The sequence below is a fragment of the Dama dama genome, chromosome 19 (genome assembly GCF_033118175.1).
Source record: "Dama dama isolate Ldn47 chromosome 19, ASM3311817v1, whole genome shotgun sequence".
Classification (NCBI taxonomy): Eukaryota; Metazoa; Chordata; class Mammalia; order Artiodactyla; family Cervidae; genus Dama; species Dama dama.
In genome coordinates this window covers 73,644,136-73,713,048 of record NC_083699.1, presented here as the reverse complement: position 1 = coordinate 73,713,048, position 68,913 = coordinate 73,644,136, and the positions used below count along the sequence as shown (strand labels likewise).

The following is a 68,913-nucleotide window of genomic DNA, read 5'->3' as shown; positions in this document are numbered from 1 at the left end:
GCCTCCAATCGGGGTTTCACCAGCTGTGCACTGGAAGCACCTGTTTCCTGGTCATTGAGCCAGCTCATCCAGAGAGCCAAGTGTCCAGCCACCCTGCCTGCATGACCCGAGCTTCCTCCACGCTTCTCCTTCCCTCCCAGCAAACTCACCCGTGAGCGCCAGCTCCGGCCTTGCAACCTGGGCACCTGTGGGAATTAATCATAAATGCTCAGGGTGGGGTAGTGAAGCAAAGCATCTCTGAAGACTCCAGGGGCCCCATGCTCAGTAGCCCACGACTCAACCCTCCTCCGGCTTCCTGAGGGGCTCCTCAGGCCACCCTGAGTCCCAGGACGAGACTTTGTAGGAGGTCAGGTGGGAAGCACCCGGAGAGGTTTGAGGGCTTTCATGGCCTGGGTTCCAGGGCGCCAGGCGATGTCTCTAGGAGCTGGAAGCTGGCAGTCAGGGGGACACCCCAGGGCCACAGGTGGAAACCCCTCTCGTCAGGCGGGCCTCCCACCATGGGCTGGGCCCTGAGTCCAGCCACGCTCCCCTTCCTCGCTCTCCAGGGGGTCTCGGCGAGTCCTGACTCTTAATAGGACCTTCGGGGATATCCGCTGACCTCCACCCCAGGCTGCCCTGGGGAGACTGTGCTGGGCCTAGGCCAGCCCTCAGCCCCTCTCTCTGACCCCTGGGTTCTTCCAAGGTCCACACTCTTGGCTTTCCTGCTCCCACTGTGAGCTCTGCTTGTTTTACGTAGTCAGACCCCAGACTTTCTGTATCTGTCTGAGTTTGGCCAGAAGGCCTTGAAAGGACTGGAAGGCAGCTCCTTCCACCTGACCTCCACATTAGTAGAGTCCACCATCCTCCCCCAAACCCAGGAGACTGGCCTTCTCTTCGGGGGCAGGCAGTGTCAGGATCTCGGAGGCTGAGATCACACCCAGGAGCGTGCTGCGGCTACCATGCTCACGCTCGTTAGCACGGTTAAACTGCATGTCCTGTGAAAGTGACACCTCTCGGAGCTTGTAAACATCTTGGGAAAGGCGGCCCCACACCCCAACAACACAAAGGTGCGCTGTCCACAGCACAGGCTTCCCCATACCTGTGTAGCTTCTGGGTGGACACCTGCTCCTACACAGCCAGCCTGTGGCTAGAGCCAGGGCCACGATCACGGCCAGCACGACAAGGACGCTAAGAACCGGCCGGGGTTCTCCCCCGTGGCTGCCATCGATCGGGTCTTCTGTGATGCTGTCCTTGGTTCCCGTGAATGTTTCTGCAGGAGAGGAAAATCACTCTGGGCTTATAGATGGGGAGGAAAGGGGGTTTTTTTCATCCTGAAGGACTGGGCTCGAAGAGAAGCACTGATCCAACAAGACTTCCTAGAGGTACTTCGTGGTTTTTAAGCTATAAAGCTGATGGAGACAAAGGTTTCCTCTTTCAAGTGAGTCTTCATCTCTTCTTGGGATGCCCCTTCTCCTCAGCCCACTGTAACCCCAGTGATTCCTAGAGGTTCACACCTGGGGATGGTGTGGAGGGAAGCACAATCTTCCTGGCTTTTTAAACTTTAATTCTTTCTAGCTTAATTGCTGGCTTAAAAAAAAAAAGATGGTGAAATTCACATAACATAAAATTAACCATTTTATAACCATTCAGTGGTGTTTACTAATTTACAAGTTCATGAAGCCATGACTGCTATCTGATTCCAGAACTTTTCATGCCACAAAGGGAAACCCTCTGCCCACCAGCAGTCACTCCCCACCCCCACCCCTGGGCACGCATGCGTGTTCAGTCACTAAGTTGTGTCTGACTTTTTGCAACCCCGTGGACTATAGCCTGCAGGCTCCTCTGTCCATGAAATTCTCTAGGCAAGAATACCAGAGTGGGTTGCCATTTCCTTTTTCAAGGGATCTTCCTGACCCAGGGGTTGAACCTGAGTCTTCTGGGTCTGCAGCATTAGCATTGCACCACCTGGGAAGCCTTTCCCTCCACCAGCCCCTGGCAAACTCTAATCTACTTCCTGTCTGTTTGGGTTTACCTATTCTGGACATTTTGTATCAGTGGAGTCATTCGCTATAAGGACTGTTGTGTGTGACTTCTCCCACTGAGCATCATTTGCATGGCTTATCCATGCTGTAGCATGCTCAGAACTTCACTCCTTTTCATGGCTGAGTAACACTAATACCTTGTGGATGGACACTCTGTGCTCACCCCTTCGTCCACCTATGGACTCTTGGGCGTCCCCAACTTTTGGTTACTGTGAATAAGCTCCTGTGAACATTCACGTACAAGTATTTGTCTGAGTCTCGCTTCCAGAGCTCTTGGAACTGCTGGGTCACATTCTAATCCTGTGTTTAGCTTCTTAAGGAACCAACAGACTGTTTTCCATGGCGGCTGCACCACTCTGAATCTGCTGGAAGTGCAGGAGGGGACCAGCCCCCCTGTCCCAGTGTCCCACCATGGTGCCTCCTGGGGAGCGGTTCTCAGGGGCAGACAAGCAACACCCTCCCCAGGCAGCTTGTGACAAGTGCCCCATGTTTCCCCAAACCTGGAGAAGCTACAAACCCAGACGGTGGCAAGGCCCCCCATGTGCCTTAGAACTACCCGGAAGCTTTTCGACACATCCTGACGCCCAGTTAGCCCAGAGGTGCTGATTCAGAGGGTGTGGGCAAGCGATGAGGGGGGACAGGGGTTCCCAGGTGTTCCCCAGAGCAGCCAGGCTGAGACCACGACCCCAGGAGACCCTCCTGCTCTCCTCCCATCCCCACTCCCCTGCCTCCGACTATCCTGCTGGGACGCAGAGTCAGAGGAGGCCTTTGGTGCAGCCAGAGGACCACGACTGCTGAGTCACAGGGCTGCATCCGTATTCCAGGAGAATGCCCGGGCCAGACCCTCCCGGCAGCCAGCGTGCTTCTCGGTACCAGGCAGGCTTGGACCCCATCCCCCAGCTCCCGCCCTCCTTCTCCAGCATCTCAACCCTGCTGACAGGGACTCACAGACCCAGAGAGCCTATGGCTTCTACAAAGGAGTCACCCGCCCTCACCCTTCCATGGGGGGGTTGTGTGCGGTGGCTGGGCCCAGCCGGACCTGCTGGTGGAGGAGTTGTTCTTGCTTCTTAGGGAGCACATGTCCAAAGAATGTGGAAGGGGGCCATGCTGGATGGGGCTTCCATCCCAGTGCTGCTGCTGCCTCGTTCTGAGATTTTCAGAGCCTCAGTCCCCTATCTGTGAAATGGGTCACCAAAACTGACCCCGAGCACCAGCCAGCTCCTGCCCTCAGCATGGTGACACTCTCACCTCCCCTCTCTGCCCCACCTCTGACGCCGCTGCCCAGTCTCCTCACAGGGGCTCTGTCTCCTGCCTAGTCACTCCCGGCCCGGCCTTGGGGTGGGGTCAGCATGCAGCCCCATTGGGGGCCCCTGGGACCTCACCTGTCTGGCTGCTCGTCAGGTTCTGGTGCAGCAGCACATTCTCAATGCAGCAGCCCACGTTGACATGGGGGGTTCGCCCGATTCTCAAGACGCTGACCACATCATACAGGCCCCGCGCGTTCAGGGACACCGTGCTGTTGTGCAGGGCGTCATCCAGGACGCTGTTGTCTGTCTTGTTGATCCAGTACACATTGGGCCGCGGGTAGCCATTGGTGGACGTGCACGTGAAGGTGAGCTCCTCGTCCTGGGATGGGCCACTGACCACGGGCATGCTGTAGTTTGCTGCAGGGAGAGAAATGGGCTGAGGGGTGCCAGGTCCTGAAGGTCAGAAAAGGGGGGACACATGCCAAGGGCCAGGGCAGGGGGGAGGCAGCCATTGAGCCTGTGATGCTGGAGCAGGGGCAGGACCAAAACTGTGGTCTCGTCAGCAGCAAGGCTTCGTTCTGCCCAAGAGCCACCCCCCAGGTCAATAAGGGGGCTACTGAGTCTGGTGAGCAGTGACCGGTGCCCACTTCCTGTCCCAATGGGGCTGGCCTCATTTGAGTCCCAATCCCCCATGTCCACTGAATGATGCCTCGAGCAGCCTGCTGAAGACGCTTTCATCTTCTGACTCTCCTGACCTCATTTAGTACCTTACAGCACTGGTTCATCAAAAAACCTAGTTTGGGGGGCTTCCTTGGCAGCTCAGTGGTAAAGAATCTGCCTGCCATTCCAGGAGATGCAGTTTCGATCCCTGATCAGGGAGGATCCCACCTGCTGCACAGTAACTCAGTCTGTGAACCACAGCTACTAAGCCTGTGCTCGCGAGCTTGGAGCCTCAACTACTGAGCCCACCACTGAGCTGCAACTACTGGGCCCACACGCCCTAGAACCCGTGCTCCACAACAAAAGAAGCCACCAAAATGAGAAGCTGCACACCACATCTAGAGAGTACGCTGTTTGCCACAACTACAGAAAGCTTGCACGCAGCGATGAAGACCTAGTGCAGCCAAAAATAAAATAAGTGAATAATGTAAAAGAGTCTAGATTGGGTTGAGCTGGAGAGTTCAAGGCAAAGACAGCAAGATGGGGAGCTCCCATATGGAAGTAGGCAGCCTCGGATACTGGAAAACAGTCTCAGGAGTTGAATGATCTTTGCTCCCCTCAGCTGTACACACAGTTAAACACCAGACCACAGAGGGTTTTCTTTAAGGGAACACACAGGTGAAAGAGCCACAGGAAACGGGTCTCACTGGCACTTCTTCCTGGACATAAGGCTGGGATGAAATCAGCTCGGCAGCCTCCTCTGTCTTACCTGCCACGTGCAGTGTGACCGTAACTTCCAAAATCTTTTTTAATTGCAAGGATATCTGAAACACCAGGCAGATGAACTTCTGCTCATCCTGGGGGGTGATGTTGCGCAGATGCAGAGAGAAGTCTCCCCGCTTCATGCTGTCCAAGGACAGCTGGGCCCGGTCCTTGTAGTGGTTGTCGCTGTGGTCGGCAGAGCGGTTTCCGGACAGGTAGTAGGTCACCACGGAGTCGGCATTCCCTTTGCCCGCCATGCTGATTTGCCAGTAAACGTAAAGGTCGTTTAAATCGAAGCTGTTTTCTTCAGGGTAAGTGCAGCGGAGCCGGACGTCGCTGCCCACCATCGCTCGCACTTCTTCTTGACTCTCTGCAACCACCCACAGAGAACAGAAGTCATCTTCCGCACCTGGTCCCCAACTTTGAGGGCACCCTATGGGGGGCGGGGGGGTGGAGCTGCTGAGTTGCAAGACTCAAATTCCAATTGTGACTCATGTCAGTAGGAAAGGAATGTGTTAATAAGAAGCACATAAGGAAGCCGAAGTTTCTTAAACATTTGGACCCTGGCGGTGAACTGGAGGGCCGGGCCTGGTTTCCTGTGATCACGTGGGAGGCCAGCCTTAGGAGGATCAGGCCCTGGGGCACCTGGACTGCTCCTCACGGTTTCTGCTACTTCTTGGGATTTTTATAACGAATTCAAAATAAAAAGGTTAAAAAAAAAAATTTAGACATTTTGGAAAGAAAGCATCAGCTTCTCAAATCACTGTGATGCTGCTCATGCTCCATCAGTGAAGGCCCAGCAAGGCTCCAGGGTGTTCCAACCACAGGAACGCCAGCAGGGAAAGTGGCCATGTGCCCTGACCCGTTCCTCTGTGGGCTGGAAGACCGGACAAGGCCTCGGTCTCCACTGGGGTGCCGCACCCCATTTCATACTCTCCTGGATGCTGGTGGCTTTGGGGAGCACGGGGACTGCAAGAAATAGGAAGCCCAGCTCCTGGCTCCTCTGGGAAGTGGAGGTTCTGAAACACTTGGGGGGAACTGCACAGTGCCTGCCCCAAACATGAAACAAAATGAAACTTTGGGGGCTGGTGGAGCACTCCCCTTAGTGGCGGTCAGTCCCACACAATACTCCAGGCTTGGGGGCCCAGCTTTCTCATAAGGACCCCTGGAAAAGCAGGCAGGCCTGTGGCGAGGACCCCATTGACACCTGCCTCTACCCCCAGTCCTACTGCTCCGCGCTAAAGAGCTGGGAAGCTTCCCCAAGAGCGCCTCCTGCACTTACCGGCTTGCAGACCCCAGAGCAGCAGCAGGAGCAGTCCAGGACTGGGAAGAAACAACCAGAAAGCCAGGTGAGTCCCGCTTCTTCCAGACTAGGCGAGAGCCGGTTACACATCATCCAAATGGGAATACATCCACAACCAGCCGGCCCATCAGCCCAGGGTCCCGGGGGCAGCCAGGAACTCAGGGACAGGAGCCAGGGCCTCAGCCTCCCTGCCCAGCACGGCAACCCCCTGCCAGAGACCAGCTCTGTGTTAACAGAACGCCCCTCAGAGCAATTTTGAGAGTGTGATAAAGGCTATCAAGAGGGGTCACTAGACCCTGGGGAGTGTGACTTCACATGGATGGGGTCCAAGAAACTGTATAAAATCAGAAAAAAAAAAAAACTTTCCCTGCATTTGAGATTTGAGAGACAGAGAAGATGTAAGATGCTTGCCTCCAGGCAAGGTCAGAGCAGCCCCAGGACAACCTTCTGAAGGAACACAGTCAATCTGGAACCAGATTTGGTGGCTCCACCCCAGCCCGTGGGCAGCTCAGCCCTGGGGGCCAGCAGATGCGTCTCAGCGCTCCCAGGCTCCTGGCACCTTCAGTCTGGGAGCCTCTGCACCCTGCACACCCCAGCTGTGCCCCCTGCCTCACCTGTCACCTCCCTGCCCCTGCCCCTGCCCCAGCCCACAGCTCCCTGGGTCAGACAGGAGAAAGCACACACAGGGCTACCTGCTCAGGGGCAGGGCATGGTGGCTGGTGGCTGTGACATCCCAGTACTTTTACTTTCCTTTCTTGAGGGAATAATCTTTACCTGCATTTCTAACTAGGGAGACTAAGTGGTGGGACAGATGGGACGGTGCGGGCGGGGGGCGGGGCCCGCGGGCGGGTCTTCTGGGTTGTGTGGTGGGACACCTGGGGATGGGGTACCGCACCAGCTCATCAAGAGGGGCACAGGCTGCCTATTCTAAGACTTCCCTGAAGGCAGTGTTTTGGCCAAAAGCGGGGGGGCGGGGGTGGGGGGGGTGGGCGGAGGGAGCAGGGGGCGGGTGGTAGGGGGCAACCCAGGCTTGGGGGGCGGTGGGCACCAGCCCGCATTGGAGGTAAATGAGCGACTTTGGCACAGCGCGGTCACGCCCTTCTTTCCTCTGGGTAACCGCTGGGACAGGGGAGGGCAAGGGGGGAAGTGAGCGTGGGTCGCTGCGTCTTCTCAGCTCTCCGCTCTCCCTCCCTCGGCAGGGACCCGGCCCGAGCACACACAGCGCAAGGCCACCGTCTTTCGCGGCCCTCCCGCCCGCGCGTAACCGCACCTGCCGCGGCCCAGCCCGAGGCCGCCCCGCCTCCACTGCCCCGCCAGGCGGCCGGTCCCCGGCGAGAACTTAGCTCCCCGGCGCCGCGCCTCCGCTCCGTCCCGCGAACCTACAGGACGCGGCCGCGGACACACTCACCTCCTCGGCCGCATGGTGGGGGCGGAGATCCTGGCCCGCCCCGGAGATCTCGGGGCGCTAGAGACCGCGGCCAGAGGGAGGTCTCGGGCGGCGGGAGAACTCCGAGCACGGGCGACCTCGGGCCGCGGGAGCCCTCGGAGCCGCCGGCCAGCACTTGCCGAGCTCCCGCCGCGCCTCGGAGGCTCTGGGCGCTGAGCGGGTCGCGGGATGAGCACCAGGCAGAGATCAGCCTGGCCCCGCCCCTGGCCCCGCCCCTTGCCCCTCCCACTGCCTCGGCCAGGAGCTGTGGGAACCGAAGCGTGGACACTGACTCACCAAAGTTAAGCCCTTCCCAGGCAAGGGTGCAAGTCGGGCCCCGAGGGTAGCAGGCCGGGGGCTCCAGGCCCGGCAAGTTGAGGACAGGGAAGGCCCCATGGAGGAGGGCAGCCAAGGCCGCTGCGGGAGCGCTTGCCTGGCTGAAGGGAGGCTAAATGCTGTCCCCAAAAGTCGCGCAGAACGTCCGCGCCCCCAAGCGCCTGGCTTCCGCCTACGCCGGCCGCCCCACCCCTGCGCTCTGAGAGCCTGGCGGGGCGGGGCGGGCTGGGTGTCAGTCTCCTGTCCTCCTTCCCCTTCTCGGGACCCAGTCAGTTCCTCCAGGGCGAGGTGAATTGTTCAGGAACGAATGAATGAGTGGCCGGAAGGCGGGAAGGCAGAGGGGCAGGCTCCATCTTCCAGTCCAGTCCTAGGTCACCCCCTGCCCCCGGCCCCCAGTCTGTCTCCTCTGTCCTTCCTCCATCCTGAGCCACCTGCCGCAGCACTCAGTTCAGTTCAGTTCAGTCCTTGTCCGACCCTTTGCGGTCCTGTGGATTGTAGCACACCAGGCTTACCTGTCTGTCACCAACGCCTGGAGCTTGCTCAAACTCATGTCCATCCAGTCGGTGATGGCATCCAACCATCTCATCATTTGTCATCCTCTTCTCCTCCTGCATTCAATCTTTCCCAGCATCAGGGTCTTTTCTAATGAGCCAGTTCTTCCCATCAGGTGGTCAAAGTATTGGAGCTTCAGCTTCACCGTCAGTCCTTCCAATGAATATTCAGGACTGATTTCCTTTAGAATTGACTGGTTTTATCCACTTGCTGTCCAAGAGATTCTCAAGAGTCGTCTTCAACTCTACAGTTCAAAAGCATCAATTCTTCAGCACTCAGCTTTCTTTATAGTACAACTCTCACATCCATACATGACCACTGGAAAAACCATAGCTTTGACTAGACAGACCTTTGTTGGTACAGTAATGTCTCTACTTTTTAATATGCTGTCTAGGTTGGTCATAGCTTTTCTTCCAAGAAGCAAGCATCTTTTAATTTCATGACTGCAGTCACCATCTGCAGTGATTTTGGAGCCCAAGGAAATAAAGTCTCTTACTGTTCCGACTGTTTCCCCATATTTGCCATGAAGTGATGGGACCAGATGCCATGATCTTAGTTTTTTGAGTGTTGAGTTTTCAGTCAGGTTTTTCACTCTCCTCTTTCACTTTCATCAAGAGGCTCTTTAGTTCCTCTTCACTTTCTGCCATAAGGGTGGTGTCATCTGCATATCTGAGGTTATTGATATTTCCCCCAGCAATCTTGATTCCAACTTGTGCTCTATCCAGCCTGGCATTTCGCATGATGTCCTCTGCGTAGAAGGCAAATAAGCAGGTGACAATAAACAGCCTTGTCATACTCCTTTCTCAATTTGGAACCAGTTTGTTGTTCCACATCCAGTTCTAACTCTTGCTTCTTGACCTGCATACAAATTTCTCAGGAGGCAGGTAAGGTTGTCTGGTATTCCAATCTCTTGAAGAATTTTCCACAGTTTTTTTGTGCTCTACATAGTCAAAGGCTTTATTTAGCATAGTCAATGAAGCAGAAGTAGATGTTTTTCTGGAATTCTCTTGCTTTTTCTATGATCCAATGGATGTTGGCAATTTGATCTCTGGTTCCTCTGCCTTTTCTAAATCCAGCTTGAACATCTGGAAGTTCTCAGTTCACGTACTGTTGAAGCCTAGCTTGGAGAATTTTAAGCATTACTTTGCTAGGGGTGTGAGATGAGTGCAATTGTGTGGTAGTTTGAACATTCTTTGGCATTGCCTTTCTTTGGGTTGGAATGAAAACTGACCTTTTCCAGTCTTGTGGCCATTGCTGAGTTTTCCAAATTTGCTGGCGTATTGAGTGCAGCACTTTCACAGCATCATCTTTTAGGATTTGAAATAGCTCAACTGGAATTCCATCACCTCCACTAGCTTTGTTCATAGTGATGCTTCCCAAGGCCCATTTGACTTCACACTCCAGGATGTCTGACTCTAGGTGAGTGATGGTGGTTATCTGGGTCATTAAGATCTTTCTTGTATTGTTCTTCTGTGTGTTCTTGCCACCTCTTCTTAATATCTTCAGCTTCTGTTATGTCCATACCATTTCTGTCCTTTATTAAACTCATCTTAGCATGAAAAGTTTCCTTGCTATCTTTAATTTTCTTGAAGAGATCTCTAGTCTTTCCCATTCTATTGCTTTCCTCTATCTCTTTGCATTGATCATTTAGAAAGGGTTTCTTATCTCTCCTTGCTATTCTTTGGAACTCTGCATTCAGATGGATATATCTTTCCTTTTCTCCTTTGCCTTTCACTTCTCTTCTTTTCTCAGCTATTTGTAAGGCCTCCTCAGACAGCCATTTTGCCTTTTTGCCTTTTTTTCCCTTGGGGATGGTTTTCATCTTGGACTCCTGTACAGTGTTATGAACCTCCATCCATAGTTCTTCAGGCACTCTATATAGCAGATCCAATCCCTTGAATTATTTGTCATTTCCACTGTATAATTGTAAGGGATTTGATTTAGGTCATACCTGAATAGTTTAGTGGTTTTCTTTACTTTCTTCAATTTAAGTCTGAATTAAATACTTATTTGCATAGTCACACATTAAAGGCTCTGAGAAGCCCACCTTGTGGAAAGTTGTTCAGTCTTTGCTCCTCCAAGTCTGTGGGACTTGATGCTCTTGTTTTCTGGTCTGGTAACACTGGGGGAACCCCAGAGCCCCACGCTAAGGACAAACACTCTGTTCATTCCTTCCCTACCCCTCCCAGTCAATTTGGCCTCTCTCCCAGAGTCCCAGCTAAGTCAGTGCTCCCCCTACCCACTTCTGCACCCGGCAGGTAGGTGCCAATGAGGTGAGGGGATGGAGCCATGAGGGAACAGTTACCCTCTCTGCTGGGCATCTCTGGAAGGACCTGAGCTCCTGGGCACCCGCCTCAGGTCCAGAGGGTCATGTCTTGGGTGGAGCAGGCAGGAGGGGTGTGTCCTGCTGCCCTGGCTGATGGGGATGCTGAGGCTTGCCTTTGGAGGGAGGTAGGAGAGGGAGGGTGTAAGGTGAGAGTGGAATCAAGGAGGCTGCTCTGGCCCCAGCCACCTCCTTCATGCTATCATTCTTTCAACAAAGGTTTAGTGCCCACCTACCATGGCCTGTGTGAGCACTAACGATAAAAGCTTAAAATAAGAAGATCTCTGCCTGGTGGAAATGATCACTTCTGTGGAGACAAGAACAAGCAAGACAAAGAAGTAAAAGAGATGGGCTGGGAGGTGGGATGAGAGGGTGGGGGTTGCAGGTGGCCATGGAGAGAGGCCTGCAGTCCTAAAGCCCAGAGTCTTCACTCCTCACAGGTCAGGCTGGGAGACTGGGGTGGAGGATCTAAAGAGTCCAAGGAGGATTTACCTTCCCTTTTCTGTGGTCAGGAGTGAAGAAGGTGCAGGGGTCCTGGTCAGGGCTCCTGGTCAGGTGTCCAGTGAGGGCACAGACAGTCTGAACTTGGGTGGGGGACGTCCTGAGGGGGCTGGAAGTGGGAGCCAGGAGGAAAGGTAAGAGTTGACCAGGAGAGCTGGCCATGGGCATGAATCAAATCAGAAATGGGGTCTCAGGACGCTTCCCATTGCCAGAGCCAGAAAACCAGCGCTGCATCTAGAACACACTTAGCGGGGACACTTGATGATGGGAGTGAGCACCGCATCAGGCCTAGCGGGGCTGCAGCGGGCACGATATCGATGGCCTTTGATCCTCTCCCCCAACAACTGGCAGAGGAGGACCGCGTTTGCGGAGAGCCAGCCCCAGCATCTCCCACAGGTGAGGAGGAAGAGACAAGGGACCGTCTGCGGAGCTGCTTCTCACCTTCCCGGGTCCAGCCCCGCCCGCAAATCCCGAGGTTCTGTCTGATTGGACAGGCGGAGGCCTGCGCTGCACTGATTGGCTGACGGCTGGGTTCTCCTCCCCCGCACCTGGCTCCCCAGAAGGATGCCGCCTCTACCCGCAGGGAGCCCGGAGCGGGAGCGCGAGCGGTGGACCCCTTTGCAACCTCAGATTGTTGGAGAGTACCAGGTCGAGCCCCGCCTCGGTTAAAGTCTCCCTCGGAGGGTGCCGGCTCACGTGGACCCGGGAAATGAAGGTGCCCAGTCGGTTTCTGGAGAGCAGCCCTTCCTTCAGTGCCGCCCGGTTACTGCCCCAGGGCAGCGGAGGAGGGAGCTGACACTCTCTCAAGGGGCTGACACTCTCGAGTTGGCGCCTGGGCACTGGCGCCAGGCTCTGGCATGCTCTGGCTGCCCTCCATGCCAGACCCCAGAAGACCAAGTGTTGCTGCCAGGCCCACCAGAGTGTGGGGACCCCAGGCCCAAGGAACGCGCTGTTGGTTGAGCAGGCAGACAAGGGTAGGGAGTGCAGCCAGGTTGGAAGGGTGCATCCAATCTTCTCAGGGCAGTGGGGCAGGGGTACCCCTGGAGTGGGCAGAAGACCAGCCCCAGGAACCTTAGACTGGCAAGTGCTCCTCAGAAGCAGAGTGATGTTCGGCAAGTTACTTAACCCTGCTGTGCCTGTGATTGCCGTTTGTGAGGTGGGGATAGCCTTGATGTGAGGTCATCATGAATGAATACACATAGAACATACACACCAAGACCGCACATGGGTTATGCATGGAGGATTTCAAGACAAATGGACACACACAAATGGCCCTCATGAGGCTTCCTGTGGGTGAAGTAAGGTTTTCCTCTCTTCCCCTTTACTGTGACTGTTTCTCAGGCAATCGGGGTGGGAGTTAGGAGTTGGAGAGAGAAGCCCCCAGAAGGTTGTCTATGCATAGGAACCAAGACTGATCCGAGGCTCTGGGGGCAGTCTCAGAAGCAGGACCCCACTTCCACCAAGTGGGGTAAAACAACAGAAATGCAGCCTCCTATCCAGTTCTGGGGGCTGGTTGCTCTAAATAGCTATCTTCAAGGGGCTCCAGGCCCATTAGGCTTTCAGCTCCCTCTGCCCCCGGGGCCACGGCCTTGTCCTCTGAACCGGGTCAGATCTCCTCTGCCTCCCCTGACTAAGACCTTCGGGATCACACATAATTCAGCCTGATTTCCCTGTCTCCACCTCCTCACCTTGGCCAAGTCCCCTTTTGCCATATAAGTTGATATTCACAGGTTCTGAACTTTAGGACAGGGACATCTTTTGGGGGTCATTGTTCAGTTGACCACGGTGGGGGGGTGGATCACAAAGGGCCCCTGTAATTAGGATTAAATATTTGGAGAATTTCAAGGTGTTTGAGAAAAAGCCAAAGAGGTAAAGCTGCTTTGAGAGGCTCTGGGCCCCTGTCTGGCAGCAGGTGAAGGAGAGCAGACACCAGCAGATCAGCTTTCTCAGCACTGGCTGCCATGGGTGAAAGCAGTTGGAGTCAGCCCGCTGGCAAACAGCTGTCACCAGACCTGTCCTGGCTTGGACCCAGAGCTTGGCCTCCCCAAGGGTTTCACCTGTGCTCGATGCTCCTGTCCCCACTGGCCCTCCATGTTTTCTGGGGCTGCATGACCTGAGTTTCATTACAAATCTTTAGCCCCTAGACAGGAGACCTGTGATATGAGTCCAGGATTGTCCTCCTGCCAGCTTGGAGAGAAGGTCTTCATGAAGACGAGAATGTCTGTGTCAGCTGGAGCTGTGTGTGTGTGTGTGTGTGTGTGTGTGTGTAGAGAGAGAGAAAATTGATTTCAAGGAATTGGCTCCCGTAATTATGAAGGCCTGATGAACCCTGAATCTGCAGGGTGAGCTAGCCAGCCTTCTTGCTCAGGGGAGGTTAGGCCTTTGATGGCTCAGGAGTTGCCCTTGTCCCAGTCTGATGGGGCCACTATGGTGAAATCCCACATACTGGGCAGCTTGCAAACAATAGAAACATCCTGCTCGCAGTGCTGGGGGCTGGAAGCGGTGGATCAGGCGCCTGCAGCGTCAGGAGCGGGCCCTTTCCCTGGTCACACACTTCTTGGGTGACCTTACACGGGCAGGGGTGAGTGAGAGAGCTCACTGGGGCCTCATTTGTAAGGGCACTAACTCCATCTTGGGGGATTCCCTGGTAGCTCAGACTGAGAAGAGTCTGCCTGCAATGCAAGAGACCTGAGTTGGATCCCCGGGTCAGGAAGATCCCCTGGAGAAGGAAATGGTAACTCAGTCTAGAGTTCTTGCCTGGAAAATCCCATGGATGGAGGAGCCTGGCGAGCTGCAGTCCATAGGGTCTCAAAGAGTTGTACATCACTGAGCAACTTCACTTCACAAATCTTATCTTAGGGTTACCTCTCAAAGGCCCCACCTCCTAACACCATCACCTCGGAGGCCAACTTGGGTTAGGATCAACAGGTGAATTCTGGGTCACAGACATTCAGACCACAGCACCCACCTGCCTTGTGAAGGGTTACCCGCTCTACTTAAAGTCACCGGTTTGTCAACCTAACCCAGAAATCCTTTCACAGAAACCTCCAGGTTAACATCTGAACAAATGTCTGGGTGCTGTAGCCAAGTCAACACTGAAATTAACCATCACAACTTCCATTCTATTTCAAAATATTTTAAAAACACCCTTCAGAAATCCAATTATAACCACCCCCCTTTCTTCCACAAGTCGCTATCAGCACCAGCTGATCCCGAGCATACCCCCAGTTGCAGGGTCATGCCCAGGACAAGCGGAACCTGCGTGCTTATCTGAGTCTAGGTCTCTTTGGGGGGTTTTCTGGTTAATCTGGAAAGATCCCTTGTGGGTTTATCACATGTGGTTTGGAGCCAGCTGTGTCAGGACTGCAAAGTCCTCACCAGAGCCCAGGGCAGATGGGGACCCTGCCTCCACAAGCAAGTCCCTCTGGGTTAAGGAGGACAGAGGTCACACGCTTCATGAATGGACCTGGCCTTCGCCTCTGCTCCTTCCCTTCAGCCTGTCCTCCCTTTGCTGACCAAGCAGATGCTCCACGCTTTGCAAAGGTTTGGGATGTTTCATGTGCCTCTCACCAGGATGGGTGGTTTTAACCATCATGGCACATGGCAGTTTTGACGGCATCGGCTACATGTAAGAATAACACAGGTGCAGCGGGGGGCTTATAGCCACGCGTCCTGCTTGTCTTACACACATGCCCCACATCCTACAGGATAAAGTGGTGCTAGTGGTAAAGAACCCACCTGCCAATGCAGGAGACATAAGAGACGTGGGTTTGACCCCTGGGTTGGGAAAATCTCTTGAAGAAGTACATGCCAGCCTGCTCTAGTATTCTTGTCTGGAGAAGTCCATGGACAGGGGAGCCTGGCCGGCTACAGTCCATAGGGTCACAAAGAGTCGGACATGCCTGAGCGACTTAGCATCTAGCACCACACACAAAAACACCAACAAAGGACCTGTGATGATCGTAATAAATATATTTGTAACTTCTCAACTGAACAGAAATGCTTCCAGCAGCACATGGTGCATGACAACGCCTGGGTCTTGTCCACCGTGAGGCCCTGGGCTTCACCTCCTCCCACCAAAGGTCACAGTGTGGGCAGGACCACCAGATCCAAAGGGTGATGGTCGGTCTTTAGCAACCATGGGAAACCCAAAGTTAAGCAAATAAAATAATAATTTGAAAAGGAAAATAGAGACAACGTAAGGAAAGTTGCCTTTGTTCTAGGAAAAGTCTTTTTTTTTTTTTTTCACGGTATAATGACTCATTTATAAAGAGGAAGTGAGTCCTGTTGAAAAATATTTGAAATACTCTCTCAGGGGGAGAAAGCAATTCTTCACCAGGGTGGCTGGGCTCTGGGCAGGGGGCTTCATTCGCTGCCTGTCCTGAGCCAGTAGGAAGAGTTCCTCTTGGGACACCAGAGCCGAGTGCCTGCTGTGAGGAGAAAGGGACTCGGTGCCCACCTGAGGACCCCACAGACACCCTGGAAGCCAGGGGGGTACAGCCTCGCCAGGCTCCCCGAGGCCTCTGAGATAAACACGCTTATAAGAGCCCCCACCCTCTGTGAGTGTTTCACCCAGTCGGGGGAGGTGACAGGTGTGTCCTGGGCAGTAGGGGACAACGGCCCCCTCACCTCCCACCTCCCCCAGGGAGGAGCCCGTCCCTGGAGACGGGGGCACACAGGGTTCCCAAGAACAGACTACTGGCCCAGCTCAGCAGGTCCCACTTTGCGCGCGGAGAGGCCACCACGGAGCAGACCCACAGAGGTGGGAGGGTGGACTCGTGGGCAAGGCTGGTCCAGCAGCATCCCACGGCCTCTCCGTGGGCTCGACTGCACCCGAGCTGATCATGGTCACCTGCAGGCCCTGGACTGCCTGGCCAGAGGCCACGCAGCAGGGACCCTGCTCACCATGTGATGCAACCCAAGAACTCAAGGCTGCCGGATGTGGCGCTGGGCACCTCACTGGACTTGGGGAACATTTCCCAGCTCACTTTGGGGGTGAAGGCCACCCCAGCTCGCCCTCTCCATCTGTGGCTCCATAGTCCAAGGGAGTCTGGGGCTTTCCAGAGGCAGCTGCCCGTCACCTAGGCAGAGAGGTCCCTACGTCCAGTGAGGCAGGTCTCGCTCACTACTGAGGCAGCGCGGGTCTAAGAGGAAGCACCCGCTGTGTTTCTGGGGCCCAGGTGTGCCCCCAGGCCCCACCACCTCCCTCCAGGGGCCAGAAGTGGGGGGAGATGCCATAGATGAGTCTAGGTGACACTCAAGTCTTCAAAAAAACAGTGTTTTAGGAACCTGCTCCACCTTGCTGCCCACCTCCCTCCACTATGGTCTGGGGTGGGGGCCTGGCAGCCACCACAATGTAAGCATAGAGAAGGCTGGCATGGGAGGTGGCAAAGAGAAGTTTCCAGAAACTGTCAGGAGGAGGGCACATGACTTACTGCCCTGGAAGATCCAGGCAAGACAAGGGCAAAGGCCAGAGGCATGAGGTTTGGGGGAGGAGATGGCCTTCTCCTCTAGGGCCCTGGGGGGGCATGTGGCAGGGTCAGGAGGGGAGGGCAGTTTCCCTGGAGCAGTGGGGTGGCTGGGCCAGGGCTAGCGGTGTGCAGGGGCAGCGAGGGGGTGTTCCTGCAGATCAACAGTACTGAGAGTGTTCTGGGAGCAGAGACGGGGCTGTGTGTGTCTTCATGAGCACGTGTGTGTGTGTATGTTTGTGTGTGTGTGCATGTGCGTGTGTGTGAAGGCCCTAGGCAGGCCTGTTTGAGGGGCTAGAAGAAGCTCAGTGTGGCCCCAAAGTGCATGGCGAAACATGAGTGAGAATGTGGGTCTGAGTATGTGCTCTGTGTGTGTATGATGAGTGTGAGCTTATGAGAGACTGGGTGTGTTCACCTGGGGGTGGGGGTGTGCAGGGTGAGGCAGGTGCCCGGAGCTTGGGGACAGGGGACTGGGGCACACACGCTGGGTGGCTCACATCCAGGAGTTTGTCCAGAGGTGAATTGCTCAGAAAGGACCAGTGTGAAAGCGGAGAGGAGGGCCCTGAAGTGGAAAGGGGGCCCGCTGCCCTTGAGCTTGTCCAGAACTTGTGGGGTGCCCCAAGGTGGCCACAGAGGCTGCCTGGGCACGGCTCCCTCAGCCGCCCTGGGTTCCCTGGTGATGGGCCCAAGCCGGTGTGCTTCCAGGCCTCCAGGGCCCTGGTGTACACAGGGATACCTCTTCACAGCAGGGATGTTGCTCCACACGTGCACGGCGTTCTGGACAGTCCTGCCATGGACATCCTGGATGGTCACCGGGTCAGTCTGAGGGAAGGGAACATGGGCTATGAGCTGGGGGCACCCACAGGCCTCAGCCACCACGGGCGGCCTGTCAGCCCGGAGCACAGTCCGCAGCCCTCCTGGACGGAAGCTGTCTCCCAGTTGACACTGTTCCCATGGCATGTCTGTTTTCTTATCAACCACCTTATAAGGATAAAACTGAGTTACTATTTTAGACCTTTTAACTGGCAGATTTTTCATTTCCAAAGGTCACATGCCCAGGGACTCCCCGTCTGCTCCACAGCAGAGGTGGATTCCGTGAAGGACAAAGAATTCCTTGATCTTTGAGCCAAGAGCTGTGTCATCTCCGGCAGATAAGAAGCTTTGCGGGCAAACAGCAGACTTCCAGAAGGGCTGATGCCTTTCGATCTAAGGGAGCACCTGGATCCTGGGGCCGCAGTCTCCCTAGAAAGGTCAGGGGAGGAGGGGCTGGGGGAGCCATGGCAGGAGAAACGGGGCTTCGAGACCATCTAATCCCCGGCACGTGACAAGGCGGCCTGGACTCCACCTCCCCAACTCAGAGTGGTGGTGGCAGAACCATTCTGGGCATGTCAGCCTCCTGCCGTGTCCACACCCCTGGCAGGGAGGAGAGCTCACAGCTGGATGTACCATCACGGGGCAGAGACAGGCAGGCTTGTGTTTGGCACGTCTAGTTGTTCCCTGCCATCAGCAGAAATGTGGATCCACAGCAAAGTGGGCGCAGTCACAGGACACATGGTGAGTTCTCTTTCCTGCCTACTTTCCATTCAGGACTGATTCCGAGCGACCAAATGTGCTCACTAAACGGTCAAGAGCTAGCATCTTTGCTGTCCTCCATGTCTGCTGACAGCTGCTGCCCAGGTTTGGAGACTGGCTTTGGCTGGACTCAGGATCACATATTCATGGACTTTTCAATAATCAGAGAATCTTACAAGCCTTGTCCTGACTGCTCGTATGTGGTTAACAGGGGTGCCAGTATTTAAAAATTCCAGGCTCCCTAAAAAGGAGAAATAACCACAGATGGCGGAAGAAGGTAAGAGAATCATGAGGACACTTTTCTCAACCCTATGAAAATGATTTAAATTTTACTTAAATGGGTGGCATTCTGGGAAAACATAACTTACCAAAGTGATCTCAGAAAAGATTGAAAATCTTAACAGATTAGTTTCTACAGAAGAATTGCTCCCATTTAAAACCTATGCAACAATGACCAATCCAGACAATTTCACCGTTGTCAAATCTTTAAATATTTTTACAAAGCAAGCTTAACATTGGCATCCAAACCAATAAAAATAGCACAAAGCCAATAAAAATCTCACACGCACCTCTCTTGCACTTGTCAAAGCAAAGATCCTACATAAAAATGCTGTTCACCAGAATTCAGCGATCCATCAAAAGAGTCGCACACACAGCTAAGTGGGTGAGTTCAGGAACGCAAGGACAGTTGACTACTAGAAAATCTATTAGCATACTCTATTGTATAAAGGGCTTCCCTGGTGGCTCAGATAGTAAAGAATCTGCCTGCAATTCGAGATACCCAGGTTTGATCCCTGGGTTTGGAAGATCCCCTGGAGAAGGAAATGACAACCCACTCTAGTAGGCTTGCCTGGAAAATCCCATGGGCCAAGGAGCCTGGCAGGCTACGGTCCATGGGGTCGCAAAGAGTCGGACACAACTGAGTGACTAACACTTTCACAACAGATCTAAAGAATAAATTTAATTATCTCCATGAACATAAAAAAGAACATCTGACAGAATCCAACAATTATTCTTAATTAAAATGGATCAGAGAAGTAGAAGTCAAGGGAAATGACTAGAAATTTCCTTAACATAGTGCAATTTATCAACTGTGACCTCAAAATCAGCATCAGCCTAGGAGAGAAACACTGGGAACATTTCCGTGACAGTCAGGAGCCAGGCAGGCATGTCCCGCCACTACTGTGATCCAACGTGAGACCAGAGAAATGCGAGAATGGCGGAATTCGAGGTACAGAATCGGAAAGAAAAAACTGTCACAGCTTGCAGATAATCTGCTCAAACACCTAGGAAGTCTACCTGAATCAACTGCCAGTCACTGTCATCCACAAAGTAGTCCAATAAGGTGACGGGAGCTAAATTAGTCTAGACAGATCAACAGTTTCTTGAATACAAATCAAAACCAGTAAGATACAGAATGGAAAAATCCCAACTGCATAGGAGGGAAGAAGAGAAGAAGGACACTTGGAGCCACGGAAGGAAGGCAGAGGGCTGGGGACACCCTGTGGGCGGGTGGGGGAAAGAGCGACTCTGCCGTCAGAGGGGCTATGCAGACATCCTGGGGTGGAGGGCAGCATCTCTGAAAACGGCACGTGAATCCCGCAACCTCTCTTCCCGAATCCACCCCACAGACGTCCCCCCTCATATCCCTGCCTTGTAGCAATGTTTTTAAGAGCAAGAGATTAGAAACCACCCAACTGGGTGTTCACGGAAACAGGTGGAAGGCAATTTTTTACGTCCATATAAATAGAACAAAACAACAACACATAAATTAAAACAAAGAAGGAGAAAGGCACTTTTCCAACAGAAGGAGTTCCAGGGTAACAGTGAGTGAGAAAAGCCTGTGGCAGATTTGCAAGTTTGTGGAGAAGTCCTGGAGGTGACAGGGACCTAAAGACAAATGCAGTGGGAATGGTGGGAGTGGGGCGGCCAGGAGACCTTTGCTGTCAATTTATAAACACCAGAACACAGCAGGGGGGTGTCCTGAGATGAGGGGACACCCAGCCTGGCCTGGGGCTGCCCTGTGTGGGGGGCGAAGCGAGCTGGGAAAGATGGGCTGGGTCAGGCCTGGACAGAGGGTCACTGAGTTCAGAAGTGGCCTTTAGGCCAGGACTTGGGCCTGGGGACAGAAAGGGCAAGGCTGTTGGTTCCCCAGGATGGGTGTGAGTGTGAGTGTGTGCACATGTGTACGCGCGTGTGTGCAGATGGAGCTGGGTGGGGGGAGAAAGACATGACCCCCAGTGGCAGCTTCCTGAATCCAGAGCAAAGCATCGAGAAGGCAGCGTTGGGGCCTCAGTGTACGACAGCCCTCGTGGGCCCCATGAATTCTGAAAGACCAGTCATCAGGGCCGGGACCTAAGTGGTGCTCCTGCCAAGGGGCCATAGTGTCCCCTGGAGAGGCCCCAACCTGCACGCACCTCCAGGAAGCGAGTGGCCACATCCAGGTCCTCCTCCGTCAGCACCAGGTTGTCCACGAACATCCAGAAGAAGGGCTGGGGGCTGCCAGGCGGGGGCCTCGCGTACTGCAGGATGCGGTGGAACTGGTACACGTACCACCCTGGGGAGGGGGCGTCCAGGTGTGTCTGGGCTCCACCCACTGGGAGGGGCCTGGGACAGGAGGGCGGGGCTCTGGTGGGAGCAGGGAGGGGAGGCCTCAGCTGCATTGTGGCTGCCTGCCCCCCAGCAGCCTGGAGGGCACAGATGTGCCTGACGCTAAGACAGCACAGGTGCAAGTGGCTGGTAACGCCCCTGCGGGACACGCAGCCCAACAGATGGGGTGGGAGGGGCGCCAGGCCGCCCTGGGGTGACAGACCCGCTCATGTTGAGGTTACGGTGATGGCTTCACAGGGTACACACTTCAAGACCCACCAGGACGTGCTCACTGAATACGGACACTGACACAGGTCTCTGATGCCCAGTAAAGCTTTTTTTTTTTTTTTAAGTTGCAGACAATTTGCAATTCCTGCCCTCCCTGAAGAGTGCTAGGGGTGTGTGGGAGGGGGTGGGGGCCAAGAGGCCCTGGAGTCCCCGCAGATGGCAGTTTCTTACCGGGGGGATGGTCGCAGGTGTGGCCCAGGGCAGGCGTGGAACCATAGGTGAGGTCGAAGGGGCCCCACTCGTCTACCTACAGGAGGACAGGGGAGGCTCAGGAGAGCAGCGTGGTCCCCGGGTCGGGCACCTCGTTCATCTAATCATGTGATTCAGGCTGACCCTCATGGAAGGGGTGGCAGGGCAGTGAAACCCACTGGGTCAGACCCACCTCTGTAAGTCAGGGGGTGTGGAGAACCTCACTTCCTCCATTTGGAGGAGGCAGCCATGGAAATCTGAGCACCATGACTGCTTTGAGCCCTCAAAGACCCTCCCGGGAGGTTGACACATGGACCCCCCAGATTCATGCGTATTTCCTGTGTTGCTGGAAAATACACATCGAGCCCCTGATGGGTCAATGGACAGCGGGAGCATGAACTGCTCCTGCCCATGCAGCAACACGCCCACCCCAAGGCCCCCAACCCCTCCTGAGTGGAGGACGTGCTTTCACCACCAGGGGCCCAAGTGCCCCTCCCACGTGACCCAGGGCCCCAGTGAGACACTGGCCCAAGTTATTCTTAAGAAGAAAATAAATGAGACCCAAACACTGGATGCCTGGTTCTGTGACAGCAACCCGTCCAGAGCAGACTTGGCTTCCCTGAACCCTCACCAAACCAGTGGACGGAAGCCTGCACCAGACGCCAGCTCCCCACCTCGCAACCTCACATGCCCTGTTGCAGCCAGCCCTGCCTCTGCCCCTGCCCCTGCCCCTGCCCAAGTGCACTACTGCAGGCTGCAGACTGAGACGAGTGCAGAGGGATGTCCGGATGGGGAGGAGGCAAGGGGGCTAGAGGAGGTGAGCTTGAGCTGTGGGGCCAGGGTCTGCAGGCTGGTGGCTGCTGTGATGACCCAAGAAACGCCGTGAAGGAAGCAAGGTCTTACAGGGACACCCTGTTCTCCCCAAGAATCTGCCAGCAAGCACTCTGAATCCCCTGAGACCCACAGACATGGGCAGCCAGATGTGGCCGTGCAGACATGGGAGCGGGTGGCAGCCAGATGCCCCTTCTCCAGGGTTGTGGCAGCGCAGGAAGGCCTGGGTCACGAGCCCCAGGAAAAGGACTGGACGCTGGCAGAACCGAGCGATGACAACACACATGGGCGTTGCTGTCACCACGGAGACTCAGAGCTCATCACGGGACGGGTCTAGACCCTCCACTGCACCAGCAAGAGCCCCTCCACCTCTGCTCTGTCCTGCAGCTCTGCGGCGTGAGGGGAGAGGCCTCGTATCACTGTCCAGCCCCGCCTGGACCATCCTGCCCTTCAAGGGAGGACCCCGCCTGGGGAGACTAGGACGGGTGTGATGACCAGAAACGCTCCCTGGTGGGACATCTGATGGGGCCAGTGGGGCGAGAAGACACTGTTCTGGCCTTCAAGGCAGGGCAGACCCCAGGGGAATGGACTGGTGGCGGGGGAGTCTCCAGGCCCAGCCAGAGAGGAGGGCTTCCCCTGGACACACCCTTGGGTCAGGCCAGGATGGGGCGGGGCGGTGCAGAATGGAGCTGTAAGGCTCTGGCTGGCACCCCGGGGGCAGAGTGGACTCCCGACGCTGGCCGATTCCTTGCTGCCGCCTGCAATGGCCAGTGCTCTGGCCCTTCAGGCCCTGTGCCTGGGGTAGGGCTGGGCTCTAGGGATGATGGGCTTTAATCCTGATGCGGGGGGCTGTGTGGGCCTCGGGCGAGGGCCCAGGTCTTCCTGCAGAGGGCCCTGGAGGAGGCTTCCCATCCCTTTCCTGCCCCAGGACGCTCTTGACTGAGCTGGCTGAGTCACTTTTAGGCCCTCCCTCCCAGGCCACATTCAGGACAGCAGGAACAGGCAGCGTGGGGGCCACAAAGATGCCCCTCTCATCTCCCCTATTGTGGGGGCAATCCCCGTGAGACCCCACCCCAGGTCAGCCCTGCAGGGGGCAGAGCACAGGGCTGCACCTCCCCTTCTCTCTGCCTAGTCCCCTGTCCCCTTCCCCCTAGTCTGCTCTCACCAGGGGCCTGGAGGAGCCGGCAGTACTTACATCCCTCCTCACTACGTTGGTGACGTCATCCAAATGTTTCAATCTTCCCCGCTTAGAACCATCTTCCAAAAAGCCCAGACTCGTCAGCTCTGGGTGGGGAGCCAAGAGGACACAGAAGGCTGGCGTTGGGTTTTGACCCGATGTGGAATCAAAGGCCAACGGCTGATTGGAAAGTATGGCTATCATATGGCGAGCAGACTTTATCTTTCCAGCGACATGATGGGGTGAGCAAGCACTGATTTCAGAAAGTCAAGCCACATGTTGCAAAACCAGTGCTTCAGGCTGCACCGCCACTCTCTGGGCTAGGAGACCGCTGGGTGGTGGCGATGCACGCTGATGTCACCCGGTCAGGCTGGGTGACAGGGCTGGACTGCAGGAGAGTATGCAGCCGAGGCACTGCAAGACAGCCCAGAAAGGATCTTGCAAATTCAGTAACGCACTGTCTGGGCAGGGACTGGAAGGCTGAGGGGCCATGGGCCATGACTCCTGGGTTCCTTCAGGGAGGCCATGCCTGCCCTGTGTGTCTCGGCCCCCAGATCCTTAACACGGATGTGCACGGGGCCACTGTGATCACATTACCTGGCACTTGGCGAGCGCCAAGAGCAGGGCAGAAGGCCCCATTCCACTTGGCCAGAGACTAACAGAGGTATCTTCACTGATTCCTCTTACATCTGCTGGGCCCACAAGAATCCATGGGATTTCCAAAGGTACCAGCAGGTGGGGGTCTGCTAGGGGCTCGCAGGGGCAGGACACCCAGGCAGCCTGGGTGATAGGGGCGTCTGGGAAGAGACGGAGGGTGCGGTGAGCCTGGCAACGGTTGGGGCAGGTAAGGGGGCCAGGTGTGTGGAGGTGTGTGAGGCTCAGGGGCTCTGGGCAGGGCTGTCCTAGCAGAGAACTGGCCCCACGGCCCTCACTGTGGCATTTCACACCCACCGTCTTGCTACGTGAATTTTCTTTCCAAGGCAGCCCAGCTGAAGGAAGGAGCCCCAGGGGTTCCTGCACAGCACCCCCCCACACACACACCTCGCCTCCTGGAAACGGCCCTCAGGCCATCCTCTTGCCCTGCCCCCAGTCCCAGACATGCAGTGAATGTGATGCTGGGGAACTTCGCACCCCTCACCCTCGTGCACACACCCTGGGGCCCCTGTGGGTCTCGCTCCAAGCAGACCCCTCTTCTAGCATGAGTCCTCAGGTGTCACTGCACCCACCTTTCTTGATGTTCCCAAAAAGGGACAGCACCCGGATGGGCTCTCTCTTCCACACAGGCACAGTTTTGTACATCTCAAGGGGACTCTCCTGTTAATTAAAAAACAAAACCCAGAACATTCTGATGACTACCTAGTCATAAAGCCCATGAGTGTCAAGACAAGTTCTTTCTGGCCTTGCACACCTGCTGAGGGGGCTGGCCCTGCCTTGATCATACTGACCCCCAGGACTTCATGAAGATCTGGCCCATCCCCTAGGCTGAGGCTCTTGCCCTCCCCCACCAGCCGCATCTCCAGCAAAGGGGAGGCAGGTGTTCGGGACTTCATTGCTTGTGAGAGGAGACAACTCTATCCCTAGAGAAACCACTTTCCTGTATTTCTTGGCAAGAGTCTCTGACCTGGGGAACTCTGAATGCCCATAGCCATAGGAAACAACGGGTCCTTCTCCATCCCCTCTACAGGCTCTGAACCCAGGCCCCAAGTCACCCGGAACCACCCGTGAAGGCTACCAGCAGAAGGCCTCTCCCAGGCCAGGCCTGAGCCAGCACCTGTCTCTGTGTGAAGGGGCCGGGCTGAGGACAGGAGCCGAGAAGGCATCCGGTAACACCCACCCTCCCGTGCATGGCACCGGCTGGCAGAGATGCGGTGGATCTATCCATGGAACAAGCACTCCTGAGCCCCCGACCCCCGGGAGGCTTCCTGGCCTCCTATGAGCATGACATCGAGCTGTGGATGGAAGACCAGGCCTGGGCAGGAGTGCTATCTGCAAGCAGCAGAGGAGGGTGGGGGGTCCCAGGAGACCCTAAGCCCAGGACTTGAGCAGGTGGATGGCACCCAATGCAGGCAAAAAGTGAAGCAGAGGGAGAGGGCAGGTGGTCCTGGGCTTCCTGGGGGCGTGGGGAGGGCAAGGTATTTCCAATGTAAGTGCAGCCCTGACAGACACTTGGGGACACACGTCCTGGTTCCCCATGGCAGCTGCAGGAGCCTTGCCTCCTTCCCCCTACTCCCCTGGGGCAGTAACAGAGGTTCAGAGCATCTACCCCTTTCCCCTTGGATGAGAAACCCCTCCTGCAGTTTGCTGGCTCAGAGTCTTTTACAGAGAGATGGGTGGCTTCTGCCACAAGATGGACCTGAAGAAGGTTCTACTGGGAGGGCAGGCGCCTAGTTTAGAAAAGCACCTTGAAGGCTGCTCCATCCAGGGTCAGGGAGCACAGGGCGGTGGGGCCACCACGTGCCCCCATGGTTGGCCCAGCAATGCCAGGTGGGCAGTGACTCCCCAGAACTGGCCAGCCTTGAACAGCAGAGAAGGAACCTGAGTCTCCAGGCTGTCCCGGTCAGTGCCCACCCTGCCCCCTCACTCAGCCCCCACACCCCCACCCTCCTGTGTCTCTATCCCACTCCTTCCTGTTAGATGACACCAATCACTGCATTTCATGTCACCCCCAATCCAGGATGACCTCACCTCGAGATCCTTCTCTAAACTACATCTGCAAAGACCTTATTTCCAAAATAGGTCACATTCACAGGTACCAGGATTTAGGACTTGGGTGTATCTTTGAGGATCAGAGCTCAAACTACTGTGATGAATCCACCCTACTGGGATGAACCCACACTCCTGCCTGGCTCATGGCCCTGACTTTGATCCCAGAGAGGACCCACATCTGTGCCAGCTGTCCGGGCTGGACTAGGAGATCCTGCTCAGGTGTTTGTTCCCACTTGCCGAGCTCAGAGGCCCACATTTGCTGGGCCCTCTCCTACAAATGCCTGGCTCCCGGGCTTGGGAGAAACGAAGCTGCTGTGCTGAAGGGATTTGTGGAAGACAGACACCTAGCGGACACTGCTGTCAAAGAGGAAGGTGAAAAAAGTGCATTTGCTCAAAAGCCTTTAACTTCATCACATAAGCAGAGCGGATGGGTGTTTTGCAACCAGTCGACAGAGGAAACGAGCCAAGTTAGGGCTGGCCGTTTGCCCGTTCTGTCCTCCAGCCCCAACTGCCACTCACCGCCTCCCGGTCATAGAAGGCCTTCAGCCCCGACCGCCACTTCCTCCTCCTCTGCAGCAGCCCGCTCCGGGGGAAGGGCAAGCAAAGGAAGCAGACCCAGTTGCTCATGGCGTGAACCTTCTCCGAGGTCCCGGGGCCAACCAGGGTGTCAACGCACTCGAAACAGTAGCATCTGGAGTCAAACAGAAAACCACAGCGGCAGAAATGACGATGCCTTGTCACCAGGTGAAACCCCGGTGGTCCAGCAGGCAGCAGAGAGCCTGCTCCTTGTTCTGGAGTGAGTGAAAAGACAGATGGAGAGACAAAGCCAGCAGGGCGGGGAGGCAAGGCTGTGGCTGAGGGAGGGTGTCAGTCCCTCTCAGGCACCTAGAGCCACAGGGCCCCAGTCATCTGCAGAGGACAAGGGGACCTGTGGACTGTGGTGGATTTTCAAGATCCCCCAAGGCAGCTGTCCTCCTCCTCCCAACTTTAGCATCTAAGAAAGCAGGTGAGATCTCCCCATGAACTCAAGTGCAGAAGCACCCACTGAGGGGACGGGTGGGGGGGGGGGGCGGTGGGGAGCTGCAAATACAAGGATGGCCCAGAGGGGCTGGAGGGAAGGACTGCAAGGAAAGCTCAGGTGGGCACACAGTAGGGAAGAATGAAGGTACCCGCCTGACCCTGGCCACAAGGGTGTCCTGTCACTGTCCTACTTAACCATCGAGGGAGCAGCTGTGCCTGGGCGATAAAAACAGAAAAATCACAAGCACACAGCTTCTGACACCCCTTCCCATAGGTCAAGCGTACATGCGTGCTAAGTCACTTCGGTCGTGTCTGACTCTTTGTGGCCCCACAGATCATAGCCTGCCAGGCTCCTCTGTGTGTGGGATTCTCCAGGCAAGTATTCTGGAGTGAGTTGCCATGCTCTTCTCCAGGGGATCTTCCCCACCCAGGGATCGAACCAGCATCTCTTACTTCTCTTTCACAGGCAGGCTCTTTACTACTGATGCCACCTGGGAAGCCCCTCCCATAGGTCAAGGCCTTTCAGCAAATGAAATACTTGAGATGGAAATTGAAAGCTTTGGAGAAAGTCATCCTTTGGGGAGGGGGGTGGGAAAGTCCCTTGCACTCTGGGATGCAGAGCTCAGAAGGATAGGCGTTCCCCAGGTTTATGGGCAACAGTCCTTCAAAACTCCACAGCCCCGGCGCCCCTGGCCTCACCGGGTGCAGTCGGGATTCTCGCAGATGAGTAGCGTCTCCCCAGCGCAGCAGATGGAGCAGTAGGACTGGTACCCGTCATCATCATACAGGAAGAGGCACTCCAGGAACTTGTCCTTGGCGAGGGCAAAGCCAGGCTGCTCACTCTGCCCTGAGGCTGCCAGGAAGCCACCCTCACCTCCCTGCTTACCTTGCAGGGAGCACACATCCCCCCTTCAAACAGAGGGTGCTGTGTGTGCACCTGGAGACTTCCACAGCAGATACACACATCTGAGGCAGAAACCCACAGTCAACATGCGTCATGACGCCTCCAGACAGAGCAACAGACTTAGCAACAACGGAAAAAGTGCAAGACCTGTACACTGAAAACCGCAAACTGCTCTTGAAAGAAAGTTCAAACAGATGGAAGGGCATCCCATGTTTCTGGATCAGAAGACTAATGAGTGTTAAAATGCTGTGTCCTCAGTCACTCAATTGTGTCTGACTCTTTGCGGCCCCACAGACTGTAGCCCACCAGGCTCCTCTGTCCGTGGGATTTCCCAGGCAAGAATACTGGAGTGGGTTGCCGTTTCCTTCTCCAGGGGATCTTCCCAACCCACAGATCAAACCCACATCTCCTGCATTAGCAGGCAGATTCTTTACCACTAAGCTACCAGGGAAGCCCATTAAAATGGCAAGCCTCCCCAAATTGGTCTACAGATCTCTCTCAAAATTCCAGCTGGTTTTTTTTTTTTTTTTTTTTCTTTTTCTTTTTTCCAGAAATTGCTAGCCTGATCCAAAAATTCATATGTAAATGCAAGGGATCCAGGCTAGGCAAACCCATAGAGAAAAAAAAGTAGATTCGTGGTTGCCTAGAGTTGAAAGAGGGGAGGGATGAGGAAGGAGTTACTGTGGGTACCAGTTTCTTGTGCAGGTAATGAAAATGCCCTAAAATTAGATTGTAGTGGTGGTGGCACATTATGTATGATTATACTAAAAGACACTGAAGTGTACACCTTCAATGATGGGTCAGGGTCTTTAGGGCAGGTGGAGGGGATACAAGCTGGGCACCAGCGGTGTCCACTGCCCTCCTCCAGGGATGGACAACTGAGTGAGGCTGCAAGCCTTCTTTATTGGGCTGACATCCCTTGGCCTGGGTGGGTATGTGATGCTCACCTTTTATGTCTCGCTGGTTGACCTTGACTTCGTATGCAATAAGATCTGGAAAAGAAAAGATGCCTCTGCCTGTCTCCTACATCACACAGGTCAAGAGACAAGCCTCAGAATCGATCTTTTGAAGTCACAGGACCCAGAGGGCCAGCACCACCCTCCCTCCTCCACCTTTCACCTTGACATTTAAACATCCCAGCTGGTCGCTGGGGTGGGGGAGGCTTGGAGTGGGGCCCTCCTGCTCCTGAGTGAGGCGTGATTATTCCAGAAGCTGGGAACCCTGGACAGTGCTCAGGCCTGGAGCTGGCATCCCAAGCGATGGGCCCAGTACTCAAATGAACCCTCACCTCTGCGGGGCCCGGGTGATGGTGGGGATGACAGTTCGCTGGAACCCACTAGAATGATGTCCGGACTGTGCTCCGCCTCTGGGTCTAGGACTAGGGTAGCGGCCAAGGGGACACCAACCAGGAGACAGGACAGACATCGAGAGCGAGAAGGTGCCCCATCAGCCTCCATCTCGGAGCCTCGGGGTCCTTGTTCAGCCCCTACCCGCCTCCCACAGTGACACTCACTCCTCCCAACCCAGGGCGGGGATGGTGTTGAGGGGCAGGAATGCTGGTAGTGAGTGCCAGCCTCACAGGGGAATTCAGGTGGCCCCATCAGGTGGGCCACTTGGGCCTCACAGGGCCCAAGGTCCTCCGCGGCACCCCCTCCGTCTGCATCCTCCCAGATGTGGGCCCCTCAGCCACCCCATGTTCCTGTCACCCCAGGGTCTCCCAGACGCCACCCAGCCTTGGTCTCTCCCAAGAACCCTTGAAGGCAGGGGGGGCTCCTGAGAAGAAGAAAGGGCCTCACGGATTTCACAGGGCGGGGGCCATTGCTCCCCATCCAGCAGCAAGGCTGAGTCAGGGTCCGAGCCATCCAGGGTCTCCAGGTTCAGGGTCCCCCGGGGGGAGAGGGCCATGGAATCTAGGAAAGGACCTTTTCCAGAATCAGTAGGAAACCAGGGTGCTGGACTCGTGGGGTGGGGGCACGCAGGAGGACGTATGGATGGGGGCAGGGGAGAGCGGGGACCCCTCAGTGCCACTGGGTGTTGGGTGGAAGGGTGGAGGGCTCCTGTGGGGGTGCTCCTGCCGGGTGGGGCATTAGGGAGTCCCGGGATGGGGAGGAGGAGGGGGAGGAGAGTCCTCACAGTGGGGAGGGATGAGAAGACCCGTGGGAGGAGGGAAGGTTCAGGGGCGGAGTGACCAGGCTCAGTGATGGGGCCTGAGTGCGGGGGTGGGGGACTCAGGGGCGGGGCTTAGGGCTCTCAGGATTCTTGGCTGGGGGCGGGCGCAGGGGGGCAGGACCGGCTGGGAGGGAGTTCAGTGGGGTTTAGGGATCTAAGGGGTGTGGTGCCTAATGAGGGCGAAGGTTCTGGGTGGGATAAATGGGAGTGGGGGCGTTTGCAGCGGTGGGAGGGGCCAAGGGACCATTAGTGGGGAGGAAGCTCAGTTGGCCTGGGGAGGGCTCATGGCTCCCTCCTTTCAGCTTGGGTGTGGTCTGGGTGGCCTGACTTCCCTGTGTAAAGCTCAGTGAGTGCTTTCCTGGTGGTCCAGTCGCTAAGATTCCAGGCTCCCAGTGCAGGGGCCCAGGCTCTATCCCTAGTCAGGGAACTAGATCCCACACGCCCCAACTAAGACCTGGTGTAGCCAAATAAATAAACAAATAATATATATATATATATATATATATATATATATATATATATATATATATACACTTTTAAAAGCTCAGCAGGATGTCTGGCAGTAGCTCTGCAGTGAGAAACCTACCAAGGTCAAGGTCAACAGCACAGTGGTCAGTGGAGTGGACAGTTCTGCTCCTGATGGGGTGAGATGAGGATGGGTGTCACCTCTATGGGCTCCCTCCCCACCTGTGACTCAGCCTCCACCCATGAGAAAAGCACCAGAAGATTCCAGGAGCCGGACAGCCTGCAACGTACCTGCCTGGGACTCTTCGCAACTGTGTCGCTCATCAGAAAAAATTCCGAGAAACTGTCACACCCAAGAGGAGCCTAAGGAGGAATGACGATTAGACTAAATGCAACAGAAAAAGACATTAGAGGAAAACCAAGGGCATCTAGTAAACTATGGCTCATTAGCTTCCAGAATATTGTATCAGTAGTGATTCACTAATTGTTACAATGTATCACACTGAAGCAAGATGTTGATCACAGGAGGTATGGGTTTGCAGGAGCTCTGTCCTAGCTTCAGAGATTTTCTGTAGATACAAAGTATTCTAAAATACTTTCTTTTTTTAACCACACTGTATTATTACTGACTAAACTCCCCAGGTGGCTCAGAGGTAAAGAATCCCCTGCCAGGGCAGAAAATGAGAGTTTAATCCCTGAGTAGGGAAAATCCCCTTGAGAAGGAAATGACAACTTGTTGCAGGAAGGGGGTGGACCCCTTCCAGGGCCTGAAACTGAGCTCTTATAAATGAATTGTCAGAGGAGACACATGTGCTGACAAAGCAAGAGATCTCATTGGAAAGAGCACTGGGGTGGAGAGCAGGAGGATAAGGGAACCCAGGAGAACTGCTCTCTTCTGGAAAACAAGGACATTGCTCTTGGACAAAGGTAGAAAAGGACTGAACACTGGTCTTTTTAGCTTTAATTTCTCTGCAGTTAAGGAGTTGCATTATGATTCCAATAAAAAGCTGTCTTTCTTTTGACTCACTCTTACCCATTTTTGTTACTAATTAGAAGAAGAAAAAAAGAGAAAAAAGGAAGAGGCTTAATTTAGAGAAGAAGGAAAGAACCTGAAATGTACCCACCTTTCTTACCCTACGTTTCTTATGTAGGGGGGCCTGTAGCGCCCTAGTGGGCTCCTAAAACCTAAAGCCTACCCACTTTCCTCACCCTACCTATCTCATGCAGGGGGGCCCGCGGCGCCCTAGTGGGGTCCTAGCCATCCCAAAGACTGAACAATGGGGGGGATTACCTTTGGGTTCCCTGTTCGTGGCGCCACTTGCCGGGGTCCAGCCTCAGCAGGATCCAGGGGGTACCCTCAGGATGAACGGCGTCAGCGAGAGATAGAAGACACGTGAGACCAGCCTTGATAGGGCCCAGTCTGCGAGAGAGAGAGAGAGAGAGAGAGAGAGAGAGAATGACCAGACGGGGGTGCAGAGAGTCTGGCAGAGTCTGGCAATCCTTTATTTTTTACCATAGCTTTTATACCCTAAGTTAGTACATTTCTAAGGGGAAGATAGTTTAACATTACGTCAGCTTGTCCTTCATGAAACCAGGGTGTTTTCTGCATACTTCTTTGTTTATGAGGGTCTTGTACATTATCTTCTGGCCTTGGGGCCTATTAACATTTTATGCAAGTCAGGTGAATGTAAACGTATTTTCTGTTTCTCTGGTGACCTTAACTGAAAGGTAGCAGTCTTATAGGGCAACAGTACAGAGTAGAAGTATAGCCTTGTTAACACAAAAATTAATCCTTCTGCAGAAGTTGTCAGTTGCGTTTATCTAAGAAGTTTACCCCACACTGACTCTGCGGCTTCGGTGAGGCAGCCTCTGCCTAGCACTCCTGGCTGACAATTAGCAACCATCTCATTGTTACCACACTAGGGCTAAGTTCTTATTTCTCTAGATCTTTAACTATATTAACAATGGTTTCTATAACACAACCTTAGCACATTAAGAGCAAAAACACAGCAAGCAAAACACAGCAAGCATATCTCAACCCAATAACCACCTATAGGATAATTTTTCTTATGTTTTCTAATAGGACTCCTTTACCCCTTAAAAATGCTCTATGTCTATTAGGGCCTTTATAAGATCAGGTCCTTTATGTTATTTTATGATTAGGGTATTAGTACTAAGGGCATAAATGCACTTGCCAAACAAACTAAAATACCAGTAAAGGAGTTTAAATTAAAACTCTCCTTTCACCCTGGATAATTTCATAAAATACCACCACCTGGGAAACATACTGATTAAAGTTCTAAATTGATTCTTATTTGGAAAGAGATCGGGGAAGGCCTTCTGCCTATGTTACAGAAATTAGGGAGTAGTCTATTAAAGCAAGCATCAGAAGAACAGATATCATCTTTAAGGTGAGCTCCGGGGGCAGCTTTGGGGCAGCTTTTTGGAATCCCTGAAAACCTGATCTGCCTTGCCCGTCAGGCTTTGGGTGGGATCTCGTGAGCTAGCCTTTTCGGAATCCTTGAAAACCTGATCCGCCTTGCCCGTCAGGTTTTCTCCCTCATGACCTTGTCATGGGTAGGATCTCGTGTGCTGGCTCCCGGCAACAATTCACTCCAGTATTCTTGCTTGGAAAATCCTATGGACAGAGGAGCTTGGCGGGCTACAGTCCAATGGGTTGCAAACAATCAGACACAATTTAGAAACTAGACAACAACAAATTATTGACTAGTCATCATGCAATACTTTAAATATCTATTTGTGAGTTATTATCTTTCACTGAAAGTTTATACCTTTTGACCCTCTTCATCCATTTATCTGGGCTTCCCTGGTGGCTCAGAGGGTAAAGTGTCAGGGTGCAATGTGGGAGACCCAGACCCATTTATCCACTGCTCAGTCTCCACCTTTGGCAACCACCTTCTCTGTATCTGTGAGTTTGGATTTTTTGTTTGTTTTTAATCCCACAGTGTAAGTGAGGTCATATGGTATTTGTCTTTGGTTTATTTCACTTGGCATAATGCCCTCAAGGTCAATCCATGTTGTCACAAATGGCAAAATTTCATCCATTTTTTATGACAGAGTAGCATTCCATTGTATATATACATTGTATTTTCTTGATGCATTCACCCATTGATGGGCACTTCAGTTGTTTCTGTGTCTTGGATTTTGAAAGTAATGCTGCAATGAATATGAGGGTGCAGATATCTTCTCAAATTAGTGTTTTCATTGTTGTTGGATACATACCCAGAAATGGTGTTGATAGATTGTGTGGTAGTTCTCTTTTTTATTTTTTGAGAAAGCTCCTTGGTGTTTTCCATGGCAGCTGCACCAATTTACATTCTCACAACAGGGTACAAGGGTATCCTTTTCTCCACATCCTTGCCAGCATTTGTTATTCTTGTGTTTTTGATAACAGACACTCTGACAGGTGTGAGGTGATAACTTGCTATGTGTTTGATTTGCATTTCCCTGATGGTTTGTCATATATACCTGTTTGTTGTAAGACATACAGAAGACATCTATATATCTTCTTTGGAAAACATCTATTTAGATTCTTTGCCTAGATTTTGCATCAAATTGTCTTTTGTTTTGCTATTGAGCTGTATAAATTCTTTATATATTTTGGATATTAAGATTTTATTAGATATATGATTTCCAAATATTTTCTCTCATTCAGTATGTTGCCTTTTCATTTTGTTAATGGTTTCTTTTGTAGTAAAGATTTTTAGTGTGAATATAGTCTCATTTGTTTGTTTTTGCCTTCATTGCCTTTGCTTTTGTCATCAAATCCAAAAAACTGATGCCAAGACCCATGTCAAGGAGTTTACCACCTATATTCTCTTCTAGGGGTTTATGGTTTCAGGTTATCTGTTCAAGGCTTAAATCCATTTTGAGTTAATTTTTGTGTATGCTGTAAGATAGAGGTCCAGTTTCATTCTTTTGCATGTGACTGCCCAGTTTTCCCAGAACCATTAATTAAAGAGACTGTTCTTTCCCCATTGTATATTCCTGGCTTTTTTTGTCATAAATTAATTGTACATCTATACGTGGATTTACTTCTGGGCTTTTTATTCTCTTCTATTGATCTATTGTGCCTGTTTTTGTGTCGGTACCATACTGTTTTAATTAGAGTAGCTTTGCAATATAATTCGAAATTAGGATGTGTGATACCTCTAGCTTTGTTCTTCTTTCTCAAGATCGCTTTGGCAATTTGGGGTCTTTGTGGTTCCACACAAATTCTAAGATTTTTTTTCCCCCTTTCTGTGAAACATGCCATTGGAATTTTGACAGTGGTTTTGTCAAATCTATAGATTATGTTGGATAGTATTATCATTTTAATAATATTAGTTCTTTCAACTCATGAGCATATATTTCTCAATATTTTATAATATTTATTCTAAAAGAGTTTATTAAGACTATTTTTTAGTGGAGGGAAGAGAATGATGAAACTGACAATGATGATGAAATATTTTCCCTGTGTCTGAGTACACTGTCTTGATAGCTTTCTCCTCCTTTTATTTATTTTAGTTTTTAAACTGGGACACCAGATTTAAAAAGATTACAAGGGCCAGAAAGGATTGGGGTGTAGACCTGTCACCTGACCACACACCACTGCTCCCTACTCTGCCCTGTCCGTGCGTGTTGTTCCTGTGGCAGAAGGGGAATGTGGGGGTTCCAGGGGCCCATTCGAGCCCCATGGAAGGGACAAACTTCTTGTTGTTGGGCCTGAGCAGCAGGGAGGGCATCCTGGGGGCAGGAGCACCTGACCTAGTGGTGAGGAGCAGAGGCTGCTGGAAGGTTCCGCCCAGAGTGTGTGGACAGGTACAGGTGGAGCCCCCGGACACTCCTGGGCAGGTGCTTTTCTCTCAGGGTATCGGGTCACCGTGCACCCCAAGGCAGCTTGGCAGAGACAGTGCCATCTGAAGGGGAGCATGGGGTCTTGGGGAGCCTAGTAGATTGGAAACAGGCCTCAGAGGAGCTGGCCTCTGGTTGACCAGCTCCGTCTCTGGGGACACCACCAGCCTCAGACTCTGACACGTCAGGCCCCTCTGGTCAAGAGCACACTGTCCTCACCCGTGGACACCCCAGGAAGCCTGGAGATCACATGTGTGGGAGCAAAGGGCAGGACACAACTCAGGTCTCCATCTCCAAGAGGACCGCCTGCCAGCTGCACCTCTCCCCATGGCCTCACACCCAGCAGTGGATGGGCCCTGCTGGGGTGGTTCTGAAGATTCCTGGGTAAACCGCCCAGCCCCGCCCCGCCTAGCCCAAGCTGCCGGACACCCTGCTTTCCCCAGTTAGGATATCTGTGAGGCTGGCATGGATGCAGTGAGGGCCTGCTGGCGCCCCTGCATGGAGCCCCCACCCCTCAGAGCCGCAGTGGGCCTGTGGTTGGTAGGTCCTGTCTGGCCTGGTGGCCACCCTTTGGGTGCTGGCCAGATAGGATGACCCACAGCTTGCTCCCAGTTTAGTTCAGAGGCTTTGGGGCCCAAGGGCATCCTGAATAGCAACTGACTCCAGTCAGGCTCAGCCCTGCACCCAAGGCTGGTCCAAGTGTGGGAAGTGGAGGTGGGGACATACAGCCTGAGGGGATCTTGTCTCAGTGACAGAGCACCGACCAGGTTTCCTGGGAAAGGGAAGGGACCCCACACTGCTGCCCTCATGTTGTCCTTCTGCACTCCTGTGAGGCCCCCAGAGCAGCAGGGGCTCAGGTCACACCACAGGCATCTGGAGAGGATTTTCAGGCACATGAAACAGAGAGGGGGCCTGGCGGAGGTGTAGCTTCACCTTTCCTGGAGTGCACGCAGACCAGGGCTTGCCGACAGGACTGCTGCCCTGCATCAGGGAAGCAACAGTCATGTGAGCATCCATCGGGGACTGGGATTCAGGGCTTCTCCTTTATCTCAGGTGCCAGGTGTGGGCTCCTGGCCACTCATAGGTCATTCAGGAGGAGATGCAGAGACCACCTCTCCCAAACTATGGGCCTGGATGAGGGGGAGGAGATAGGAGCCCAGCGCTGACCCCCCACCACAGCGTGGGCTCGCTGACTGCAGACCCTTGTGCTTTCACTAGACAAAACTGGGGAAATGGGCTCAGGGAGACGGGCTCCTGGGGAGATGGCCTGGGAGCAGTCATGTCACGTATCGGGAGCTGATTCCCTAACTTGTGCTTCACACATACAGTGTTTTTCAGTGTCCTGAGAAGGAAACAGTCTCTGTGGAAACAGGGTTGGGGGAAGTGGAAGATTAAGTGGACAGGACTTAATCCTGCAGGAATTTTCAGACCTTTATGCAGTGATGGAAACTGTGAAGTTCTAAGCAGGGAGTGGTACACAGCCAGACCGAGACCCATCCTGTTCCCCAGGCTGCCCATGACCATGCTTCTGGAAGGTGGGAGAAGGGGCCGGCTGCTGCTCAGGCTCCAGCCCATGTGCCCATGTACCCCTCCTCCACCCTCCAGCCTGCAGGTGCAGTGTTAGTCATTCAGTCGTGTCTGACTCTTCGTGGCCCTGTGGGCTGTAGCCTGCCAGGCTCCCCTGTCCATGGAATCCTCCAGGCAAAAATACTGGAGTAGGTTGCCATTCCCTTCTTCAGGGAATCTCCCCGACTCAGGGATTAAATCTGCATCTCCTGAATAGCAGGCAGATTGTTTACTGTCTGAGCCACCAGGGGAGCCTGACTTGGCCATTAGGGATGCGTTCCGTGTGCAGAGAGAGGAGACCCATGGACAGCTTGACTAGGGTTGGGTTTGCAGCCTAACAGCTTGGACTCCTGGTGCTCCTAGTGGGTGCCTGCCGCCACAAACAGCAGAGCCCCAGGCCCACCAACTGGTGCCCTGATGAGGGGAGTGGAAAAGACAAGACCCCTTCCCAGTCTCTGTGAGCACAAAAGCAAAGGCCTCCACCACCCCCAAAAGTGACCAGGCATCCCCCTCTTCTGGCCAAAACTGTGACTGCACGTCTTCCCTGCTGCTGGACGAGGTGCCCTAAGATGCTCTGTCCCTGCACCTCCACTCCCCAACGGCACCCCATCTGGAGCTGCCACCTGCTTGAGAGCAGGACTGTGTCCAGACCCACTCAAGGTGGCATCCCCGAAGACATGGCAGTGACTGCCCGCTTGCTGGGTTTAACCTGCTGCTCCTCCAAGTTCACGTACACAAAGATAGTCCTCTCATGGTACATTTATAAACACTAGTTATATTTTCTGTGCACAGGCTATATGTTTTTAATAGGCCAATATCCAAAAGTCTCAAAGTTTTCAAATAGTAGCTTTGAAACATTTTAATACATGAAAAATAGATAACCAGTGGGAATTTGCTATATGATGCAGGGAGCTCAAACCTGGTGCTCTGTGACAACCTAGACAGGTGGGACAGGGTGGGAAGTGCAGGGGAGGCTCAGAGTGAGGGGACATATATATACCTATGACTGATTCATGTTGATATATGGCAGAAACCAACACAATATTGTAGAGCAATTATTCTCCAATTTAAAAAAATTAATTTTTAAAGAAGTCCCAAAGTAGACAGTGAAAAAGTGCTGGAGTCTGACCCGTTATTGCTACTGGGCTGTGGAATAAAACTTGAAGGTCAAATCTCTTTTCTTGTTAAACTCTTGAGTATTTGTCTTTTTCTTACTGATTTGAGAACTCTCTATATGAAAGATATTAAGTTTTAGGTAATCCTCACATATGTGTCGCCAATATTTTCTTTAGCTTGTTCTATTGATTTAAATTTTTAAAAATATTTTAACACACAAATATCTTTGTCTTTTCTGTAATGGTTTTCACTTTTCCTATCATACTTAAAAAGTTCTTCTCCACTCCAAAGTGATGTTAGCATTCATCTTTATTATATTATTAGATAATACTGGCATTCATCTTAATTTTAGCATTTTATTTCAGGATTTTTTTTGGTGTTTGGTAGGAGTTTTGCACTGATTAGCTGGTCTGATAGATTTATCGAGGGGTCCATCTACCCCTCCCCCCTATATATTCCAGGTGATGCAGTTATCACCCATAATTGGCAGATATGTTTGGGTCTTGCTCTGAGCTTTGCCATTCACTCCAGCCATCTGCATCTCTGCACCAGCCCTCCTGTCCTCCTCTCTGCAGCTTTTTTTTTTTTCTCTGCAGCTTTTTAATGTTTTGTCTAGGCAGCTTGATCCTCTTCAAAAGCGTCTTGTCCCTGGTTCACTCATGTGCCAAAAGAACAGGAGACTCAAGTTCTAAACTCCCTTTAGTAAGTTGATTGGAATTGTATTCGTTTTTGAGATTAAGGGCCACTTTTCAAAGCAATTTTTTATTGAAGTATAGTTGATTTAAAATGTTGTGTTAATTTCTGCTGTAGAGCAAAGTGATTCCATTATACATTTCTTTTTCCATATATATCCTTTGTACATATTCTTTCTATATATATGTTCTTTTTCATATTCTTTTTCATTTTGGCTTATCCTAGGATATTGAATACAGTTGCTTGTGCTATACAGTAGGTCCTTGTTGTTTCTCCAGTCTATATGGAACAGTTTGCATCTGCTCACCCCAGCCTCCCAAGCCCTCCCTCTCCCACCCCACCTCCCTCTTGGCAAACACAAGTCTCCTCTCGATGTCTGTGAGTCTGTTTCTGTTTTGTAGATATGAAGATTTGCCTTTTAAAATGCAATTAGGAAATTAAATCCAGGAACATGGTGCATCTTCCTGTTCCTTTTTTCTTTTAAAAATATTATATATGCCAATTACACCTTAATAAAAAAGATAGAAGCAAATAAATAAATAATAAAAATAAATGAAATGTGGGTACAGCACAGTTCTTACTATCTTTATTCCCAATTATCTCATATTTTGATTGGTATTGTGAATATTTCCCATGACTTTCTATTTCCTACTTTTCATGTAAAAACAAACCTGTGCAGATGAACCATATTTAAGTGTATGGATTAAGTCCCAAAGTCCCTCTCACTGTCCCCCTCCCCACCCAGGGCTCACACCTGCTAAGTCTCTTCCCAGATGGAGACATTTTCTTTTTCCTTCTCTTGTTTTCTTCACAATAACTGAGTCACCCTGCACATACCACACAGCTATTTGCAGCAGATAGTAAACACAGTGTGGGCCTGGACTCACCCCAGCTTCCCCTGGTTTGACCATCCACAGAGGGGTGGCCTTGACACGCGCCAGTCTCCACTGAGGGACATTTTGGGGCTTTCCCTTCCTTCAACTTCACACACAATCTGCAGGGGACTCCCGTCTGACCCTGGAGCAGGTGGCCTTTCTGCTTTGTTCCCTGCACACTCAGGGGGATAGGAACTGCTGGGACCTTCCAGAAGGGATGTTCCCAGAGAAGACTGGTGTCAGTGCACTTTCCCTGCCCGCTTGGGCCTGGGTCCCACCCCACTGGACTCCCAGAGATGCCAGAGAGTGGCTTGCATCTGCCTGGGAGCCTTGGGGCCACAGGGGGAGGCTGAAGACCCTGGTGTGGGGGTGCCCACCACCGGCCCTTTGACCTGGAAGCTCCCTCCATGCTTTCTGCTCCTGCACTGCGGGGGCCAGGTCCCCATCCTGTTACTCCAGGCTCACACTCTTTCCAGTGCCAGGGCATTGGCACTTCCCTGGCTGGCTCCCTTGTCCCCAGAAAGCAGAGGCTCATCCTCTTGTCCACTCAACATGTCCTGAACCTGCAGAGGATGGGCCTGGTGGGGGCTGGGCAGGGCCGCAGCCTGTGGCCAGGAGATTCTAAAATCTAAGATGAGGTGGCCACTCCCAGACTTAGAGGAAATATGCAAAACACTTTTGCAACATCTGACAAAAATCTGTGTCTACACTGCTATATTTAAAATGGATAACCAACAAGGACCTACTGTACAGCTCAGAGAACTCTGTCAATGTCATATGGCAGCCTGGACGGGAGGGAAGTTTAGGGGAGAATGGATACATGTATATGAATGGCTGAGTCCCCTCCCTGTTTACCTGAAACTATCACAGCATTGTTAATCTGTTATACCTCAATACAAAATAAAAAGTTGAAAAAATTTGTGTCTAGAGCATGTAAAGAATTACAAATCAATGATGCAAACTAACCAGTTTTTTAAAACAGGCAAGAGTTGTGGACAGATAGTTGGCACAGGAAAATACGCTGATGGCCAGTTCGCACAAGAACATCAGTCATCAGGGAAACGTGAATCGAAGCTGCAGTGAGACGCCACCACTCACGCAGCAAAATGGATGTAACCAGACGTCACCAGGTGTTCTGAGGAAGTGGAGCAACTGGAACCCTCACGTGTTGCTGGTGGGAACACAAAATGGTGCAGTCACTTTGGAAAACTGTGTCCCTGAATTCACATTGATGCTAAGGCCCAGGAATTCCTCTTCTGGCTAATAACTTTTCCATGAGAAATGAAAACCTTGGCCCAACAAGGGCTTGGATGAGAAGGTTCATGTTAGCCCAGATGCCCTCCAACAGGTGAGCAGATGAACAAGCTCGGGGGTCCAGGCAGTACTGGAATGAAGTACGGGTGCTCGCAGCCTCGCAGAGGAGCTCAGATGCACCTGGAGTGAAAGAAGTCAAACCCGTGGAGGGTTCAGACCAGATCGCTCCCTTTATAGAAAGTTCCAGAATAGGCACAATGAACCCACAGTGACCCAGACTAGGTCAGAGGTTACTTCCAGGAGGTGGCATCAGGGAGCTTTGTGGGGAGATGGACATGTTCCGTCTGGTGACGGGGTATGAGTTACATGGGGTGGGTGAGGGGGCCATCTCAGACAGGCACTCAGATGTGTGCACATCACAGCAGAAATTATATCTCATGTGAAGTGCCAGGCTGGATGATGCACAAGCTGGAATCAAGATTGCCAGGAGAGATCTCAATAACCTCAGATATGCAGATGACACCACCCTAATGGCAGAAAGCAAGAGGAACTAAAAAGCCTCTTGATGAAAGTTAAAGAGAAGAGTGAAAAAGCTGGCTTAAAGCTCAACATTCAAAAAACTAAGATCATGGCACCTGGCCCTTTACTTCGTGGTAAATAGATGGGGAAACAATGGAAACAGTGACAGACTTTATTTCCTTGGGCTCCAAAATCACTGCAGATGGTGACTGCAGCCGTGAAATGAAGACACCTGTTCTTTGGAAGAAAAGTCATGACCAACCTAGACAGCATATTAAAAAGCAGAGACTTTATTTTGCTGACAAAGGTCTGTCTAGTCAAAGCTATGGTTTTTCCAGTAGTCATGGGAGAGCTGGACCATAAAGAAGACTGAGTGCTGAAGAATGGATGCTTTTGAACCGTGGAGTTGGAGAAAACTCTTGAGAGTCCCTTGGACTGCAAGAAGATCAAACCAGTCAATCCTAAAGGAAATCAGCCCTGAGTATTTATTGGAAGGACTGATGCTGAAGTTGAAGCTCCAATTCTTTGACCACCTGATGTGAAGAACTGACTCATTGGAAAAGACCCTGATGCTGGGAAAGATTGAAGGCAGGAGGAGAAGGGGACGACAGAGGCTGAGATGGTTGGATGGCACCACTGACTCAGTGGACATGAGTTTGAGCAAGCTCTGGGAGTTGGTGATGGACAGGGAAGCCTGGCGTGCTGCAGCCCATGGGGTCACAAAGAGTTGGACATGACTGAGCAACTGAACTGATGAAAGGCAAAACAAGACACACCCACGAAAGGAGCCTGCAGACTCATCTCGTCATGGCTGTGGTGCTCTAGAATTTCTACCTAAAGTCAAAGTGGGTTTTACAGAACCAGGCATCTAAGAATAGGACAAGAGAGGGTCCCTGCTGATGCCTTTCCCGGCTGTTCCCTCCCAGGCTCAAAGCCCCCTCTCCAGCTTCAGCACCCAGCCTTGTCTCCCACCCCCAAAGGCCTTGTAGAACCATAGGTTGCTAGACCCTCCTCAGGCTGTCTGACTCTGCAGACCCGAGACTCTGCATTTCTAGGTCCCAGGTAATGCGGATGCTCCAGGGCCCACACTTTGAATTGGAGGCTTGAGCCAGAGGTGGACAGTAAGCCGGCCATGTTACCAGCCAGGCCTGCCTGGGGCCGTCTAAGGCCATTGCTGGCTCCAGGCCTCCCTCTCTCCTCCACCATGTGACTCCCTTCTGGGCTGGGTCCCTCCCCAGATGCACACATGTTGGGCTTCCCCCAATGCTGCTACACTTTGCTGGGGTGTGTACCTCGCAGCCTGCTCTCCTGGGCTGCACCCCAGTTCCCAAAGGGCTTTAATGCCAGCAAGCTCATCAGTGACCCGTGATGGGCCAATGCTCTGTCCCACATCATGTGGTTCCCCTGCCAGCCTGGCCCTCTCAAGGCTCCCTCATCTCAGTGGACCATGCCTGCGTCCCTTGGTTGCCAGGGTCCTCCCTGCATCTCACACCCACAGCCAACATTTCTCTCTCTCCCTCTCTCTTGGTATGTAATTTTAAAATTTTTATTGGAGTATAGCCGATTTACAGTGTTGTGTTAGTTTTAGGTGTACAGCAAAATGAATCAGTTACACATGTACATATACCCACTCTCTTTTAGATTCTTTCCCCATATTGGCCATTGCAGAGTATTGAGTAGAGTTCCCTGTGCTGTATAGTAGGTCCTTATTAGGTATCTATTTTATGTATGGTAGTGTGTCTATGGCAATCCCAATCTCCCAATTTATCCCTCCACCCCTTATCCCGTTGGCAACCATAAGAATGTTTTCTACTTTCAGCAAATCCATCCCCAGACACACCCAGCATCGGACCATGTGCCCCTCCTCCACCTGGGCCAGGCCGCCATGGCTCCCTGGACACTGGGGTGACTTCCTGTAGAGCCTCCCAGTCTGGTTTCACTCTGAGGGGTGTCAGAATCCCAGGCTCAAGTCCACGGCTCTCATCACCTGCCTCTCCCCCTGGTCCCTCCCGCACACAGCGCTGCTCAGGGCACACTGGCCTCCACGCCAGGCTGGCTCCTCCACAGGGCTTTGCCCCTGCCCCCCCAAGAGCACATCCACAGGGTCTCAGCTCAGGGGCTTTCTCTCAGGCTGCCTCCCCTCCTGTTGCTGCAAAACTTGACCCCCAGCCCCAGCCTACCTCCCGTCTTCCTTCCTGCCCTACTTTCTTATCTGCACTTTCCCCTCTGGCACACTCAGGCCTCTTTTCTCGTCTGTGGGTTGTCAGTCTCCTCCCACTAGACTAGAATCTTCTTGGGCAGGGAGCTTGAGCTGTTTTGTTCTCCTGGGACACTGGCTAGCACACAGGAGGTGCTAAATAAATGCTCCCTGTGGGTCAAGGAGTCACATTCACATCACTCCCAGGGCTCTTTCATGTTCCAGCTGCTGTGGGCATGGGCCAAGCTGGGCGTGTCTGCCCGGTCCTTGTCCACCTGCCACCCTCACACCTGCCCCAACCTGCACCCCTGGGATACAACCTGCCCACTGTCTTCTCGCTGACACCTTTTATTCAAAGGAGGACATGAAGAAACCCTAGAACCTTCTGTCGTAGCAATACCACCTGAGCAGGGGGGCACAGGCTGGACAAGCGTGCGCCTGACTCAGACTTGAAAACAGCTGTGTCACATGCCTTCTCTCCATCCTCAAGAGATGTGTAGTTATTCAGAGAGTCCTTCCTGGCGTCACTGACCCTATAAACTTGGCTTTGTTGGACTATATGTTTAGACTACATAGACTAAACATATACTATAGACTAGACTAGACTATACTAGACATATACTATATACTAGACATATATAGACATATATACTAGACATATACTATAGACATAGACTATATGTTTTTCTTAAAAAAAGAAGAAAAGAGGGATATAATTAAGCACCCACCTCAAGAACCTGCAAGAAGGAGAGCAGAATGAACCCAAAGCAAGCAGAAGGAATAGAATGGTAAAGATAAGAGCAGAAATCAATAAAATTGAAAATGGAAAAACAATAGGGAAAACCAATGAAATGATGAACTGGTTCTTTGGGATTTCTTTTTTTTAAACCAACAAACTTCCAGAAAAACTGACCAAAAAAGAGATAGAGAAGACATAAATGTCCAGTCTTAAAACTGACATAGAAAGTGTCACTACAGACTCTAAGCACATCAAAAGGGAAATGAGGGGAGATTGTGAAAAACTGTGCATTCATAAATTTGACAACTTACATGAAATGAACCAATTCCTAAAAAAGCACAACCTGCCAAAACTTACCTGTAGAAAATCATTGGAACAGCCTATAACTATTAAGGAGATTAAGTTCTTAACTTATCCCTTCCCCTAAATCTCTAAACCCAGATGGTTTCATTGGGGTTTCTATCAAACAGTTAAAAAAGTATTAACACTAATTCTACATATCTCTTCCAGAAAAACAAGGATGGAATATTCCCTGATTCACTGTATGAAGTTAACATCATCCTAATGCCAAAACCAAACAGTCACAAAAAGAAAACTATAGGTCAATATATTAATACTTTGTGAATATAAATACAGAAATCCTTAACAAAATTTTGGAAAATTAGATTCAATAAGATATACTATGGCCAAGTGGAGTCTATCCCAGGGATTCAAGGGTGGTTCAAAATTCAAAAAAATCAATCCATGTAATTTGCCATATTAACAGGCTAATGACAAAAAATCATCTGGTCATATCAATCAGTCCCAAAAAGGCATTTAACAAAACTTAATACCCATTCATGATTAAAAAAAAAAAAAAAAAGAAAAGAAACCTCTCATAAACATAGGAATGGAAGGGACTTCCTGAACATGATAAAGAATGTCACAAATAACCTACAGCTTTCCCTCTAGGGTTGGGAACGAGGCAAGGATGTCTACTTTCCTGATTTTTATTCAGCATAGTTTTGGAAGTTCTGGCCTGGGCAATAAGACAAAAAAAGGGAACAAAAAGCATACAGACTGAGAAGGAAGACATCAAATGGTTCCTATTTATAGCTGACACAGTTATCTTTGTAGAAAATCTCAAAGATTCTGTAACAAAACAAAACACTCCTAGAACAAATGAATCCAGCAAGCCTGCAGGATATAACATGAACACTCAAAAAAGAAAAAAAAAAATCACTGATATTTCTAAATACTAACAATGAATATCAGTTCAGTTCAGTTCAGTCGCTCAGTCGTGTCTGACTCTTTGCAACCCCATGAATCACAGCACGCCAGGCCTCCCTGTCCATCACCAACTCCCGGAGTTTACCCAAACCCATGTCCATTGAGTCGGTGATGCCATCCAGCCATCTCATCCTCTGTCGTCCCCTTCTCCTCCTGCCCCCAATCCCTCCCAGCATCAGCGTCTTTTCCAATGAGTCAACTCTTTGCATGAGGTGGCCAAACTATTGGAGTTTCAGCTTCAGCATCAGTCCTTCCAATGAATATAGAGACACCAAAATTAAAATTAAAGGCACAAAACTATGTACACTTGCTCAAAAAAATTAAATCTTAGGTGTAAATATAACAAAACAGGTATAGAACTTTTTGAAACTACAACTTTTTGAAAGTTTTTGAAAACTACAAGACACGCATGCAAGAAATTAATGAAGTCCTGAATAAATGGAGAAACAGGCATACATGAATTGGAAGACTCAATAAATATATCAGTTTCCCCCAAATTGTAATTTCTATCAACATCCCAGCAAGAATTTTGTAGATAGAGAGAAGATTATTCTAAAACTTGCATGGAAAATCAAAGGAACTAGAGAGTAGCTAAAACTATTTTGAAAAAGAATACAATTGGAAGAGTTGGCCTACTGGCTTTCAAGATTTATCATATATTAAGAGTTACAGTCAGTTCACCTCTGTCACTCAGTCGTGTCCGACTCTGTGACCCCCATGGACTGCAGCACACCAGACTTCTTTGTCCATCACCAACTCCCAGAGCTTGCTCAAACTCATGTCCATTGAGTCGGTGATGCCATCCAACTATCTCATCCTCTGTTGTCCCCTTCTCCTCCTGCCTTCAATATTTCCCAGCATCAGGGTCTTTTCCAGTGAGTCAGTTCTTCACATCATTGGAGCTTCAGCTTAAGCACCAGTCCTTTCAATGAATATTCAGGACTAACTCCCTTTAGGATTGACTGGTTTGATCTCCTTGCAGTCCAAGGGACTCTCAAGAGTCTTCTCCAACACCACAGTTCAAAAGCATCAGTTCTATGGTGCTCAGCTTTCTTTATAGTCCAATTCTCACATCCATACATGACTATTGGAAAAAGCTTAGCTTTGACTAGATGGACCTTTGTTGGCAAAGTAATGTCTCTGCTTTTTAATATGCAGTCTAGGTTGGCCATAGCTTTTCTTCCAAGGTACAAGCATCTTCTAATTTCATGGCTGCATTCACCATCTGCAGTGATTTTGGAGCCCAAGGAAATGAAGTCTGTCACTGTTTCCATTGTTTCCCCATCTATTTACCATGAAGTGATGAGACTGAATGCCATGTTTTTTGAATGTTGAGTTTTAAGTCAGGTTTTTCACTCTCCTCTTTCACTTTCATCAAGAGGCTGTTTAGTTACTCTTTGCTTTCTGCCATTAGGGTGGTGTCATCTGCATATCTGAGGTTACTGACATATCTCCTGGCAATCTTGATTCTAGCTTGTGCTGCATCCAGCCTGGCATTTCACATGATATACTCTGCATATAAGTTAAATAAGCAGAGTGACAATATACAGCTTGTACAATATACAGAGTACAATATACAGTTGTACTCCTTTCCCAATTTGGAACCCGTCTGTTGTTCCATGTCCAGTTCTAACTGCTACTTCTTGACCTGCATATAGATTTCTCAGGAGGCAGGCAAGGTGGTCTGGTATTCCCATCTCTTGAAGAATTTTCCACAGTTTTTTGTGATCCACACAGTCAAAGGCTTTAGCATAGTCAATGAAGCAGAAGTAGATATTTTTCTGGAATTTTGCTTTTTCTATGATCCAATGGATGTTGACAATTTGATCTCTGGTTCTTCTGCCTTTTCTAAATCCAGCTTGAACATCTGGAAGTTCTCAGTTCACATGCTATTGAAGCCTAGCTTGGAGAATTTTCAGCCTTACCTTGCTAGCATGTGAGATGAGTGCAATTGTGTGGTAGTTTGAACATTCTTCGGCATCGCCTTTCTTTGAGATTGGAATGAAAACTGACTTTTTCCAGTCTTGTGGCCACTGCTGAGTTTTCCAAATTTGCTGGCATATTGAGTGCAACACTTTCACAGCATCATCTTTTAGGATTTGAAATAGCTCAACTGGAATTCCATCACCTTCACTAGCTTTGTTCATAATGATGCTTCCTAAGGCCCACCCCAGGATATCTGGCTCTAGGTGAGTGATCACACCATCGTGGTTATCTGGGTCATGGAGATCTTTTTTGTACAGTTCTTCTGTGTGTTCTTGCCACCTCTTCTTAATATCTTCTGCTTCTGTTAGATCCATGCCATTTCTGTCCTTTATTGTGCCCATCTTTGCATGATATGTTCCCTTGGTACCTCTAATTTTCTTGAAGAGATCTCTCATCTATCCCATTCTATTGTTTTCCTCTATTTCTTTGCACTGATCACTGAGGAAGGTTTTCTTATCTCTCCTTGCTATTCTTTGGAACTCTGAACTCAGGTGGATATATCTTTCCTTTTGCCTTTTGCTTCTCTTCTTTTCTCAGTTATTTGTAAGTCCTCCTCAGACTATCATCTTGCTTTTTTTGCATTTCTTTTTCTTGGGGATGGTTTTGATCATGGCCTCCCATACAATGTTATGAACCTCCATCCATAGTTCTTCAGGCACTCTGTCTATCAGATCTAATGCCTTGAATCTACTTGTCACTTCCCCTGTATAATCATTAGGGATTTGATTTAGGTCATGCCTGAATGGTCTAGTGGTTTTCCCTACTTTCTTCAATTTAAGTCTGAATTTGGCAACAAGGAGTTCATGATCGGAGCTACAGGTCAGCTCCTGGTCTTGTTTCTGCTGACTGTGTATAGCTTTTCTATCTTCGGCTGCAAAGAATATAATCAGTCTGATTTTGGTATTGACCATCTGGTGATGTCCATATGTAGAGTCGTCGCTTTGTTGTTGGAAGAGAGTGTTTGCTATGACCAGTGCATTCTCTTGGCAAAACTCTGTTAGCCTTTGCCCTGCTTCATTTTGTACTCCAAAGCCAAAGTTGCTTGTTACTCCAGGTATCTCTTGACTTTCTATATTTGCATTCCAGTCCCATATGATGAAAAGAACATCTTTTTTTTGGTGTTAGTTCTAGAAGGTCTAGAAGAGTTGGACATGACTGAATAACTGAACTGAACTAGAAGGTCTTGTAAGTCTTCACAGAACCGTTCAACTTCAGCCTCTTCAGCATTAGTGGTTGGGTCATAGATTTGGATTACTGTGATATTGAATGGTTTGGAAATGAACAGAGATTATTCTGTCATTTTTGAGGTTGCACCAAAGTATGCATTTTGGAATTTTTTGTTGGCTATGAGGGCTACTCCATTTCTTCCAAGGGATTCTTGCCCACAGTAGTAGATGTAATGGTCATCTGAATTAAATTCACCTGTTCTGATGCATTTTAGTTCACTGATTCCTAAAATGTCAATGTTCACTCTTGCTATCTCCTGCTTGACCACTTCCAATTTGCCTTGATTCATGGACCTAACATTCCAGGTTCCTATGCAATATTGCTCTTTATAGCATTGGACTTTACTTCCATCACCAGTCACATCCACAACTGGGCATTGCTTTTGCTTTGGGTCTGCTTCTTCATTCTTTCTGAAGTTATTTCTCCATTCTTCTCCAGTAGCATATTGGGCACCTACCAACCTGGGGAGTTCATCTTTCAGTGTCATATCTTTTTCCCTTTTCATACTGTACAGGGGATTCTCAAGCAAGAATGCTGAAGTGGTTTGCCATTCCCTTCTCCAGTGGACCACATTTTGTCAGAACTCTCCACCATGACCCATCCATCTTTGGGGGCCCTACATGGCATGGCTCATAGTTTCATGGAGTTAGACAAGGCTGTTATCCAAGTGATTAGTTTGATTAGTTTTCTGTGACTGTGGTTTTCATTCTGTATGCCCTCTGATTAATAAGCATAAGAGGCTTGTGGAAGCTTCCTGATAGGAGGAACTGGCTGTGGGGGAATCTGGGTCTTGTTCTGATGGGCTGGGCCATGCTCAGTAAATCTTTAATCTAATTTTCTATCAATGGGTGGAGCTGTGTTCCCTCCCTGTAGTTTGGCCTCCTTCAAAAGGACTTACAGTAGTCAACTATTTGGGGTATGGATGGATGGACAAACACAGAGATGAATGGAACAGAATACAGAACCCAGAAATAGGTCCACACAAATATGTCCAATTGATTTTTTAAAAATTAAATAATTTTTATTTTGCTAAAATATATATAACCACTTGAGAGTTTAAAATTCAGGAGCAATTAATACATCACAGTGTTGTATTAATCATCACCATTGTCTATTTTCAGAACTTTTTCATCACCCAAAATAGAAACTGCATATTATTAAGCTTTAGTCTTGCTTCCTACCCTACCTCACACCCTGGAAATCTGCTTTCTGTCTCTATGATAATTTGCCTCTTCTGGGTATTTCACATGCGTGAAATCATACACTAGGTGGCCTCCTACATCTGGCTTATTTCACTCAGTGTAGCATTCTCAAAGTTCACGCATGTTGCAACTGAGTAATGTTTTATTTTATGAATGAACCCCACTTTATCCATTCTTCTGTAGATGGACATCTGGGTTGTTTCTGTACTTTGGCTGTTGTGAATAGTGCTGTTATAAACATTTGTGTACAAACCTTTTTTTGAGTATCTGTTTTTGACTCTTTTGGGTGTACACCTAGGAGTGGAATTTCTGGGTCACACAGTAGTGCTATGTTGAACTCATTAGAAAGTGAAAGCATTAGTTACTCAGTCATGTCCAACTGTTTGCAACTCCAAGGACTGTAGCCCACCAGGCTCCTCTGTCCATGGAATTCTCCAGGCAAGAATACTGAAGTAGGTAGCCATTTCCTTCTCTAGGGAATCTCCCAATCCAGGAAGCAAATCCAGGTCTCATGCACTGCAGAGTCTTTACCATCTGAGCCACTGGGGAAGCCCTGGACTCATTAAGGAGAGGCCAAAGGTACTTCCAGAGAGGCTGCACCATTTTACACTCCCACCATGAATGTGTGAGGGCTCCAATTTCTCCACATCTGCTCTAACATTTGATATTTTCTGTCTTTGATACTAGCCATCCTTGTGGGGGTGAAGTGGTATCTCACTTGGCTTTAATAAGCATTTTTGGAATGAATAACAATGTTGAACAGCTTTTCTCAGGAAGACAGGCCCAGAGAAGATCACACAGCTAGCTGGAGGACAAGAAGGTGCTAAAGTCCTGGTAGAGAGTCAGCAGGAGACCCACCACCCAGGAAGTCCTCAGGGAGCAGGCCCAGGGCCCCTCCTGCACTGATCCAGCTGAGCCTGGGCTGGCGTTCCGAGGCCCCTGAGATCATCCCAGTTCAGGATTCCTGACCTCTGGGACCCCATCCCTTTTGGGGGAGCCACACAGACTTCCCTGGTGGCTCAGATGGTAAAGACTCTGCCTGCAATGCAGGAGACCCAGGTTCGATCCCTGGGTTGGGAAGATCCCCTGGAGAAGGAAATGGCAACCAACTCTAGTATTCTTGCCTGGAAAATCTCATGGACCAAGGAGCCTGGTAGGCTACAGTCCATGGGGGTCTCAAAGAGTCAGATATGACTAAGCGACTAAAACACACACAGACTGAAGCTTCTGTCTGGGGCAAGAGGAGAAGATTGCAGTGTCCAGGCTTGCTTGAGGGGCCAAGGCCAAGCAGCCAAAGGGCAGGGGCCCCTTCCATCCCCATCCCACCAATGGGACCTCCTTCTCCCCGACTTCTGGGCATGTCACACAGGGAACACTTCTTCCTCCTTGGGCCCTGGGAGGGTCTGGCATGACCTGGGCACCCAACAAGTGTCCTGAGTGCTGAGTCCTGAGTGCTGGACACCATCCACCCAAGTTCATCTACTAGTTTTATGACTTTGGTCAAATTCCCTGGGATCAATCCCTGGGTCGGGAGGATCCCCTGGAGGAGGGCATGGCAGCCCACTCCAATTTTCTCACCTGGAGAATTCCATGGACAGAAGAGCCTGGTGGGCTACCGTCCATGGGGTCACAGAGTTGAACACCACTGGGCACACAGCTGGTTAACTTCTCTGTGCCTCAGTCTCCCAGTCTATGGAATAGGGCTGATAACAATGCTGATTAAATGGAGCAGTTCTGAGATTAGGTGAGGGCAGGTGCCAGGTACTCAGATCAGGGCCGGTGCACAGTGGGGCTGGGGTGTCTGTTATGTAGCATCATCCAGATGTGGGCCACTGCCTGGAGGAGGAGCTGAGGCTCAGGCCTCCAGGGCAGTGACCTGGCTGAAGGCAGGACAGGCCCTCACTGGGCCCTTCTCTGGTTGCACAGGCTGCCTCCAAACACCCCAGGTCGCTCTGGGTTGCTGGCAGGTAAGGGGCTGCTGTGGAAACTCCCGGTGCAGTGGAAAGTCCAAAACTCTACAGGAGCCTGTGTGCTAACCTCCAAGCCAGCGGCCAGGCGATGCCCAAAGCAACCAGTCCAGCCTGACAACGCAGAGCCACCTGCAAGGGTGTTGGGACTTTAAAAAGTGAAGTGAAGACTTTGGTCTTCTTGGCAGTTTGTAAATTTCCCGTGAACAGTTGGCTTGTGGCTAAGGCATCCCCCAGTGACCACTTAGCCCCCCAAGGAGAAAATCCACCAGGTGCAAAGTGACGCTGGAGGACCACGACGCTGAAAGGGGGAGGCCCTCTGGGCCGATCACCCCAAGGCCACAAACATGGCTCCATGGCATCCCGGTGCCTCTGTGTGTGAATCTGGGGGCAACTTAGGACAGGCAACCCAAGCCCCACACCTCCATGTCCACACCTACAGCAGCCACTGGGCTCAGTGCCCCAGAGGTGGGCAGCACCAGGGCCCTGCTCCCAGGTCAGTTCCCAGAACATTCTACAGGAGAGCTGGCCCAAGAGAGCCACCCTTAAGTCCTGGCCCCTGAGATGACAGCAGCCTCCGCCCTCACCATGGCCTCCTGTGCCAGATCCCAGGCTGTTGGAGCTCACCTCTGACACCCCCTCCCCAGGCTTGGAGCAGCCCGAGGGCCCAGGACCTGGAGGTGGGAACACCAAGGCAGGGCTCCTGCATCAGGAGGGGGCCCCACAATCCCCCCACCCTGAACCCTCACCTCAGTGTAACACATGAAGGCTGACACACGTGAGAGGTCTTGGGGACACCACCAGCCAACAGGTCATGAGTCTCCTCACTGCCCCATGTGGTGGGTCCCAGCCCAGTGCTGGCCCTGACCCCAGGCTTCCCCCCACTCACCTGTCCCCAGGTGTCCAGCTCTTCTCCCTAACACAACTTGGCCGGATGCCTTCTTCCAGAAGCCTCCTGGACTCTGCACCCTGACCACATGGATGGGCCTTCCCACCATGTCTCAGACCCCTGCCCGCCTCCCAGACCATGCTCCCTGGGCCACCATGTGCTCAGGGTCCGTGGACACCCTGGTCCTCTGCCCCTGCCCACCCGTTGCTGGTATGCTGTTCCCAGCTCATGAACCAGGGACCCCTGCTGCAATCCTCCAGGGAGCCTTCACCACTTCCCCCAGAAGCTTCTGTCCCCCATCCTAGGAAGACCCCTGGGGTGCCCCTCCCTGGACTGTGAGCCAGCCAGACAGGGGCTCCCATGGCTAATATTCAGACATGTCTGTCCATGGGGTCAGTCACCTTCCTAGAAGCTTTACTTCCCAACACACCCAGGGGAGGTAGAGGATGGATTGACCCTGAGGACTCCCAGTGGAAAGTGTCCATTTCAAAGATGAGAGGAGAGACACTTGCGCCGCATCACCCAGCCTCCAGGTGATGCCCAGCACTGAACCCACTAACACACTAAGTCATAGCCCAGGGCACCCCTTATCAGACGGCACCCCTCACTGGACCCTTCCTACAGCCCCAGACTAGGGATTCTGAGCAGCAGCTGCGGAGGCAGCAGTGCCCACGCCCATCCGGGACTCTGCCCCTGTTCAGCTCCCTGGAAGCTTCCTGCGCTGGCCCCTGGTCGCTGCTGGAGCAGCTGGGTGAAGGACACTCAGCACTGCTTTCCCCCATTTGAACAGTGCCCCGTGGGATGCTGGCCGGAACCACATTTTGGGAATTGAGTCTAGATGCTTCTTTACAAAGGAAAGAAAAGTCAACAGTCTGCCAGAGGTGTTCAAGGGCGCTGGCAGGTGGCTGGGACCTTGGGGAACTCAGTCACGGGGAAGTTTCCGGCCCCTGAGGAGGCTGCCTGGGCCCTGATTGGCGGAGCGTCCTTTGCTCTATCCCAGGAGACGCAGGTATAACAGACTCCGGCCCCAAGGAGGCCGGAGGGAGCGCTCAGGGCTCCCTCTCCCCGACCAGGTGAGCCCGCCCAGGTGTCCCCAGCGCAGGCGGAGCGCGAGGACCAGGAGGCGGACACGGCCCGGACACCCCACAAGGCCAGCGGCGCCCTGAGGCCCCGAGACCCCAGGCGGAGAGACGGGGTCCCCAGCGCCGCGTCCGCGGACCCCGCGATGGCGGGCGAGGCCCGGGCCGGTGGGGACGCGGCGCTGCGCCGCCTGCTGAGGCTGCACCGCACGGAGATCGCGGTGGCCGTGGACAGCGCCTTCCCGCTGCTGCACGCCCTGGCCGACCACGACGTGGTCCCTGAGGACAAGTTCCAGGTGGGCCGCGACCCAGAGTCGCTACGCGCGGGAGCCTTGCCCACACGCCGTCCCCGGAGCGGGCAGGGTCTCGGAAGACGCGTTCCAGAGGGACCTCCCCCGCCCCGCCCCGCCCCTCCCCATTCTCCGCCCTCAACGCTCCTCCCCTCCCCGAAGCCGCGAAGCCCTAGGGTCCCAGCTCCTAACTCCGCAGCCTGACCACGCCCCACCCACCAGCGGAGAGCGTGGTCTCCAGGACAAGTCACCGAGCCCCCAGCGCCCTCCCTGCCCTCCCCCAGCCGCCTTTAAACTGAGCACAGTCCCATAAGATGAAACCCAGGTGGCCCCCCACGTCACCCCAGCACCCCCACGCCATCCCCACACCGGCCCCAAGCCTAGGGTTTGGACACAGCTGCCTCCTCGGGGTCAGCATCCGCCCTCCGACCCGCGGGGGAGGTGGCAGGAAGGGGGGCCTGGACACCGCAGGGCAGGGCCCCCACTCCCACCTTTGTTGCAGGAGACGCTGCGCCTGAAGGAGAAGGAGGGCTGTCCACAGGCCTTCCACGCGCTCCTCTCCTGGCTCCTGACCCAGGACGCGGGCGCCATCCTGGACTTCTGGAGGGTTCTCTTCAAGGACTACAACCTGGAGAGATACGCCCGGCTGCAGTCCATCCTGGACACCTTCCCCAAAGGTGGGGGGCACCGGGGGCTGGGGTCCTGGCCGGCTCGGCCTCCCTCAGAGGGGCTGGGGCAGCTGGAGTCGGTTTCTGGGCCCCAACTGCACTGTAAGAGGGGAGGGATGGGGGTGTTTAGGGAGCCCCTGAGGTTGCCTAGACTGTCTTGGGTTCTAAGAGACCAAGGGGCAGGCCTCACTTCCCTGAACGAAGGGTCCTGCACATGCCCCGCAGACGTGGACCTCAGCCAGCCCCGGAAGGGGAGGAGGCCCCCGGCCGGTCCCAAGGCCACTGTGCTGCTGCCCAGGCCCCCCACCAAGAGGAAGGCACTCGAGGAGCCACGGACTGCCCCACCAGCAGCCCCGTCCCCAAGGGGCACCTCCAGTCCAGGTGCCCCATTTGTGGAGCTGGTGGGGTCACAGATCCCCGGGGTAGCTCCACACCCACCTGCGACCACACTCCTCCCTGACCACCCCGTCCCAACCAGCTCCGGGGGCATCTGTCCCTCCTACCTGACCAGCCTGGCAGAGGTCCCTCCAGGGACATGGACACCCTGGGTGAGCCCAGCAGGCCGTGCTGCCCCCTGAACCCCCCGAGTAGGCAGACGGGTGTACTTCCTTTCTCCTGATGTGAACACCAGAGCTGGGTAAAGCAAGCGGGTCCACCAGAGTCTGGGAGTCCCCTGCTGGAGCTCTCCCACCTGCCCCCCAGCCTTGGCCCCCCCCCCAGCCTTGGCTGAGCAGAGGAAAGAGGGCCAGGCTGTCTGTTCTCCCCTCACCCCGCCAACACAGGCTCCCAAACCAAGGCCAAGCCCGCCAAGAAGCCTGACAGCAACGCAGAACCACAGCGCCTCCCGCTGGGCAACGGTGAGCCAGGTCCAAGGTCCTGGGGTCAGGGGCCATCCTGGGAGCTGGGACCATGCTGGCCTGGGGTCACCCCACCTGTTCCCATCTGAATGTCCTGACCGTCGGGGCCAGCTTGGACTCTGCTCCCTCCAGAGAATCCTCCTTGTCCCTCGGCTGGACACAACCTAGGACCCTAGAGACCTCCTGTGGTCAGCTGGTGCCAACCTGTGGGCAGTCCCTGAGGACCCTGCCCCTTCCCAGCACTGTCCGGGGTCATGTCCCAGGGTCCCTGGTCATTCCTGCCCACTGTCTTCAGCCAGCTCACACCATACACCAGGCCATACCACACACATGTACACACACACACACACACACACACACACACACACACACACACACACATCACAGCCATCTCTGCATTGATATGCAGACTGTCTGTCTGTCTGTCTGAGTCTGGCCTGCCCTGGGTGGAAAGAAGGAAGGATTCTGTTGCCCAGACCCCTCTGGCTCCCCACTGCCTGTGCTCAGGGGTCATCACCCAACTGATGACCACCTCTTCCCCACTTTGATGCTTGCTTTCCTAGGAATTCAGACCATGTCCACTTCGGTCCAGAGAGCCATGGCTGTGTCCTCTGGGGACGTCCCAGGAGCCCGCGGGGCCGTGGAGGGGATCCTTATCCAGCAGGTGTTTGAGTCAGGTAGATGGTGCTGGGTGAGGCTGCCAGCACATCCACATCCCCACGCAGCTCCCTGGAGGCTCTGGAGCAGCCAGGACATGGGCGAGGCAGCTGGCTTGCCCTGCTCCCCCAGTGGGTCTGCCATCTCTGGAGGAAATGGTCTGGGCAGGGGGGACTCTTGGACTCTAAGGGGGACGAGCACAACCCCTGCCCTGCCCGACACACCACTGCATCACCTCCTTCGTCTACTCCCTGTGCTGGGCACCTACAGGGCACGTGAGGACCCTGGGAACTGATGCAGGTTCTAGTCTCACCAGGCTCCACAGATGGTCCCTGCAGCAGATTCCTAGGGCTGTTGTGACAAATCGCCACAAACAGGGTGGCTTCAAGCAGCTCCAAAACCACCGTGCGGGCAGGACCACACTTGCCCCCTCACAAGGCTCTATGGCAGAATCTTCCTAGCTCCTGCAGCTCCTGGAGTGGCCACCCCAACCCTGTGCCCTGGCTTGTAGTATCATCACTCCAGCCTCTGCCTCCTCCCTGTGTCTCTGCCTTCTCTTCTCAGAAGGACCCTGTCCTTGGACGTAGGGTTCAGTGTGAGCCCATCTTAACATCTACAAAGATCCGACTTCCAAATAAGGTTGCTTCTGAGGTTCCAAGTGGATGTGAATTTGGGAGACACGCTTCCTTCCCCCAGCGGAGAACCCTACCTGTGCCCAGGACCCTGGACCCAGAGTTGACTAGGGGTGAGGTTGAAGGAGGAACAGCATGCTGTAGAGCCTCCCTACCAGGCCCCCCCATCTCCCCTCAGGTGGCTCCAAGAAGTGCATCCAGGTTGGGGGGGAGTTTTACACGCCCAGCAAGTTTGAAGACCCCACTGGGGGAAAGAACAAGACCCGCAGCAGCAGCCTGAAGACCCTGGTTCGAGCCAAGGGGACCCAGGCCCCTGCCCCTGTAAGCACTGCGGGGACCACCCCTGGGGAAGCCTGGCCTTCAGTCCTCGCACTCGAAGGACAGTGGCGTCACCTCGGGTCAGGAGCTCTGCTGGGGCTGGGGTCGGCCCCTCCTGCCCAGACTGCCTCCTCTGTCCTGTTGCTGACCTGCCCACATCTCCCCGCAGGGTGGAGGTGACCCGAGGGCTGGCCTGCGGGACAGAGCCCCAGCCCCTCCTGCCCTCCCCAGTGAGCCCCAGCTGCACCAGGTAGCGCCCGGAGCATTCCAGGATCCGAGGAGGGGGGTGGTTTCTGTCCTTCGTCCAGGGACTGGGGGATAAAGGCCCAGCTTCTGCTCACAGTGTGGAGTTCTTTATTTTAATAGTCTTTTTTTTTTCCTGATAATACACAACTGTAAAAAGTCACATAAGTCAGAGCAAGTGAGTCCTCCTGGGCCCAGGTGCCCACTGTCCCACGCTCATAGTTGGGCCCTTAGGTGGGACGGTGGCCCCTGCTGGAAGTCACAGAATCTCTTGGGCTCCTCCCACTGGTTCTGAACAAGGTGGAACCAGCTCTAGAACCCGGCACCTCCACCAGATGCCATGCCTGCTCCCAGGAGCTCCAAGGCTGGCGGGATCCGGGGGTGGGGTGTTACTACGGTCAGCGTGCTCATCGCTGTGCACATCGGTCCAGCCCTGTCGTCCCAGGGCAGGGGAGGGGGACTTCCGAAGGAGATGACATCCAAGGAGGCACGGTGGGTGCATCCAGCCAAGGGTGCCAGGAAGCCTCAGGCAGAGGGGACAGCGGGTGCCCAGGGCCAAGGGGAACACTGCCGGGCCTGCCCTCCACTGCCCTGTGAGGAAGGGCCTGCTTGGGGATGGGCCTGCAGCCTCAGGGCCCTGGAGCGCAGGCACCCGTGGGAAGCCAGACTTTCTTAAAGACTGTTCTTTCTTCCCAAGAGGGGGTGGTGCTAGAGTCTCAAAGATGGTGGGGTCGTGGGGAGCCCCAGGGAGCAGGCAGTCAAGGCAGGATTTCAGCTGGGAGTGGGCCAGGGAACTTGGGTGCCCCTGGGCGGCTATTGTGGGGGTGGGGGTCTCTGGCAGGGCCGCCCCATCCTGGGTCTTCCAGACACACGTGTCTCTTGTCAGAAGAATGAGGACGAGTGTGCGGCCTGCCGGGACGGCGGGGAGCTGCTCTGCTGTGATGGCTGCCCCCGTGCCTTCCACCTGGCCTGCCTGACCCCGCCACTCAGCGAGATCCCCAGGTGTGCCTCTGCCCCCGATTCCCCCCAGCCGCCCCCACTTCCCCCCAACTGCCCCTCCCACCCTCATCCAGAAGTCCCATCGCTCCACCGGTGGACAGTGAGGCCAGCTTGGGAGGGGCCCTGGTTCAGGTCTCTGAGTGGTGGGTCTGGGGCCTGGGATCTTCCCACCCCACCTCCCCACGTGGCCATGCTTTCCCTCCAGCCTGGCCTATGGGGCCCTGAGACCCAAGGCAAGGAGTAGCCATTCTATCCCATCTCATCTCCCCCGCCCTGGCCCAAACTCCCCTGAGCAGCTAACCCCCAGCCCTAAGCAGAGTCTGACTCCAAGTCAGGTTGGGAAGCATGGAGGCCACAGAGCTGCTCCCCAAGGGCCAGGGGACTCCCCATCCTCCGCCTGGCGCAAGGACCCCTGTCCTGGCCCACGGGGAGAGCACTGCCCTCTACCACCAGCTCGCACAGGTCAGGGCAGCCCGGTCTGTGGGGAGGAGCACAGGGTCTGTGGGGAGGAGCACAGGGTCTGTGGGGAGGAGCACGGCATCGGCATTCTCCACCCGGCCCTGCTCCACTCACTGCACAACCTTGAGCAGGTCACATCTCTGGCCGGGGTCATCCCTCGCTTCCGCTCAATACTGCCCTTCTGTTCTCTTCCATTCTCTTCCTTCCTGCCCCTGACTGGCTCCCTTTCTGCTGGGCACCGTCCCCCCAGGGAATTGGGGGAGGGTCCCAAGGGTGTAACTAGGCCTGCCTCGGAGGCCCCACCTGCAAGGCAGGGTCCATGGAAGCCAAACACAGGCTCAGGCCACTGCTGGTTCCCAGGTGTCAGGAATTCTCGGGGCTCATCTGAAAAGCACTCAGGGAATGTGCCATGCTGGTGAAGGCCATCCCACCAGGGCTAGCTATCCTGGACCTCCAGGCTCTCCCAATGATGAGTGGGCAGGCCCTTCCCCTGGTCTCCCACCCACTTTCCTGCTGGGCCCGGGTTCCCCCTCTGGGGACCATGAGGGTGGGTGACCTGGAGGAGCTGTCAGGCCTCCCCTGCGCTGCCAGTATGGGAGTCTACTGTCCCCTCTGTCCTGCCCCGCATGTCCCCGGCTGGTGACCAGTGGGACCTGGAGGTGCTCCAACTGCGTCCAGGGAACAACAGCCCAGCGGGACCTGCCCCGGGCAGAGCAGCCCCGGCCCCAGGAGCTGCCTGCAGAGTCCCCGGTATGCCCAGACCTTTCCCCGCCCCGCTGTCTACTTGCTCCCTGCCTCCCGGCCACTCTTGTGGATTGGACCTGCCCCAGCCATAAAGCCATGCACCCCTCCGCTGGCCTGGCCCCATTGGTCTGACTTTCTCCTTCCTGTGGGGCCCTGGGGGTGCAGCCCATTGGGAAGTGGCCCTTATGAGGACCGCTTTCTCAGTATGCTGATTCTGGGCCCTCAGCTGTCAGCTGACACAGGGGACACACTTCAACCACAGATAACATTCTCCAAAATGTTGTAAGCGTTCTGTTGCCACAAAGGCAGGAAGGACATGACACGCGCCCCAGAGTGTTTACTCTGACAGCCTCCCAGGGCCACAGGGCACCGCCTTCAGGTGGGGAGAGGTTCAGGGGCTGCAGACCCAGGAACCGTGCCTTGACTTTTCCCACCCAGTGTGGGCCCCAGGCTCCCCACGCTCATGAACCCTGGGGTGGTTCTAGGCAAGCCCCCTGCAGCCCCTCTGAGAGCTGACCCTCTGCTTCCAGGCCTTCCCAGGGCTGAGGTCAGGGGAAGAGGCGAGGGCAGTGCCCAGGGAGCCGCCCCCTGGGACGGACGCTGCGGTCACCTACAAGCACCTGCTGGCCCCGCCCTCTGCAGCCCCCCTGCCGGTGCTGGACCCCTCTGCCCTGCGCCCCCTACTGTGTGTGGGCCCTGAGGGCCAGCAGGTGAGGGGGTGCTGGGGTCAGGGAGCCCAGGGCCTCTGGGGCAGCCAGGTGAACCTGAAATAGGACAGTGATGGGCAAGCGGGGGTAAGGAGGTAGGAGTTGGGGGGTGGGTATGGAGCTGTTGGGAGCTGCCAGGCCGGGCATGGGGACGGCAGGTGGGAGGAGGCTCAAGGGAGGCTCAGAGGTTGTGGGGGCTGTGAGATTGCACAGAACAAGGTGGGGGCTCTCGGGAGAGGGTGGGGGGAAGGAGGCTTCTGGAGGGATTCCAGCTGGGGTGACCATTCTCTCCTCGCTTGAAACCAAGCGCCATTCCCCGCTGCCTGTCCACCCCCGCACCCACCCAACCAGGGCAGTATAATAAAGCTGGTAGTTTGCCGTCTACCTGGGACCTGGTAGTCCCCGGTCTCCCAGTCCCTCCTCCATCCTCTGGAGCCCGGCATCCGGGGACCTCTTGACCAGCCCTGGAGGGGGCCTGGGCCCACCAAGGAGGATGGAGATGGGGCATTTGGTTTCTCCAAGCTGCAGCCCAAAGGTGCTGGGGTGCCCTTGACCTCTCCTGGTCTGGATCCCGAAACTTCGGACCCGCTCCCCCACCCCGTGCGCCCCTCCCAGCCATTCAGCTCTGGCGGGATCCCGGCGGTCCCGAACGCCAGATGCTCAGGCCACCGCCACTACCCCCCACCCCACAATCCCGGCCTCGCCCGGGTGCTCGGTCACCCCGCCGTGGTCTGTCGGTCCACAGGGCCCGGTGCCCGGCGCACGCTGCGGGGTGTGCGGGGACGGCACGGACGCGCTGCGGTGCGCACACTGCGCTGCCGCCTTCCACTGGCGCTGCCACTTTCCCGGCGGCGCCGCTCGGCCTGGGTGAGTGCGGGGCCCGGGAAGGGGAGGGAGTGGGGGAGGTGGAGGGGGGGGCCGGCGCCCCCCATCAAGACTCTTCGAGACCCGGGTCCCCAGAGGGCGCTCCCAGCCTGGCCCCAACCAGCAGCCCGAAGCCTCTTCTCCGCTCGCCAGGGCCGCCCTGCGCTGCAGAGCCTGCTCCGGAGACCCTGCCCCCGCCCCTGGGGAGGGGGCGCCCGCTGCGAGCCCGGCCCGCCCGGCTACCACGACCCCCAAGCTCACCACCGGCGCCGTCGGCCCCGGGGCGCAGGTGAGGGGAGCGGCGCCGCGGGGCTGGGGGTGGTGGGCACATCGCCAGGGGAGGCCCGGGGGCCAGCTTCGCAGTGAGCACCAAACCGCCTGACGGTTGTGTATGTATGATATTTGTGTTTAAATCGACTCCTGTTTAACTTAAATCTACCTAAAAAGGAAACCCTCCTGGGACTTCCCTGGTGATCCATTAGCTAAGACGCTGTGCTCCGGGCCAGAGTTCCATCCCTGGTCAGAGGACCAGATGCACAGCCAAATAAATAAATTTTTTTTTTAAAAAAAGGAAACCCTCCTAAGCAACAGTGGCTGTGACGTCTCCGGTTGCTTGCAGGCCTGGCTCACAATTAACCCAGGCTCAGGGCTCCCCTAACCCCCAGCACCCTACCCCCAGCTTCCCTGAGCCCATCCCGGACCCCCAGAGTGCCCTGTGCCAGGAGGGCCATCCTGGGGTGGGCGTGGGGTGGGGAGAGCCGCAAGGAGGCTCCCCACCAGGAATGAGCAAGCAGGCACACACAGGTGAGCAGTGTGACTCCCCCCGCCCCTGTGTCATCCCCACAGTCCTCCAGCAGCCTGGGACCCCGGGACCTTGGGAGGAGTAACTCTAACCTCATTGAACCTTACTTCCCAGGGCTCCCTCAGAACCTGGGGACCCCACCACCACCACAAGTTTCTCCTGTTCAGAAGCCTCCAGCCCCCAGCAGGGATCTCCTGACTCCATCCCTGCCCCCCAAAGAATCCTTGGGGGGCCCAGGGTGGTAATGTCCTACCCCTGTCCATGGTCCATCCCACCTCCCAGCCTCGCCTCCGTCTCTTCCCTCCCTACACCCGGTGGGTGACGGGGCTCCGGGACACTGGGCACAGAGGGCCCCCACCCACTGGTGCCCCGTTCCTTCTGGAAGCCTCACCTCACCCCCAGCCATCTGCTGTCCGCGCTGAGCCACACCAGGCTGGTGGCACCTCCAGGGGCCGGAACAAGCGGCTGTTTGTAGCTGCAAACCGGGCATTGTCTTAGGGTTCCACTTAGTATGGCCTGTCCCCCTCCTAACCTGTGATGGGGGAGTGTGCCTCATCTCCTGCTCTGGCCCCTTTCCCAGCGGCAGGGCAGGGAATGTTGGCATGACTGTTGGGTCACTGAAGGGCTGGCTTGGGATCAGACCCTTCCTCTCTGGGTCTGGATTCTCATTGGTGACAGGAGTCCTTCCAGCTGCTCCTTCCCCCAGAGCTGCAGAGGCAGGCAGGCCCCCGGGCCTTGGGCAGCCACTTCAGAGGGGTGGCAGGGCCCTGGGTGGGCAGCCCCCACCTCACTCATGCCCGCTCTGTCTCTGCCCTGCCCCCAGGAGCTGGATGTTAGAATTCAGTTCCCAGGGTCCCACCTGGAGAAGTACATAGCACCCGCGGCCCTGGCATGGCCACTGCCCCCAGCCCTGCCCCTCTGTAGGGAGTCCTGCTTCTGCAGTGATGACCCCAGCAGAGGTATGGAAGTTGGGTTGACCTCCTATCTTTCTGGGGTCCAGGCGGGGGACGATTCTGCTGGTCATGAGCCGGTTCTGCACAGGGATGACCTGGAGTCCCTCCTGAGTGAGGTAATGTGTCACCCGGCCCCCTCCTCCTCCCCTCCTCCCCTTCCTCCACAGCCTCTGAAGCAGTCAGCACCCCTACTCTGGGCCCATGGCATTCCATGGGCTCCTATTGCCAGATGGCACTGGTCCGTCCATGCACAAACAAGCCAGAGGGGGCCCCGAGCTGCCTCCCTTCCCAGCCTCCCTGGAGGTCCCAGGCCTGGGACCCTGAAGGGCTGGCAGCGCAGAATCTGGCACCAGGGCCGCAGAAGCCTGACGTGGAGGCAGAGACTTTCCCCAGGTGCGGGGGTGGGGGGGGGTGCTGGGCACTCTGGACCCTGCAGATCCCTCACTCACTGCTCTCAATGCAGGCTTCTCCACCTCATGATGAGCAGCTAGAATAATTGGGAAGAAAAGGTGGCTTTTAGAAAAGGTCAAATTTCTCCAGCCACCCCCAGGCCCCAGGTGGCCAGTGTATGTCCTCCTCAGGACCCTGGTGTGGCACCTTGGGGATCCCAGCTGACCATGGAGGTCCTGCCTTATGTGATGGGCTGGGCACAGGCAGGTCCCAGATACTACAGGTGTCCTTAGAGACCCCAGGGGCCCCAGGAGGCCGGGGTGACCCGAGGTGCCGATATAAGAAGACATGGTGGGGGGCAGATGCTCAAGCCCCTTGTGGAGCAGGTCACCTTGTTGTTGGAATATTGGGCGTTCCCGTGGCTCCCCCAGTCCTGCTGGAGTGCCAGGCAGGCCCTGCAAAGAGCTGGGCAGAGGGAGTGAAGGAGCTGGCTCTGCCAGTCACCCAGGAAGAAGCCATGAGGAGCTGAACGGCCATGGTGGCCACGCCCAGGCTTCAGGGATGCTTGGAGGGCATGTACGGTGGGGCCTCAGGCCTCAGCTTCCCCACCTATGAGCAGGACGGCTAGGTCGGATGTTGATGACTCATGTGGCCCTGGAGGCCAGGGAGGACCGGTTGTGGGCCAGGCAGGCACACCTGCCCCCTGAGGCTCCCGCCAGGCCCTGAGCCTGCTCTCTGCTCTGGCCGCAGCACTCCTTTGACGGCATCCTGCAGTGGGCCATCCAGAGCATGTCCCGCCCGCTGGCCGAGGCGCCCACCTTCCCCTCCTGATCTGGATGCCGGGCTGACCCAGACTGGGCTGCAGACAGCATGGGAGGGGGAGGGGAGGCACCCGTGGGAGGGAGGTAAGGGGAGGTTAGGGCCAGGATCTGAGATGTTCCTTGTGCCGTCAACACTCAGCTGATCAGCACCCTGTCTAAAATTAAAATCACTTCTGCGTGCTCATCATGAGTTTGTTTTGGAGGGTCTGTTTCTGGTGCCCGTCGTGTAGGCTGAGCTGGCTGTATTGGAAAGAGGGTGCCAGAATGCTGCTGGGAGCAGGAGTCCCTCTTCTCCCCCTCTGCAGGAGCCCCCGGCACAGCCCCTGCCCCACCGGTCTGGCTCTGCCCACTTTTGCCTGCCCCCCGCCAGCTGTTCCTACCACCTCTGCCCCTCACAGGGCCCAGCCCAGCCCCACCTCAGGGCCTTTGCAGGGGCTGCTCCCTCTGCTCGGGGTTCCCCTTGGTACTTTGCCTCTTTTTTCACCCATGGGAGGTCTCAGCTCCAAAGCCACCTCCTTATTCTTCCATTCAGAGGGTCATTTATTCGGGAAACCCTTCCTGTGACTCTTCTATAGGCTGAGCCCTAGGGGACATTCTGGTGGCAGGTCATTCACAAGAGGAGGGTGACCTTAGACAAGACAGGGCCAGGTGGCCAGCGTGTGTGGGGGGAGGGGCCGGGAGCTGGGGTGTCTGGGACAGACACCAGGTCAGGGGTGGGGGTGCTGTGGGCTGTGGGGGACAGCGCCGGGCTTCTCCTGCTCACCGCACCTGCCACCGGAAGGGAGCCCGTCAGAATGGAGATCTTTCCTGGTGGTCTCTGTCTCCCCTAGAGCAGCCCCTGGGGACCCGGGACGCTGTCTAGTTCTCAGCCATGTCCCCAGGCCCTGGCACAGCTGCTGGGTCACTGCTGCCGCAAGGAGATGGCAGGGCTGTCATACCCCTCCCCTGCCGGGACCCCTCGGTAGAAGCCCTGATGGGGGTCAGAGCCCTGGGGAGGAAGGGGGTGGTCGCAGGCCTGCTGTGCCCTGTGAGTAGGGGGCAGCAGTGGATGTGTGTGGACCGGGGACTCGTGGGTTGTGTCCCCACCTGGGGTCGAGCAGGCAGGGAGCAGTACAGGAATGGGGGTCCCAGCACGGGACTCACAACCCTTGGACTTTGGGGGGTCTAGTGGCTCACTGAGCCCCTCCGGAGCCCCTTTGTGCTGGGCACACATTAGGCAGCCTCTGTGGGGGTGGGGTTGGGAGGAGCTGACCTGGGACAGCGCTGGGGAGGGGCTGGCAGACACCTTCCGGTGTCGGGGTAACTGCCCCAGGTCACAGGGTGAAGTTGTTTATTCAAACAGGGACCCACTGGGGAGGACACTAGTGTCACATGCCTGAGTGGGCAGCTGTTCCAGGGCGGCCAGGCCAGGCGGGCAGCAGTGGGGCAGACGGCAGTGGACAGTGATGCCAGGACATGGCCACATGTGGAGTGGCCCAGTTGAAGACTGGATCACATTTGTGGACAAAGAAAGACCTGGTGGAGGGAGGGACTAGAGACCAGGCTTGGGTGGCTGATCGGGGGAGGAGTGAGCAGGGCCCGTGGCGGGGTGTGGAATGGACCAGGGGCGGGGATGGAGCAAGGGCTTTCTGACTAATGGGGGGCCCTGCTTGTCTGAGAGCTGGCTCTTCCCCAGGGAACCCAGCTGCCGTCCCTGCCCCTGTCCTGCACCCATAGGATGAAGCAGGGCTGGATGAAGGCTGCAAAACCCAGTGGGGGTGACACAGTGGGGGCAGTGGCAGTGGTGGAGGAACATGTCAGGGAACTGACCAGGGTGGACCCAGATGTCACAGACACCCTGCCCATCATTGTCCACATCCTCCAAGGACCCCCACAGCTGCTGAGCACAGACGTGACCAGCCCTCCTCTCAGCCCACTGCAGCCCCCCGGCCACTGGGTCTCATCCTGGGCTCTGGAGACCCCAGCCTCATCAGAATCCCTCTGTGGACAGGTCCATGAAGACCCTCCCTTGGGGGCTCAGGGCTCCCGTTGGTGGCCCAGTGGCCTCCATTGCACCTGGGTTACTTTCCTCAAGTTCAGGAAATGTCGCTCCACACTTGGGCACGGGGTGGGGTGGGGTGAGGGGCACACAGCAACCCCGAGGGTTGTCTGTCTGTCCATCCATGGTGTGCATGCAGGGAGCTTGTGGGAAGGAGGAGGTGGGGAGGGGCCATTCCTGCTATCAGAAGCCGGGGTTGGTGGCATTGTGTTTGTACAGTGATTTAGGCTTAGAGGACAGGAGAGAACGACTGTCCAGAGTGGGTTCTACCTTTCTGCAGCCCCTGTACTTTGCTCCTTAGGGGCTGACTGTCCATCTGCTGCTCCTGTCCATCTTCCTGTGGGGCTGGAAGTTGGTCTTGCTCATCTGGCAGTGAGTGGCGGCCGGCTACATAACCCCCTGCAGCATGTGTCTGCCCAGCGGGTGAGCGGCACCAGCCAGCAGCTACATTTGTACATCCTGTTCCTGGACTCCTTTCCTGGGCAACTGTGACAAAGTGCCACAGACCAGCAGCTCAAACAACCTTGGCCTCTGACCTTGGCCTCTGTCTTTGATCCTTACAAATTCAAGTCAGTTTGGGGGAACCCACTTCCTTGGACTCTGAGCTCTCTGAACATTTGATCTGTTTCTCTTCTTCAGCCTCCATAGCTGATGACCTGGCCTGCCCTCAATAAGGGTCCTGTTGAGGGGCTTAGCCATAGCCCCAGGCCCCAGTGTTTGCTCTTGGCAATCTCCATTCACTGGCCCCACCTTGCTCCTTGGCCGTAAACCCCCACTTTCCAGGTTGTATTCGGAGTTGAGCTGGACCTCTCTCTCCTCCTGCAAACCCCACCGCAGGGGTCCCCCCCAAAGTGTAGTCCCTTGCTTGCCAAGTCGCTTCAGTCCTGTCTGACTCTGCATCTTCATGGACTGTAGCCCATCAGGCTCCCCTGTCCACGGGATTCTCCAGGCAAGAATACTGGCGTAGGTTTCCATTTTCCTCTCTAGGGGACCTTCCTGACGCAGGGACCGAACCTGCCTCTCTTGTGTCTCCTACTTTGGCAGGTGGGCTCTTTACCACTAGCCACCTGGGAAGGCCCTTAGCACCTTAGCAAGTGTCATGGGCTCCTTTTCCTTTAACATGGGCAGGATTTGGCCATGACATTGCTCTTTTCATCCACATGAGGCTGGCAGAGGTCTTGCTGATCCACCCTTGGTTGGAGGCTCAGCTGTCACTTTTCAGAAATTGTTAATGATTTGTGAACAAGGAGTCTGAATTTCATGTTGTTCTGGGCCCTGGACAGGGTCAGGGGTCATGGCTAACAAGCAGTGAAGAACCTGGTGCAGGTGGACACATCGGGGCTTGGTGGGCTTGGGAGACTACAGTGCTCTGGACAGTCAGACTCAAGATAAGCAAGTGGGCTGAGCTCTTGGCTCGTGGGCTGAACTGGACTGGGAGCAACCTCTGTCAGCCCTGTGCCCCGAGCTCCATCATCTGATGTCACCCTGGAGCTCCCAGGACAGTTGTCTCACCTCCATTGATTCTCTAGGGCCTTGGAGGCCATCTGGGAGCTGAGTGGCGGCACTGAAGGTGGGGGTCTCACAGGGGTCCTGGGGACAGGTGCTAGTGGGACCCAGGTCCCTGGGGGCTCTGACGGCCACTTAGTTTCCACCTGCAGCTTCTGCAGCCTGGCTCTAACTGGATAGAGACCACCCACTACACTACAGGACACCCATCCTGAGCACCTTGCACCCCAGTCTCAGGGAAGACCCTTGTTCTCACCATGGCCTCGTCTCCGCACCTTCAGGGCATAGGCCCCTTTGTCTGGTCACTTGCTCTCTGACTGCCCCCTCCAGACTGTGTGTGCCAGGAGCAGGTCTGCATAGAGCCCAGGCTGGTCAGTGCTCAGAGTGAGTGAATCCAATTCTGAAAATGAACTAAGCATTCAGTATCCATGGAGAAACAATGTCAGAGGTTGGGATGCTGTCCAGACAATAAGAATGATAAACACAAGCCCAGTGGGTAAACTGAGGTGTATTAAATTATAGTTATACAAATATAAAATCTATGTATACACATAGGGTATATATTTATATATATGAAAGTGAAAATGAAGTTGCTCAGTTGCAGCTGACTCTTTGCAACCCCATGGACTGTAGCCCACCAGGCTCCTCTGTCCATGGGCTTTCTCCAGGCAAGAATACTGGAGAGGGTTGCCATTTCCTTCTCCAGGGGATCTTCCCTACCCAGGGATCAAACCCAGGTCTCCCACATTGCAGGCAGACTCTTCACCCTCTAAGCCACCAGGGAATATATATATATAGAGAGAGCCTCCCAGGTGGTGCTAGTGGTAAAGAATCTGCCTGCCAATGCAGGAGATGCAAGAGATGTGAGTTTGATCCCTGAGTCTGGAAGATCTGCTGAAGTAGGAAATGGCAACCCACTCCAGTATTCTTGCCCAGAAAATTCCATGGACAGAGGAGCCTGGAAGGGCTACAGTCCATGGGGTCACAAAGAGTCGGACACAACTAAGCGACTAAGCACAGCACA

The 68,913-nt window shown here is 54.0% G+C and overlaps 3 protein-coding genes across 5 annotated transcripts in view; 1 reads left to right on the top strand and 2 right to left on the bottom strand.

The window, feature by feature from the left end:
- ICOSLG (inducible T cell costimulator ligand) overlaps window positions 1–7,929 on the bottom strand; it is a 10,659-nt gene extending 2,730 nt beyond the window's left edge. The window contains exons 1-6 of one of the 3 annotated variants that reach the window (XM_061167470.1): window positions 7,717–7,929; window positions 5,973–6,013; window positions 4,698–5,060; window positions 3,404–3,685; window positions 1,079–1,249; window positions 150–185 (exon numbers count right to left, since the gene is read on the bottom strand). In XM_061167470.1, coding sequence (XP_061023453.1) covers window positions 150–185; window positions 1,079–1,249; window positions 3,404–3,685; window positions 4,698–5,037 — 829 coding nt within the window. In that variant the 5' untranslated portion in view covers window positions 5,038–5,060; window positions 5,973–6,013; window positions 7,717–7,929. Of the gene's footprint in view, window positions 1–149; window positions 186–1,078; window positions 1,250–3,403; window positions 3,686–4,697; window positions 5,061–5,972; window positions 6,014–7,401; window positions 7,605–7,716 lie in introns of those variants that run through there. The other 2 variants (XM_061167469.1, XM_061167471.1) reach the window with 2 other exon arrangements.
- A 7,194-nt stretch (window positions 7,930–15,123) lies between these two features.
- Window positions 15,124–29,780, bottom strand: DNMT3L (DNA methyltransferase 3 like). Its single transcript, XM_061168047.1, has 11 exons — window positions 29,672–29,780; window positions 29,164–29,253; window positions 27,858–27,937; window positions 27,671–27,783; window positions 26,471–26,642; window positions 24,472–24,559; window positions 23,264–23,352; window positions 21,220–21,295; window positions 20,589–20,728; window positions 17,336–17,421; window positions 15,124–15,561 (listed from the first exon to the last, which is right to left on the bottom strand). Exons 1-11 carry the CDS (start codon window positions 29,778–29,780, stop codon window positions 15,396–15,398), a joined length of 1,209 nt encoding a protein of 402 aa, XP_061024030.1. The 3' UTR covers window positions 15,124–15,395.
- Window positions 29,781–52,399: 22,619 nt separating this feature from the next.
- On the top strand, window positions 52,400–64,355 carry AIRE (autoimmune regulator). Its single transcript, XM_061168046.1, has 17 exons — window positions 52,400–52,469; window positions 52,579–52,667; window positions 53,487–53,613; window positions 53,936–54,237; window positions 54,734–54,908; window positions 55,125–55,280; window positions 55,682–55,756; window positions 56,320–56,433; window positions 57,224–57,366; window positions 57,533–57,613; window positions 58,493–58,608; window positions 59,712–59,814; window positions 60,339–60,518; window positions 61,261–61,382; window positions 61,533–61,668; window positions 63,182–63,250; window positions 64,275–64,355. Exons 1-17 carry the CDS (start codon window positions 52,400–52,402, stop codon window positions 64,353–64,355), a joined length of 2,139 nt encoding a protein of 712 aa, XP_061024029.1.
- Window positions 64,356–68,913: the final 4,558 nt, after the last annotated feature.

What these genes read in the sequence shown, in the direction of transcription:
- DNMT3L (XM_061168047.1), bottom strand. Translation starts at nt 29,780, where the DNA reads ATGGCCCTCTCCCCCCGGGGGACCCTGAACCTGGAGACCCTGGATGGC. An exon ending in GAGAATCCCGACTGCACCCG is followed by an intron (nt 26,643 to 27,670) that starts GTGAGGCCAGGG and finishes GTTTGACTCCAG; the next exon opens with ATGCTACTGTTTCGAGTGCG. An exon ending in CCTTCTATGACCGGGAGGCG is followed by an intron (nt 24,560 to 26,470) that starts GTGAGTGGCAGT and finishes TTTAATTAACAG; the next exon opens with GAGAGTCCCCTTGAGATGTA.
- AIRE (XM_061168046.1), top strand. Translation starts at nt 52,400, where the DNA reads ATGTCCACACCTACAGCAGCCACTGGGCTCAGTGCCCCAGAGGTGGGC. An exon ending in GTCGCTGCTGGAGCAGCTGG is followed by an intron (nt 53,614 to 53,935) that starts GTGAAGGACACT and finishes CTCCCCGACCAG; the next exon opens with GTGAGCCCGCCCAGGTGTCC. An exon ending in GGACCCAGGCCCCTGCCCCT is followed by an intron (nt 57,367 to 57,532) that starts GTAAGCACTGCG and finishes ATCTCCCCGCAG; the next exon opens with GGTGGAGGTGACCCGAGGGC.